The sequence below is a fragment of the Oratosquilla oratoria genome, chromosome 39 (genome assembly GCF_046742065.1).
Source record: "Oratosquilla oratoria isolate Oo_2021 chromosome 39, ASM4674206v1, whole genome shotgun sequence".
Lineage (NCBI taxonomy): Eukaryota > Metazoa > Arthropoda > Malacostraca > Stomatopoda > Squillidae > Oratosquilla > Oratosquilla oratoria.
In genome coordinates, this window is record NC_134815.1 from 2,680,065 (window position 1) to 2,752,153 (window position 72,089).

At 40.9% G+C, this 72,089-nt stretch overlaps 1 protein-coding gene across 2 annotated transcripts; it reads right to left on the reverse strand.

Moving 5' to 3' along the window:
- Nucleotides 1-14,689: 14,689 nt before the first annotated feature.
- LOC143020252 (uncharacterized) lies at nucleotides 14,690-57,275 on the reverse strand. 2 transcript variants are annotated; one of them, XM_076176445.1, is made up of 11 exons: nucleotides 57,255-57,275; nucleotides 48,919-49,016; nucleotides 47,717-47,830; nucleotides 46,400-46,563; nucleotides 36,328-36,523; nucleotides 29,569-29,652; nucleotides 22,127-22,245; nucleotides 17,027-17,158; nucleotides 16,225-16,557; nucleotides 15,864-16,130; nucleotides 14,690-15,723 (listed from the first exon to the last, which is right to left on the reverse strand). In XM_076176445.1, exons 2-11 carry the CDS (start codon nucleotides 49,004-49,006, stop codon nucleotides 15,616-15,618), a joined length of 1,605 nt encoding a protein of 534 aa, XP_076032560.1. In that variant the 5' UTR covers nucleotides 49,007-49,016; nucleotides 57,255-57,275; the 3' UTR covers nucleotides 14,690-15,615. The 2 variants fall into 2 exon arrangements, with proteins under 2 accessions (XP_076032560.1, XP_076032559.1); XM_076176444.1 differs by lacking the exon at nucleotides 57,255-57,275 and adding an exon at nucleotides 56,966-57,191.
- Between the last annotated feature and the right edge of the window lie 14,814 nt (nucleotides 57,276-72,089).

Genomic DNA, 72,089 nt, shown 5'->3' on the forward strand with positions numbered 1-72,089 from the left:
TTGACATTGTGAGGAATTGGTGGGGATGTGTTTGGAAACTCAGTTGTTTAACCCAAATATTTACCTTAATCACAATATACAGGAAAGGAACTACACTTTTGAGGTTCCCACCACCTTTTTCTCTCTCTCCCCATCGGTCATTCCAACTTCTAACTTCATTTGTGGTTTTAGCTTGAGCTATAAAAGTAGACAAAACCAAAATTCTTGTCCCTCCAGTTGATGCATCTATATGGAAAACTGTCTTGATATTCTTCAGATATGTGGTCTTGTCCACATGTTCTGATGTCCTCATAATGCCCCCAAATCATGAGATCTCATGCTAGTTTTGTTCACTCCTTTTAAAGACCTGAACACCATTATTATGTCACTTTTTCTTTTCTTTCTTTTAATGATGGCATCTCTTGTGCTTCTAGTCTCACTTTATAGTTTATCTGCAAGGCTGAGAACCAATCTGGTCATTGGTCTCTGTATTCCCACAATCTTAGTTTTATCCTACACTTTGTGTGGAGACCACCACTTGGGTTACTTAGGAGCTATGGTTCTACTGCAAGAGAGACCTGAGGTGATGAACTCACTACTACATAATCTGATTTAGGGAGGACTAAACTTTGATTTTTCATGTAAGTGAAAAGCCACTTAATGCTCATCAATAGTCTGCTTTGCCCTCATTCTTGTTGACATGTGTTGGGGGACAAGTTATCCATGGCCAGTACTACCAGATCCTTTTTTTGTTTTATTGTTGTAATTTTCCCCTTTCCTATTGATTTGATTTTTTTTTTCTTCTTCACCTCACACATACTCTCTACTTTTTTATGTCTAGCAGTAGTCTTCTTCATCCTTTAACCATCTCATGATTTTTGCATTACCTGCAACCATATTAGTGTAACTTGTAATATTTTCAATTACGTGTTGCACTAAGATAAAAAACAATATGGGTGTTAGGACCAACTCTTGTAGGACTGCTAGTCACTGCCTTCCATCCAGACATCCTATCTTTTACTACTGTTCTCATGTACCAGTCTTTCAGAAAATCCATTCCCAAATTCCTTATCTCTAAGTCCTCCAATATACTCTAATTTCCATAGTAATCAGTTGTAAGGGACCTTGTAGGAGCGAGGCCAAACGCAGAGTATAGGATCCAATGTATTTAACATTTTGCCCAGCAGGGCTTCTTCAGAAATAACATAGTGGACAAACATTGGATCCCATATGGACAAACATTGGATCCCATATGGACAAACATTGGATCCCATACTCTGCATTTAGCCTCCCTCCTACAGTGCTGTTGCAGTCGTTGCTGCTTTTACTCATCTGTAAGAAACCTTGTCAAAGACTTTCTCCAGATCCAAGGACGCACAGTCAACCCAACCTTCCCTCTTACAGTACATCAATTGCTCTTGAGTAAAAGATTAACAGTTCCTACACTTGACCTACCACTTATAAAACTGAAGTGGTACACTGATCTGTAGTTATATACCTTCTTGATTTTTCCTTATATTTTATTTATTTTTTATTATATATATATATATATATATAATTTATCTATTTTATTCTTTTATATATATATATATATATATATATATTTACACTTGTCAGCTGTTCACTGCATTGTTATATTAATCCTACAACTATAACCATGAATACTTGAAAATCACAGAGGCATCACACATCCCAACCTCTGCCTGCACTTCACCTTGGATCTGACCATATCCTTCACACACTACTACACATACCTTACATACATACATACATATACCAAGGCTTTTTCCCCCTTCCAAGGGAGGTAGCCACAAAGGGAAAGGCATAAAAACACTCCCACCCATTTCATCCCTAAATACACTCCACACCCCTCCCACCCTTCCTCTCATCTGAGCACCATCTGGATGACGGGTCATCCCTGAACCCTGCCCACCGCCCTATACCTTACTTCTTGTTATTTTTATTGCCCCCAGGAGACCTGTTCTTACTCCATATATCTTTAGCTCTTTCCAGTCTAATTCTCCTTCCAGTGCATCAAAAAACATTACTAGATCCACGAAGTCCACATTTTCTGCACCAATTTATGCATATTTCGCTTGCCCCAGTGTAAAGACTATGGTCCATATAGCCCCTTTTCTCTTCCCCAAATGATCTCACACTCATATACTCCACCTTCCTTCAGGCTCCTTCAGTACCTCAATTATTCATCCATAAACCTCTTGATATATTTAACAATTGATTCTTAAGTGGTACTCCGTTTCTTCTCATGTTTTCCGTCGTAAATAGGCATTACACACATCATTTTCATATCTTTTGGAATAACCTTTGCCCCCCCCCCCAGTGCCATGTATCTTGAGAAATGGATGGTTGTGTGGGTTAATGATTGAAAGGTTTTTATTTGATTTATTCTTATTTTATTATCATTATTTTTCCCCTCAACTGGGATGTTACAGTTGCAACAGGTAAGCATAAGAAGTAAGCACCATTGTTCTGAGACTTTTAACTCTTGTTATTTTTCTTAACTTTAGGACCATGAAGTCATCTTGAGGTGTTCAAGGTTCCATTTTGATATAAATTTGTAGAATACTTGTTTTAAGCTGTAGACACATGAACATTTAGTTTTGATTTCTATAATTTTTCTATCTCTGGGAACATTGTAATGACTACCAATAAATAATTCCTATTTGATATAGGTCTTTCTTCACTCACTGGGATGGATTTAGCCATGGATGTGTTGTTATTATCCGAAACCTAGTGAAATTAAAAAAATAAATAAACAAATAAATAAAAATAAACATCTTATGTAAATAGTTGCCATTGTATTCTTTTTCAATATGTATTCTACTTCTTACTGGCTTATTGATCTCAAAAATACAGCCTGTAAAAAAAAAAATTATATAGGGTGGTTAGAACGAATTAATTATGGTTCATTGTTCATTCTATAATTCAATTCTCGGGGACCAGTCATAGGTGCTAGTGGTGGTCCTTCAAGATGGATAATGGAAAAAAAAAAGTAATAATAATGGAAATGTCCTCATCACTATCTTCAAAATTTGTCAGTGCCTTCTCCTCTGTTTAGAGGTGCAGCCACAAGAGGTAGGTACTCTGGATTAGTACCAGGCTATATATATATATATATGCTAATAAGAACATGGGTACGTGTGTTCACTTATGCAAAGTACTCTGCATATATATATATATACTTGCTGGCTGTGTGGGTTAGGAAGTCTGTATTTACAATGGTGGTTCAAATCCTGCCACCAGCAAATTCAATGATGTATGTATTATATATATATCTGTATCAATTTTTGACAATTTTCCCACCCACTTTTTCTTGTAAAGAAAGCTGACAACTGGCAGCTGTTTTATCTTCCACTGCCACCTCCTCGTATTACACAGGTGACATAGAAACAAAACCACATGAATACAATCATGTGTCAAGGATGTGATAGACAAAAGTAAATGTTTTAAGAGTTTTGTGGATCCCCTTTGTCTCCTCTATGGAAGGATGTCTATGATGATCACCCTCTGAGTGGGATCATATATCCAGAGCAGATACTCATGAATTATGCTGGTAAAAAGCCTTGAATGAATCAAATAGAGCAGTCACTGGTTTGGTGGAAAGTTATTTAAGCAATACCCCATGGTTTTCAGAAAGCCATTGGTACTAAAGACATTGAAATGCTTCCTCAAGTCAGCATGTTTCACAAACATACAGTAAGACAGTACAAGCAACTAAGATTCAGAACAAGAGGTAGCCAGATGAACATGCCCATATTGATAGATTTTGTCTGTGACAATTACTTAGCTCAGCATGTAAAAAAAGCCCACAAGACATGGAAATTTACACAATATATTGATCACTAGCCGCGAAAGCATGATAACCAATGTAGAAGTTGGTTCGTCAGCAACGTGAAGTGGGCCACTCCAAACAGGTACAATTTGTATTTGGACGCGGCCCACGTGACAGCAAGCACCAGTTCAATCGTGGCGTATCGGCTTTCGGTGTCCGTCAGGAACCGCGAGCCACACTGGACGAGACGCAGGTGGCTGCAAAGCCCATCGGTCCCCGGCAGTGCTTGTACCGCCCGTACAGGGTGATGAACGTGGTCAGGTGCTGGTCCTCTTCTGCGAGGTCTATCTGCCAGTAACCGTGGAGGGCGTCCGCCGTTGTAAAGAACCTCGCGGAGGGAGTGACACTGTGGACCGCCGCAAAAGGCGTGGGCGAAGGGCGAGTGTGGCGCGTTACCTGAGAGTTGAGTTTCGTCAGGTCGACCGTGATGCGTTCGCCCTTATTCTTGGCCACGAGGACCATCGGGTGGCACTATTCTGAAGGTTCGTCGCCGACAGGCGTGATGATACCTTGCTGCACCATTGAGTCAACTTCTTCCCTCACTTGATCCCGAAACGCGAACGGTATCAGCCTGGGCGTGTGGATGGCGAAGGGCACCGCGTCGGCCTTCCGGTGGGTCCGCATGGGGGGACCCACCATCTTCCCTAGGGGGGTGGAGTGGAGGTCATCCTTGGAGACCAGCACGTCGCTGAATTCCCGTAGGAAGTAGTTGCGGGTGGCAGCTGGCGAGCTGTCCGAGGGAAGTGTTAGCGCGGCGCACCTGTTTGCGTACATCACTTTGAGGACAGGCTTCGGGAAGTCGGGCGGGATTATTGCTAACTCCCGACAGTGGCCGAAGGAGAGGAGCGGGGTTTTGACCCCCACCGTGAACCCGTTTGTCGGCGATGCAGCTTCTGTCGCCGAGCGTCAGAGTAGCCTGGAAGCGCCCCATGGCAGGGGGCATCTTGGACCCGTCGGCCATCTACGTCGGCGCTGAGATTGGCGGCTGCAAGCTAGCCCTAGATATCCCCAGTGTGCCCAGGATGTGAATGTTGACAAGTGTCGGGGAGCGATTGCAAGCATCCTACTCACTGCGCCAAGTTAACATGCATTGTTGCAGGGGGCAGCAGTGAAACAGGCTGTACGGTTCGTGGGTTTACTAATCGGTAAGTTATGAGTGTACAGAAGGCACATGTACCTAAAGAGTCTACAAAGTAACTGCCCGTGGGCGAAGGTGCTAGATGCTGTAAGCACACAGAAGAGAAGGGAGTCGTTGTTGGATGTATGAAAGGGCTTTTGTCCTGGGGCGTCGCTGTTGGTCAGAGCACGCAGCACGCCGTTACCCTTGTGTTAGCTTGTATTAGTCCTGTGCCAATTACACAATACCACACTATATAGAGGTAAAAAAAAAAATAAAGTTGAAAGTGTTGGCAACATCCCAAACTTTTAAACTGGTATGAGAATTTTTACTATGAATAATTATACTTTCAATATAAATATCACCTGATGGCAACCCTGGCATCAGATCCCATGATTACGTATATATAGCATCTTATACTTTTGACTACGGCTTTTTTATTTTGTCCTTTTAGATAATGTATTTGACAGCCACTCTGGTGTGTGTGAGAGGGAGAATGCATCAGTTTCTGACGCAAGGTGAGTAGGGAATGTATGGTCCGTGTGGCTGTGTTGACATTTCCTATGCACTGCATTTTCTTTGTTTCCATTTGGTTTTAAGAAACTGTTAGAGAACTTTATGAATAGGGATGACAGGTGGTGATGGATATGGAGCTGCCTGGTGTAGGCCTTATGGTCTCCTTCATTCTTATGTTCTTCAAGACGGGCAAACCTTCTTTCGGATACCACTCTACTTCCCACTTTTGGCCATCAAATTCCGCCGGGAAGTCCTCGTCCTCAATCGTGCACGGCGTCGCCCTCTGAACAGGGTTAAGCTTCGGGGCAGCACCGCACTCCGCGGCTCCCATTGCCACTCCTACGTCCACACCCGGCCTCGGTCAGGCCTTCTTCCGAGTCCCGCATCATTCCAATCCTTACGAGCCCACCGATGAACGTGACTTCTCCAATCTGGGCAATTCCATCCACTTCCTGCACCACGTCAATTCCCTCTATAACAGTTCTGATGACGAGCACTCTTAGTCGTATCAGGATACCTTCTACTATCATTTCAATTTCCTGGTCGCCTTCGCACTTCATCATCCGTCGACTGTCGTCAGGGCCACATCTCCCTGTCTGAACTCTTGAACTACGTCGGTCCTCACGATCGTGGTTGAACAGCCTGAATCTATCAGCACCCTCGCACGTCTTCCTCTCAGATATCCACGATCGGCATACGGCTGAACGGTGTCCTTACATTTCCTCGGCGACCGCCGGCTTTCCGTTTCCCTGATTGCAGTGTCTGGCCATATGCCCCGGCTGATTGCATGAGTAGCAGACGAGCTCTACCTCTGGACAGTACCTCACGAGGTGACCCAGTCGACACTCGTAACAACGGACCCGAGACAGCCCCCGCTATCCGTTGTAGTCATCCCGGGTTCACCCATTTTCCTCTCTGGTTCATCCAAATGCCTGACGTCCGCTGTTCCGGCCCGCGTTCCCTCTCCCACCACACCCTGCATCCTCTTCTGTGGCTTTTCTGTAGCCACGGCTCCCACCAGCCCTCCATCCTTAGCCTTAGTCAGGAGCCTGGCGCAGGCTATCACTTCGCCCATGTCCGCCTTCGCTGCATTATCCATTTCCTGAAGCCCAGTCGATATACGATCCGGAAACCCATTCACGAAAACCATCCTCACTACCATCTCCAGGCTGTTGCCTTCGAGGTTAACCAGGCCCGCCAATCTCCTGATGTCATTGGCAAACACGTCGACCTGTACACCGCATTCGCTGTAGCTTACAGAACGCGTCAAAAAGGCTCTCACCGAAAACCTCCAGTAACCTTTCCTTCACCTTTTTCACGTTCTTTTGATTTTCGGTCGTCATCTCCATGTAGAAGGATAAGGCCACGCTCTCTAAATTTAGAGCGATGTAACTTGCTACGTCCTTTACTCCCGTTAGCTCCGCGACCAACTCCGCTTTCGTAAGCCACACGGTGTCTCCATTGCCGTCAAACGGCCTTAGGGTGACAGTGTTCATCTTGAACGGCTCGTCGGTACTTTTGGGTGTGGTCATCTCGGCGGTGCCTAGATAGCTTGTGGGGTACTTGGTTTTGTTGTCGACGATCCCGTTCCTTTGTATGCTTCTGGGTCGGCCCTTACACCTCCTCGGACAACGGAGCACGGTCCCTTCCGTTCTAGTTTCCTTCCCTTCCTAACTTCTAACACTAGCTCCTCCCTTCGGGGGTGAATCTCTCACATCCACACACACGCGGTCCTTCCTTGGTACTGTCGACCCACGCCGATCCGCGGGCACTCCCCCCCCCCTTCTGGGGGGTACCAACGCTCGCGCCCTTTGACCCTCCCCCACTGTCCCCTCATGCATCTGAGGTTGACTTGAGATGCATGAAGGACACCAGTACATACCTGCCAAAACATTAGAAAGAATTTCCAAAGAATGTGTCTTAGAGATGTGTAGCATCCCTAAAGATTCTAAATTGTAATTCTGCAATAATCCAGAGTAGTTGCATACCTTAAGTAAAAATCTACCTTGTTAGATTAACTGCTGGCCCTTGTATGGATTCATCTTGTGCAGTATATTCTAGGACCTACATACATATACCAAGGCTCTTTCCCCCTTACAAGGGGGGTAGCCAAAAAGAAAAATGCACAAAAACATTCCCACCCATTCCATCCCTGAATACACTCCACCCTCCCTCTTATCTTAGCACCTCCTGAATGACGGGTCATCCCTGCACCTTGTCCACTGCCCTGGGTCAGAAGCAGTGTCGCAAGACACAGCACATCCACAGCAATGCCGCTTCATTAAATCGGCGACCCCCCCTCTCCGTCCCCCCATTGCATAAAATGAGAGGACGGGGAGAAATCCCTTTGGGCTGCGTCAAAATTTGCTCACACATACTACCTCACCCCCCATCCACCCGCCCATTCCACCTCATGCAATCACATCATCATCCATATACAACCATTCTCCATTCACCCCTGTCTTCTGTCCTCTCCCGTCCTTCCTCAACAGACATTCCCCTCTTCCCCAAAGCCCCCTTCACCCCATCCATCCATCTCATCCTAGGACGTCCCCTCATGTTCACTCCCTCCACATCTGCCTTCCACACCTCTTTTACTAGTCTTTCTTCACTCATTCTTTCCATGTGTCCAAACCATCCTAATATTCTTTCATCAACCCTATCTCCCAGCTCCTTTTCCACCCCTGTTCTCCTCCTCACCTCCTCATTTCTCACTCTATCTATAGAGCCTAGTAACCCCCATCATACTTCTCAGACACCTCATCTCAAACACATTCAAACTCCTTCTCTCTTCTTCTCTTATGTTCCATGTTTCTGCCCCATACAGTCCTGTTGGCACAATCACTCCTTCATACAGTCTCCTCTTAGCATCCATTCCCAAATGTCTATTCCTCATTACACTCTTTAATCCACCAAGGCATTTACTTGCTTCTCTCAATCTACATTCTACCTCCACTTTCACTCCACCTTTCCCTGCCACATTTGCACTCAAGTATCTAAAACTATCCACTTCCTCCAGTCGCTCTCCCTTAATGCTCACTTCCAGTCTACTGCCACTTTCACCCCTTGTACATCTCATCACCTTACTTTTACCCACATTTATCTTTAGCTTTCTTCTATCACATACTCTCCCAAACTCTGCCACCAACTTCCTCAATCCCTCCTCCGATCCTGCCACAAGCGCAGTGTCGTCCACAAACAACAGCTGGCTCACCTCCCACTTTTCTCCATTTTCTTTAACCATCTCCAATCCCTTGCATTTACCTCTCGCACCACCCCATCCATGTATAAGTTGAACAGCCAGGGCGACATAACACATCCTTGACGAAGTCCCACCTTTACCTCGAACCACTCACTCTCTCCATTTCTAATCCTGACACAAGCTCTACTACTCTCATAAAAACTCTTGACAGCTCCGAGAAGCTTTCCTCCTATCCCGTATATCTGCATAACCTCCCACAGTGCCTTCCTGTCTACCCTATCATAAGCCTTTTCCAGATCCATAAAAGCCAAAAAAACATCCTTCCCCTTTCCTATAGCTTTCTCACATATGTCTTACCACAAAGATCTGATCTACACAACCTCTATCTGTCCTAAATCCACACTCTTCCTCACCAATTACTCCTTCTGTTCCTCTCCTAATCCTCTCAATCAAGATCCTCCCATAAGCCTTCCCAACTACACTCAACAAGCTAATCCCTCTGAAACTACTACATTCACACTTGTCCCCTTTTCCCTTGTAAAGAGGAACTAGACAGGCACTCCTCCAGTCCTCCGGCACTCTACCCTCTCTCCAACAAACATTAAATAACCTCACCAACCAGTCCACCATCACTGTACCTCCCTTTTTCAGACATTCCACATGGCATCCATCCAGACCAGGTGCCTTACCTGCTTTCATCATCTTAACAACTGCCTTCACCTCATCCTTCCTTATTTCTCCTCATTCATCACACTCATTTTCTTCGCACTTCCCACTGCAGCAATCTTTCCTTCCCTATCCTCCACATTTAGCAACTCCCTAAAATATTCTGCCTATCTTCCCCTTACTGCCTTCTCTTCCATTATCATCTCTCCATCTGCACCTTTTACCTTTTCTTCTCTACTTGATTCGCCTCCTCTTCCTCTCTTAATTTCTCTCCAAAACATCTTTTTATTACTTTCAAAATTTTCTGTCAAACTCTTACCCCATATCACATCTGCTCTCCTCTTTGCAACCTTTACCTTTTGCCTTATTTCTCTTTTCTTTTCTTTGTACCTCTCATATGACTCCCTCATCCTATTTTGTAACCAATCTGTGAAAGCTCGCTTCTTCTCTTCTAGGACCTAATCCAACTAAAACCTAGCAATGAAGAGATAGTAGTGTTTATAGGCAGCTCCCCATCTGTGTACTAGTGGAAGATGCAGGAGACTTCTGCAGCAAAACTTCTTGGACCCTCCATTGTATAATACTGTGAAATGTGTGAAAGCATCACAACCATTTCTACATACATAGGGGCTGCTCCATCTGTTATACAGCTATAAATTGCAACAAAAATTAATGGGTTCATTCAGCGGCGGCGCCAGGAATTTTTAGTTGGGGAGGCTAAGGGGGGGCTGAGCAAATTTTTTGGGGGGCTAATAGTAATATGATAATACAATATTATCCTCATTTCTGAAGGGGAGGGGCTTAATGGTAGGGCTAGCACTGATGGCTGACAAATCTTTAGCCCTGGCAATTAAAAATTCCACTTAATAAAATTATTTCAATGTGTTTTAAATTTTCAATTTGCTCATTTCAGTTGGGGGGCTAATGGAGGGGCTGGCCATTTTTTTGGGGGGGCTCATGCCCCCCCCCAAGCCCCCCCCCTGGCACCGCCACTGGGTTCATTCCTGATGCATCTACCTTGCATTGAGATCGCCAAAACCATTAGAAGTTAAATCAAAATGGTTCCCTGCTTAAAATTTAGGATTTCCCTGAAGACAATCACTACATGCAATTTTGATCTTTCTTTCCAGCTCTTCTCAGGGCTGCAATCCAGTGTGTCTCTGAGCACTGATTTTCTTACATTTTTCTCCCTGGTTAAAACAGGATTCTGCAGAAAGATTTCTTCTCACTGTGCCCCGCTCGAGCAGCTTATGACTGCCCAAAGCTAACCATAATTCTCCAACAATCTCTTACTCTCATTTTGCTCAACATTTGTCCTCTAATATGGCGCCATAATCATAAATCACGTGATCACGTAATTTGGTCAGGGACACGGTGTATAAAAAAGATGCATTGTAATCTATGGTATTAAAGAGAAACATGATGTTCCTAGATATCAGAGAGAAAAAGAGGAGAAAGAGATCACTTAAGAAATTCTGAAAGAGATTCAAGAGAAAGGACCAAGTATAGATAAAGAAACCGAGACATATAGAATAGGAAGATACTCAAAAGAGAAATGGCCACTAAAAGTAAAAATTAGGTCACAAATAATTGCAGAGGAAATACTATCTAGAACAACAAAACTAACAAATAATGAACATTACAATTGAGGTGGACCAGAGGTTGAGAAAATAGTATATCAAGAAAAAGGAAAAAGTATACAGAAAAAGACGAGAAAGGAAAAAATTAAAGTTGGCCTATACCAACATAGATGGAATGATTTCAGAACTGAATGAATTAAATGACTATCTGGCATTAGAAAAACCAGACATAATGAGAATAGTAGAAACTAAATTAAAAAAGTACTCTACCACCAAATACTGTGAGACAAGGTCTATACAACTGTTGGACGAATAGAAAGGAAAAACAGGGTGGGGGAGTATTATTTTTGACTAGGAAAGACTTCAATGTTACGAAGATAACAGAAGGAATAAACAATGTAGAATCAATTATGATAGAAGTTGAAAGTAATTACATGAAAAGTAAAAAATTTGTAGTATGTGCCCTGAACAGAAAGCAATCACTCCAAACTGTTGGGAGATACAAAATATGAACTAACTAATATACTGAAAGAAAGAGGAAATATAGTAATTATGCGTGATTTCAATTCAAAAGAAATATGTTGAGAAGAAACGACAGTGACGGGTGGAAAAGACCTCTGGGGAAACATACTACTTGATATGACCATTGAATACACAATGACTTAGTCGATAAAAGAAAATAACAGATACAGAAACAATGAGGAACCATTGAGACTGGATTTAATACTTATGTCAGAACCTGAAATTATGGACAGAATTGATTACAAAACTCCAATAGAATTCAAACTAAAAGAGCAAGTGGACTTAAGAAGAAATGAGATACATAGAAAAGGATGACCAATGTACAAATGAATTTTGAGAAACTCAAAAAATTCTTTCGTAATGCAAACTGGGAAAGAGAAATGGAATATACTAAAAGAAATTTATAATGAGGGAGTGAACAATTATGTACCACAACAAAAGCAAGAGAATACATAAAAAGCTGGTACAACAAAAAATGTAGTGAGGCTAAGGATAAGAGACAAAGCTTGGAAAAGATGGAAAAAAGACAAAAAAATTAGTAAATGGCAAACATACATCAATCTAAGAAATGATTGTGTAAAAATATGCAGAGATGAAAAGAGAAACTATGAGACATAATAGAAAAATGCAAGGAACAACCTAAACTATTTTACAGGTATGTGAGTGGTAAAAAAAAAAATAATAATAATAATAAAATAAAAATACATACATATACCAAGGCCTTTTCCCCCTTATAAGGGAGGTAGCCAAAAAGAAAAAGGCATAAAATCATTCCCACCCATTCCATCCCTGAATACACTCCGCACCCCTCCACCCTCTCTCTTATCTTAGCACCTCCTGGATGACGGGTCATCCTTGCACCTTGTCCACTGCTCTCGGTCAGAAGCAGTGTCGCAAGACACAGCAAGGCCGCTTCATTAAATCGGCAACCCCCCCTCTCCATCCCCCCCATGCATAAAAGGAGAAGACGGGGAGAAATCCCTTTGGGCTGCGTCAAATTTTGCTCACACATACTACCTCACCCCCCATCCCACCTCATGCATCACAACATCATCCATATACAACCATTCTCCATTCACCCGTCTTCTGTCCTCTCCCATCCTTCCTCAACAGACATTCCCCTCTTCCCCAAAGCCCCCTTCACCCCATCCATCCACCTCATTCTAGGATGTCCCCTCATGTTCACTCCCCCCACATCTGCCTTCCATACCTCTTTTACTAGTCTTTCTTCACTCATTCTTTCCATGTGTCCAAACCATCCTAATACTCTTTCATCAACCCTATCTCCCAACTCCCTTTCCACCCCCGTTCTTCTCCTCACCTCATTTCTCACTCTATCTAGCCTAGTAACCCCCATCATACTTCTCAGACACCTCATCTCAAACACATTCAAACTCCTTCTCTCTTCTTCTCTTATATTCCAAATTTCTGCCCCATACAGTGCTGTTGGCACAATCACTCCTTCATACAGTCTCCTCTTAGCATCCATTCCCAAATGTCTATTCCTCGTTACACTCTTCAATCCACCAGGGCATTTACTCGCTTCTCTCAATCTATATTCTACCTCCACCTTTTCCTGCCACATTTGCACCCAAGTATCTAAAACTATCCACTTCCTCCAGTCGCTCTCCCTTAATGCTCACTTCCAGTCTACTGCCACTTTCACCCCTTGTACATCTCATCACCTTACTTTTACCCACATTTATCTTTAGCTTTCTTCTATCACATACTCTCCCAAACTCTGTCACCAACTTCCTCAGTCCCTCCTCCAATCCTGCCACAAGTGCAGTGTCGTCAGCAAACAATAGCTGGCTCACCTCCCACTTTTCTCCATTTTCTTTAACCATCTCCAATCCCTGACCCACTACCCTTGCATTTACCTCTCGCACTACCCCATCCATGTATAAGTTGAACAGCCAGGGTGACATAACGCATCCTTGACGAAGTCCCACCTTTACCTCGAACCACTCACTCTCTCCATTTCTAATCCTGACACAAGCTCTACTACTCTCATAAAAACTTGACAGCTCCTAGAAGCTTTCCTCCTATCCCGTATATCTGCAATACCTCCCACAGTGCCTTTCTGTCTACCCTGTCATAAGCCTTTTCCAGATCTATAATAGCCCAAAAAGACATCCTTACCTTTCCATATAGCTTTCTCACATATATTTCATCACAAAATTCTGATCTATGCAACACCTACCTGTCCTAAACCCACACTGTTCCTCACCAATTACTCCCTCTGTTCCTCTCCTAATCCTCTCAATCAAGACCCTCCCATAAGCCTTCCCAACTACACTTAACAAGCTGATCCCTCTGAAACTACTACACTCACACTTGTCCCCTTTTCCCTTGTAAAGTGGAACTATACAGGCACTACTCCGGCACTCAACCCTCTCTTAAACAAACATTTATTGGTATGGAGCAAAAAAGTAGAGGCTAAGGGGTAAATGGTGTGGGAGGCTGGGTTAGTAAGGGCATTCTTGATGTAATAGATACTTTATATCAGGCTACAGTGGATTAACACAGGTCATTGCTTCCAATTCTGGCAGTGGGCAGGAGACAGGGATGACCATTCACACATGAGGAGCTCAGGTAAGAGGAAAACAAGGATGGTGGATGGGAGTAGATTTGTGCCTTTGACTTGGCTACCTCCAGTCTAGCGGGGAAGAACCCCTTGGTATAGAGATAGACGATGTCCTTGATGGTGTGTGAGTGTGTGTGTGCATGCATGTTTTATGTATACAATCTTTTTTAGGGGTGAGGATATCCAGACTCATTGTCTGCAAGAGATAATTTACTCCATAATCATAGCAGGTGCCATCTGTGCAATATTGATGGCAGAAGAGTGAGAAGACATGCAGGAAAGGGAATCCTGTTAAATGTCAGACAGCACTTAACTCTGACACTGAAGCCAAGGCAAAGCATGGGCATACAGAGGAGTGACCAGAGAGTGGGAGGGCATTGTCAATTAGTTATGGCATGGATAGCAAATCTCCAATCTCCATGCTGAATGGGCAGATACAGTGTGTGCACATCTTTCAAATCCTTGAAGGATTGAAGAACCAGAGAGATTGAATAATTGGAATGGTGTCAAGTTGTTGTTGTTGTTGTTATGGGCTGTAGTTTACAAACATTTCTATTTTTGTGGACAATCTCACATCAGGAGAGGTCTAAGATATTCATTGTTAAGGAATCGTGAAATTTTCTCTCTGTGACAACACATCCTAAAAAACCCTCTAATGAAACATCCATTTCTGTTTAAGCTTTATGTAACATATCAGAAATATAAATATCCTGGACCTATGATATTGGCTTACATCCTGTCCTGCATATGTAGTGATATCTTATTTTTTTCTATTTCCTTATAAACTGCTCTGCATTTGCAAAATACTCATGGTAAATAAAGGAAAAGTTGCCAGCAGGATAAAACTACCAAGTTTACATGTACTAAGATCCATAATTTCTTCTGATTATATACAATTCACAAAAGTTTTCAGAATGTACAAGTTTGTGCTACGGATATTTGGTAATGCCTGAACACACTCCTATCACTTTGTGGGGAATCAAAATCATAACAAAAATTATCCTGTTTAAGCTCTCCTGATACTTCAGCTTGTAGTCGGCACATCAACACCAGCTAACAACCTCATCTGGCGTTGTAAATGATACAGATCCCTAATTTCCCCTTTGCATTTTGACTTAATGCTATCACTAACTTGTTAAATAAAATAACAACAGCCTCTTCAACTAACAACAAACAGTGTCCACAAGCTCTGGCTTCCTCTTCTTACTCTACAATTAAAACTTCTAGACACAAAACTCAATACTCGTGTACATGCTAACTTTTGTACAAACAGGGTCATATGCAAGTCAAATCCCTTCTTTTAAAAAATAACATTAGCATTGATACATCTTACCCTGGCCCATGATAATTCCAGCTTTGCTGGCTGTATAAAATACACTAAAATACTCAAGGCTTATTCTGCAATGAACTTGTCCTTTGTGATCGCCACAATTTCAGACAAACATTAAATGTGTAATAAAGGCTAATAATATTAAGATGGATGGAAACTTGGATTCATAAATAAGAGTTGACAATATCACATGGAGCCTCCATTTGATTGACACTATAGCAAGAAATTCTTGTCAATGGATGACTGGCCCAGCACTGATAACTTTATTCAGCCTTTTCGTCTTCCACTACTACTTCCTTCTTAGGAAAGTTTTCAAAGGTAAGCACTTCAACAGTATCTCCTGTGATGGTTTCACTACCAACAGCAAATTGCTGTAAATATAAAGAAGAAAAAATTATGAAGGTGTATAAAACAGGGAAATTTCTTATATCATACTGGTATATGAAAATTATTTTCTCTCTACAATAACACAAAACTTATTCATGACAAAACTATCTACCAAATGAATTACCTGTAATGCTGCCAGCTGAGACGGGTCTGTAAGAACTAAGATAGAATTGCCACTGGCATCAAGTTCTAAATTGGTTAGAGAAGAACTTGGTAATGAGGTATTGAAAGAGGACCCAGAACGTGTATCTGAGAACAAAGTGTCTCCTGAGAGAAGGCTGTGCAGGTCAGAAGGACTGATGTCTCCTGAAACACTCACACATCCATCTTCACCTACAGTTACAGATATGGAATCAGAATCCAATTCTCCTATGGGGTCTGCATTTGTAACCTGCAATAAAAAGTAACATGTTTGGTATAATACATAACAAAAACACCAACACATCAACTCCAGGAAAAATACAAATACAAGTCAACACACATACCTGAATGACTTTCCTGCTGTTGTTGTTGCTGCTGCTGCTACTATTATTGTTCTTCTTCTTCTTGGCAAGGCTTCGGTTTTTATTCTTAAGTATGGAAGGTGGAACTCTTGAGCCGATGTCTACTGCACCCACTGTAGCACCAACATTAACCCCTGAAAGACCCACCATGGAAGAGGACAGGTCCCCAGTGTCTGTGTGGAGGCCCGATGCATTAAGGGTGAGGTTGGTATCCGATCGTGTATTAAGGAGTGGGTCCACCTCAAGACCACTCTGGTCTACTAGAAGAACTCCTTCATTCCCTACTCCACCATCCACCACACCATGGACTGTTCTCTAGTCAAGAAAATAACAAAGGTATTAGTATCTCTTACTGACATTCATATATACATACATATGACATCTTGACAGGTTGTGAGAGAGGCAGATGGGAAAACACACAAATAGAGTTTATTCTTTAACTAGTTTCACACTAATCTTCAGAAAGATTAAAGACGCACCATAGTGTGAAACTTATTAAAGAAGAAACTCTCGTTCTATTTGTGTGTTTTCCCCTCTGCCTCTCATGCATACATATACCAAAAGGCCTTTTCCCCTTTGCAAGGAAGGTGACCAGCTAACACCTATTTTGTTTTCCCCATTATTTTAGCTCCTTGTGGATGAAGCAGCTTTTACAATGAGGTTTAATATTCATGTGCCACCAAAATCTTGGTAATTAACTTCAACCACATAGAACTCATACAGTAGTTTTAACTATAAACTTACTGATCAAGCCTAAGCAACAGAAGAAAAGTAGACAACTTACTCGGTGTACTGCAAGAGTTGAGAGCTGTCTGTAGAATCGTCCACAGTGTGTGCATGCATATGGTTTCTGCTGATTATGTACCATGTGATGCTTGTACAGTGACGAGTATTCTGTAAACCTTCTTCCACAATTCTTGCGTGAAAAAAGGAAGGAACAATTTTAAGCTTTCCAATAACTGGAGAGAAAAAGCTTTATGGAGAACATAATTCTGAAAATCTTAAAGCACTATTCACAATCACTGATAGTCTCCCAGGATAGACAGGAACAACACTGATATGACTGTGTTCATGCCATCATCCACCAATGAAACTGCTAAACATAGAATAGGCCTGGCCACAGTCTCAAACTGCCCCAGATGCAATTACCACACTGAGGACCCAAAACACCTATTCCTGAATTGTACCACTTTCCTCCTACCCAAAGAACAATACAGTCTTTCTTTCATGACTGGCTTGCAGGCCAATCTAGAGGCCACTACTGGTTATCTTGAAGACATAGGTCATCTGCAGGAGATCCGAGACAACAGATGATAGTCCTAAAGCCCTTACCAGTGAGCCAAAATACTAAAGCACCTCGTATATAAAAAAAATATACATACAAAGGCTTTAACCACTTCGGTACAATGACGCCTACGTAAGCATCAGGAGGCATGAGTAGGTACAGGAGGATGCCGGTGTTGGCATCTTGATTATATATATTTTTGTAGTTGTACATGAGTTACCCCTGGGTTCTGTGAACTGGTTTGATCACATTTTCTGTGTTTATTATTACTCAGAGTAAAAGAGAATGAGTAATACAGCAGTGACTTTATATTCTCTAATGAGAGTAATGTGATGCAAAGTACATATGGCAGCCAATGCCTCCACACAAGAATTTAAGTCGTACTAAAGTGGTTAATGTCCCTTATATAGAAGAGGAGGCCAAGTTAAAACATACTTGCTCCCTTAATTCCACATGGTACAATATAAAAAATAATGAATTATTATCTACATAACATATAACAAAAGGCCTTATCCCTCTTAAGATAGGGAAGGGGGGGCTCAGCAAAGGAATATATGACCAAAGGCCCTTTCCTGATTATAAGGGGAAGAACAGAGTCAAAGGACACACAATTCAAATTCATTCTACCACCCCTCTTATCTGAGCACCCAACACTGGTTGGGTCAAATGCAATGAAGCAAGGCACAATTCTTCTACAGTAGGACCTCATGCCCACAGCTGGTTTACCCCTACAATTTCATCACTCTAAAATAAATAATTATGGGGAGACTTGGCTATCCCCTTTAGAAAGGTTGTGTGTGTGGGGGGGGGGGGGGTGATTGAGAGTGACTTTGGCCCTGGTCCAGCGACCAAGTGTCAGCCCAGCACCTCCAGATGAAAATGAGTGTTGACAGATTTTTAACCACTCCACTCCGGGCCAAAATCTCGCGGGCAGCATTAGCTGTCAGACGTACGATGTTGCATCAAAATACTTGCATTATAAAAAATAAAGTCACCGCTGTATCGATCGTTCTCTCTTTCACCCGTGAATTTTGATAACCATAGAAAATATGATGAAGCCAGTTTACAGAGTATGGGGGTCACGCAGGTACAACTACAATAAATATAATCAAGACACTGACATCGGCATCCTCGCGTACCCACTTGCTCCTCATGACGCCTACGTAGGCGTCACTGTATGGAAGGGGTTAAGATGGGTAGTGGGCGAATGAATGATTCTCTCTGGTATCCATACAGGACCACCACTAGCAAGCTCCATCATTGGTCTCTCCTAGAGAGGTTTACAACATGTACATAAACTTCACCAACAAGCTTTGGGAATAAATATCCCATCAAAAAACAAACCCACTTTATTCTATACCAAAATGTGAAACTATGTTCTGAAAAGAGTGCGATACCCCAGTCAGTACACTCTGTACCCAACCAAACCCCAATGACCCATTCTCCCCTGATACACATCTCCCCCTTCCTCATCAATAACTCAAGTTATGGTTATGATAAGGCAGTGATCAATTTCAACTACATGTTGCTCTTGGCTGTAAGTATATGGACTTGGGATACCACACTGTTTTCAAAACATCAAAAATTCACATTTCATACATACATATACCAAGGCTTCTTCCCCCTTACAAGGGGGGTAGGCAAAAAGAAAAAGGCATAATATCATTCCCACCCATTCCATCTCTGAATACACTCCACACCCTTCCACCCTCCCTCTTATCTTAGCACCTCCTGGATGACGGGTCATCCCTGCACCTTGTCCACTGCCCTGGGTCAGAAGCAGTGTTGCAAGACACAGCACATCCACAGCAAGGCCACTTCATTAAATCGGCGACCCCCCCTCTCCGTCCCACCATTGCATAAAATGAGAGGACGGGGAGAAATCCCTTCGGGCAGCGTCAACTTTTGCTCACACATACTACCTCACCCCCCATCCCCCCGCCCATTCCACCTCATGCAATCACATCATCATCCATATACAACCATTCTCCATTCACCCGTCTTCTGTCCTCTCCCGTCCTTCCTCAACTGACATTCCCCTCTTCCCCAAAGCCCCCTTCACCCCATCCATCCACCTCATCCTAGGACGTCCCCTCATGTTCACTCACTCCACATCTGCCTTCCACACCTCCTTTACTAGTCTTTCTTCACTCATTCTTTCCATGTGTCCAAATCATCCTAATACTCTTTCATCAACCCTATCTCCCAGCTCCTTTTCCACCCCTGTTCTCCTCCTCACCTCCTCATTTCTTACTATCTAGCCTAGTAACCCCATCATACTTCTCAGACACCTCATCTCAAACACAAACTCCTTCTCTCTTCTTCAAAATCTCCGGGTCCAGACGAAATTTTTCCAAGAATGCTTAAAGAGTGTAAATTTGAAATCTGCGACCAGTTAACTGAAATATTCAATAAATCGGTAGACACTGGTTCTGTTCCAACTGCTTGGAGGCAGGCAAACGTTGTTCCTGTTTTTAAGAAGGGAGATAGATCGTCTATATGCAACTACAGGCCAATCAGTTTGACATCGGTTATAGGAAAAATGCTTGAATCAATAATAGTAAATAGACTCAGAGAACACATTGAAGGGCATAATTTAATTCGTGTTTCACAGCATGGTTTCTCCAAGGGTAAGTCATGTGTGACTAATCTTCTATCCTTTTACACTAAGGTATATAAGGCGGCAGACAACAATGAAAATTACGATGTTATTTACCTTGACTTTAGCAAAGCGTTCGACAAAGTGCCACACCAGAGACTACTAAATAAAATCAAAGCCCATGGCATAGGAGGAAAAGTGTTAGAATGGATTAGAGCTTGGATTAGTAACAGAAAGCAACGGGTCACCATAAATGGAATAAAATCTAGGTGGGGCAATGTTACTAGCGGGGTTCCCCAGGGTTCGGTTTTGGGTCCCTTGTTGTTCATTATGTATATAAACGACTTGGACGAAGGGTTAAATAGTGATGTTAGTAAGTTTGCGGACGACACTAAAATAGGACGCCTAATTAGGTCAGGTGACGACGCCCAGATTCTGCAGGATGACCTTAATAAGCTGTTAACATGGTCGGTGAAGTGGCAAATGAACTTCAATATCTCTAAGTGTAGCGTGTTAAACGTAGGGCTACACAACCCCGAAAATAGATACAACTTAGATAACACGTTTTTAGAAAAATCTGAGTGCGAGAGGGACTTGGGAGTTCTGGTGAGTCCGGACCTTAAAACCAGGAAGCAGTGTATTAGCGCCAGAAATAAAGCTAACAGAGCATTAGGCTTCATTGCTAGGACGGTAACGAATAGAAGTGCAGAGGTAATTATTAAACTCTACCTAGCGATAGTTAGACCCATCCTTGACTATGCGGTACAGTTTTGGTCTCCGTCCTACAGAATGGACGTAAATTCATTAGAATCAGTACAGAGAAGAATGACCAAAATGATACAAGGACTCGGAAATTTGCCTTACGAAGAGAGGCTTAGGCACCTAAACTTACACTCTCTGGAAAGACGCAGAGTGCGGGGTGATCTAATAGAAGTGTTCAAGTGGATCAAAGGCTATAACAAGGGTGATGCAAACAAGGTCATCATAATAAAACAACAGGGCAGGACTCGCAGTAATGGGTACAAACTGGACAAATTTAGATTTAAGAAGGAAATAGGCAAAAATTGGTTTACTAATAGGGTGGTCGATGAATGGAATAAACTTAGTAACCATGTAGTAAGCGCTGAAACTATCAGTTGTTTTAAAAAACGATTAGACAACTTTATGGATGGGGATGACAGGTGGTGATGGATACGGAGCTGCCTAGTGTAGGCCTTATGGTCTTTTGCAGTCTCCTTTATTTCTTATGTTCTTATGTTCTTATGTTCTTATGTTCCATGTTTCTCCCCCATACAGTGCTGTTGGCACAATCACTCCTTCATACAGCTCCTCTTAGCATCCATTCCCAAATGTCTATTCCTCATTATACTCTTTAATCCACCAAGGCATTTACTCGCTTCTCTCAATCTACATTCTATCTCCACTTTCACTCCACCTTTCCCTGCCACATTTGCACCCAAGTATCTAAAACAATCCACTTCCTCCAGTCGCTCTCCCTTAATGCTCACTTCCAGTCTACTGCCACTTTCACCCCTTGTACATCTCATCACCTTACTTTTACCCACATTTATCTTTAGCTTTCTTCTATCACATACTCTCCCAAACTCTGCCACCAACTTCCTCAATCCCTCCTCCGATCCTGCCACAAGCGCAGTGTCGTCCACAAACAACAGCTGGCTCACCTCCCACTTTTCTCCATTTTCATACATAGGCTTTTTCCCCCCTACAAGGGAGGTAGCCAAAAAACAAAGGCATCAAAACCACTCCCACCCATTCCAATCCCAACACGCTCCACACCCATCCACCCTCCTCACTCCCTCTCATCTTGGCACCTCCTGGATGACAGGTCATCCCTGCATCTTCCCCACTGCCCTGAGTCAGAAGTAGTGTTGCAAAACACATGCAGAAAACGAGAAGATGGGGGAGAAATCCCTCCGGGCTGCGTCAGTTTATTTCTCACACATACTCGCACGTCATAAAATACATTTGGGTTTACTCACCTCTACAGAACAGACATAAGGCTTCTCGCCGGTGTGGATCCGCATGTGGTTCTTGTAGTTGGTGGCCGAGGCAAACATACGACTGCAACCCTCAACCGAGCATTTGTATGGCTTCTCACCTGATGAAAGGTTTTCTCTCAAAAATTAACCAACTCATACAGAACTTTTCAACTACTATTGCAACAGCACCTCTTTCTAGAACATCAGCATGGCTGGGGACACTGAAGATAAACAGAGAAAGTTGCATGCACATGACTCAGATTACAAATCACAACAGGGGAAGTATGCTATAGGTCCCAACTTTCCCAATGGAACCTGAAGTCTTTCATTTTATATTTGACTGAAGGTAGGATATAATGTCAGTGAAGGACAAAATATAATTTTAGGAAGGGATACCGGACAGAATATCAATGAAGGCCAAAATATCATGATAGGATGTAATGACAGTGGATATAATGTCACTAGAGGACGAAATGTCACATTAGGATGTAATGTCATAGGACAAAATGTCGCAATGGGATGTAATGACAGTGGAGGACAAAAGATCACGATGGGAAGTAATGATAGTGGAGAACAAAATATCACGATGGAATGTAATGATAATGGAAGAGAAAATATCACAGTAGGATATAATGTCAGTGAAGGACAAAATATAATTTTAGGAAGGGATACCGGACAGAATGTCAATGAAGGCCAAAATATCATGATAGGAAGTAATGACAGTGGAAGACAAAAGATCATGATGGGATGTAATTATAGTGGAGGAAAAAATATCACGGTAGGATATAATGTCAATGGAGGACAAAATATAATTTTAGAAAGGGATGCCGGACATAATGTCACTGAACGACGGGAGGCCGGCGTGAATCACGGTGACGTAGGGGGACAAAATGTACAAAAGAGATCGGATGACCGTGATCGACCAGATGTCCGTGATGGGGGAAATGTTAATTTTGATGGGAGAAATGTTGAGGCATTGAATGTCAATGAAGGACCAAATAATAATATAGAGCAAGGTATAAATAAAAAACAAAATGATAATGTAAGACATGATATTGAAACTCAAAATGTGTCAAAAAGAAATAATCACAAGTTTCTTAAAAACCATGTACTTTAATGCTCGTAGTATTAGGAACAAATTTCAAGAAATACAGGCATATGTCAAAAGCGAAAATCTCAATATAATAGGAATAACTGAAACATGGTTAAATGGTACAGAGTTCGAAGCTGAATTTAATATTGCGGGATTTAAACACTTTCATCAGGATAGAAACCACAAGAAAGGTGGGGGTGTTCTATTGTACGTTAAAAACAATGTTCATGCTTGTGTTTTAGAGAAAGTGAAACAGGATGCGTATGATAGTTTGTGGGTTGAGTTAACCCTAACAAATGGACAAAAAATGAATATAGGTGTAATATATAGGCCAAAGACATTATCATTAGCAGACGACAAACTGTTATTTCAAGAACTGTCTAGTTTCTGCAACCGGGATTTATTGATAATGGGTGATTTCAATTTTTCTGACAATGATTGGATGACCCTTGAACATGGCCATATAAGTAGTCGCTTGATTGATTTTCTTGGTGACAATTACTTAATTCAGCATGTAAAAGAGCCCACAAGAAATGGAAACTTACTCGATCTTTTGATCATCAGCCGCGAAAGCATGGTAACTGATGTAGAAGTCGGTGAATCTGTTGCAAATAGCGATCACAACTTAGTCAGATTCAAACTCCTAAACAATTTTAGAATAGATACTTGTGTTTCTAAAATACCCGATTTCAGTAAAGCTCAGTTCATAGGACTACGTCAGGAGCTTCAGCTTACAGATTGGAAGGCAAAATTAAACGAAAGACCTGTAGATCAGATGTGGGAAATATTTCAAAATACGCTCACCAAGATGATTCAAACTTACATTCCTTTTAAGGACAGACGTCCCCCAAATTAGGCTTGCCCAAAGTGGCTTGACAAAGAAACTGCAAAAAGTATTGCTAAAAAGAGACAAGCTTATAAGAAATATAAGTGCTCGCGTGCATCTAATGACTATGAAAGTTATGTATCAATACAGAGAGATTTAAAAGACAATAAAAAAAAACAAAAAAAAAACGACAATACGAAATGAACATCGCTGATAAATCCAAAGAGAATCCCAAAGAATTCTATAGTTACATAGAGATAAAAAGGTTGTTAGGAATCACATTGGTCCACTATTATCTGCTGACGGTCAACTTGAATATTCAAATGAAGGAATGTGTAATATCTTAAACAATTATTTTAGCTCGGTATTCATAAACGAAACACCTCAAAGTGAATTCCAAACTGAAACCTGTGAAAAGTCTAGGGTAAACTTACTACGGTAAATATAACAAAAGAAAAAATTAAAAGGTGTATAGACAAACTCAAGTTAATAAAACACCAGGGCCTGACGGTTGGCATCCAAGAATCTTAAAGGAAATGAAAAATGAGATTGTTGTTCCATTAGAAATTATTTTCAAGAAATCCATCATATCCGGAGATGTCCCAAGCTGTGTCTTGCGACACTGCTTCTGACCCAGGGCGGTGGGCAGGGTGCAGGGATGACCCGTCATCCAGGAGGTGCTCAGATGAGAGGGAGGGTGGGAGGGGTGTGGAGTGTATTTAGGGATGAAATGGGTGGGAGTGTTTTTATGCCTTCCCCTTTTTGGCTACCTCCCTTGGAAGGGGGAAAAAGCCTTGGTATATGTATGTATGTATGTATCATCAGAGATGCTATCGAACATCATTTAGAAAGTAACCGTTTGATAAATGATAGCCAGCATGGTTTCAGACGGAAACGTTCTTGCGTGACTAACTTACTCGAATTCTACAACACAGTTATCTCGAATTATGATAAAAGAAACAATATAGATTTAATATATCTAGACTTTGCAAAAGGTTTTGATACCGTCCCACACAAAAGACTAATTACTAAATTAGCTTTACACGGAATAAGTGGTAGCCTATTAAGTTGGACTAGTAATTGGTTGAATGGTCGAAAACAGAGTTGTTTTAAATGGAAAAACTTCTGGATGGAAAAATGTTACAAGTGGAGTTCCTCAGGGTTCCGTTCTTGGGCCACTCCTATTCATAGTATATATAAATGATATAGACCATGGACTAAAATCTACTGTTTCCAAATTTGCTGATGATACAAAACTGTGCGGAGTGGCAAATGATCACTCAAACCAATTAGATATTCAAGAAGATTTAGATCAATTACAGCAATGGTCTGAAAAGTGGCTAATGAAATTTAACACAGGTAAATGCAAGGTAATGCACATAGGTAAAAATGGAAATTCGTTAACAAAAGTGGATAGTGAAAAAGATCTCGGCATAATTATCAGTAACGACCTCAAATCATCCAAGCAGTGTATTTCAGCCTCTGAGAAAGCAAATATGATTCTAGGACTGATTGCCCAATCTTTTGATTTCAAAAGTCCATCACTCATTAACAAGCTATATAAATTGTTAGTTCGTCCACATTTGGAATATGCTGTTTCCGTTTGGTCACCGAATCTCATTAAAGACATTGACAGACTGGAAAAAGTACAACGGCGAGCCACAAAACTGATTCCAAATATCAAAAATAAATCATACGAAAATCGACTAAAACACATGAATCTGTTTTCCCTAAAAAAGCGTAGACTCAGAGGTGACTTGTTACAGGTCTTTAAGATTTTAAAGGGAATTGACATCAAAAGTGACAAAATTTTCACATTGAATGAGAATCAGACAAGAAACAATGGTCTCAAACTGTCCGGAAATAGATTCAATTTGGAAGTAGGTAGAAACAACTTTGCCAACCGTGTAGTTAATGAATGGAATAAACTTCCTGCACAGGTAGTGCAATGTAATTCAGTTCGAAGCTTTAAGAATCATTTAGATAAATACCTAAGTAAGATGCTGTAATGATTATAATTTATCTTATATTATTTGTTTTTGTTTTGTTATCTTTTGTAAGTCTGATTTTCATTTATTATTAGTTATATGTCAATATATTATTATTTACTATTTACCTGTTTGTTTATTATTTAACTATACCTATGCATTTATTTATGTATTTTATTTGTTATTTACATTATCAGTTTTTATTTATTATTTTATTATCAATATGATTTTTTTTTTGGCATCCGACCTAGATATGGATCAAAAGGTCTCCTGTCGGTATGCTCCGCCTTTGTAATCCTTTGTAAACAACTCCTATCATCTATGATAGACATTCCACATTGTAAGGACATCTTTTTATTATGATAAAACAAATCCACTTGCATCTGATTAATATTGTAGGGGCATAACAGAAGAAAAGAAGCGAGCATTCAGGGACTGGTTGCAAAGGAGGACAAGAGAATCATACAAGAGGTACAAAGAAAAAAGAAGAGATGCAAAACAAAATATAAAGGAGGCAAAAGGGAGGGCAGATGTAAAATGGGGGAAGAGTAGGACAGAAAATTCTGAATAATAAAAAGGTGTTTTGAAAGGAAGTTAAGACAGAATGGGGAGACAAGTCAAGCAGAGAAGAAAAGGTAAAAGATGGAGATGGACCTATGTTAACAGAAAAGGAGGTAAGGGAGAAGCTGGGCAGAGTATTTTAGAGAGCTGCTGAATGTGGAGGATTCGGAGTGATTGGTGGTAGCCGTGGGAGGCACAAAGAAAATGACAGTGATGGGAGAGGAAAATGGAGAAGAAACAAGAAAAGATGAGGTGCAAGTAATTTTGAAAATGATGAGAGCATATAAGGTACCTGGGTTAGATAGGTGTCATATGGAGTGTCTGAAGATGGGAGGTACAACAATGGTGGACTGGCTAGTGAGGTTGTATAATGTATCTAAGGGAGGGTAGAGTCCCCAAGGAGTGGAGGAGTGCTTGTAAAGTTCCAAAGGAAATTGGTACAAATGTCAGTGTAGTAGTTTCAGACAGATCAGTTTGTTGAGTGCAGTTGGGAGGGTTTTAATTGAGGATTACAAGAAGAACAGAAGGAGTAATTGGTGAGGAACAGTGTAGGTTTAGGAAAGGCAGATGATGTGTGGATCAGATTTTTATGAGGCAGATATGTGAGAAAGCTTTAGTAAAAGGTAAAGATGTTTTTTGGGCCTTTATGAATTTGGAAAAGGTTTATGACAAGCTAGACAAAAAAAAAACACTGTGGAAGGTTTTACAGATATATGGGATTGGGGGAAAGCTGTTCAGGGCAGCCAAGAGTTTGGACAAGACTAGTAAAACCTGTGTTAACATTGGAAATGGAGAGAGTAAGTAGTCTGAGGTAAAGATGGGACAGTGGCAGGGATGTCTCACGTTGCCATGGCTGTTCAATGTATACATATATGTGGTGGTGTGGGAGGTAAAGGCAAGGGTAATAGGCATGGGACTGGAGATGGTTAAAGAAAATGGAGACAAGTAGAAGGCGAGCCATTGTTCTTTGCTGACAACACTGCCCTTGTGGCAGGGTTAGAGGAGAGATGCTAGTAATGGAGTTTGGGAGGGTATGCAATAGGAGAACGTTGAAGGTAAATGTGGACAAAAAAGTAAGGTGATGTGATGTGCAAGGAGAGATGATGGCAGCAAGTTGGAAGTATGTCTTAAAGGAAAGAGGCTGGAGGAAGTGGATAGCTTTAGGTATCTGGAGTCACATGTGTCAGGAAAGGGAGGAGTGGCATTAGAAGTAAATTGTAGACTGGGAGAAGCAAGTAAATGCTGTTGGGGATTAAAAAGTGTCATGAGAAATAGGCAGCTGGGAATGGATGTGAAGAGGAGATTATAAGAAGGGGTGATTGTGCCAAAAGCACAGTACGGGGCAGAAACATAGAACTTAAGAGAGGCAGAGGGGAAAAGTTTAAATGTGCTTGAGATGAAATGTCCAAGAAGTATGGTAGGGGTTACAAGGTGGTATGAAGTGAGAAACAAGAGAAGTGGCACTGGAAAAGGAGATGGCAGATAGAGCTGATGAAAGAGTATTGGGATGGTTTGGACACATGGAAAGAGCGAAGATTAGTATGAGGTGTGGAAGGCAGAGGTGGAAGGAGTGAACTTGAGGGGATGACCAAGGATGAGATGGATGGATGGGGTGAAAGGAGTGTTGAGCAAGGAAGAAAGAAGATTGGGATGAGTGGAGAATGGCTGTGTATAGATGATACTGTGATGCAAGAGAGGGATGGGGGGATAGGGAGTGGTAATGTATGAATGATATTTTGATGCTGCTTGAAAAGATTTCTCCCCATCTTCTATTTTTCTGCATGAGGGGACAGGGAAGGGTCTCCAATCATGTGAAGCAGCTTTGCTGTGGGTGTGCTGTGTCTTGCTGCATTGCTTCTGACCCAGGGCAGTGGGCAGGATACAGGGATGACCCATCATCCATGAGGAGCAAAGAAGAGAGGGAGTGAGTACTTGCCTTTACACTTGGCTACCTCCCTTATAAGGAGAAACAAGTCCTTGGTATATATAAATTAAATTTTGTTTTGATATCACCAGATGTTAGCCTTGTAATAATATGTAAACTATAGAGAGAGATAGTGGTAGGTGAGTAGGTAGCAGAGTTAGGAGGGTAGTTAGGAGAGGGAAGTAGGTAGGTGGGTTAATAGAAGATAGGTAGTAAATGGATAAAAGAGACAGGGACAGTATAATAGTTAGGAAAGAGGTGATGGGTTGGTAGAAGAGGGAGGTAGAAAAGTTAAATGGAGATTGAAGGGTAGGTAGGTAGGAGATGGAGGCAGGGCAGTAGGTAGGAGACAGTGACACGAGGATAGGTAAAATACAGGTGGGAGACAGGTAATAGGGTAGGTAGGAGACCGAGAGGAGATGGACATAGTAGGGTAAGTAGAAGAGGGAGGGTTCAAGAAAGACGTCTGTTACCCCAGCTCTCTTATGCAGAAGACTCATAACCTCCAGATAACGAGCCACAGCCATGTGTTTGTTCCATGCATCACTCAGAGAAGAGATGTGTTACCCTCTGGAAAGGATGAGTGTACATCTGTGTAATGTAAAGTGCTCTTGTCTTTTGTTTAAGAGGTTGCATCTAGGATAATTGGAGTCTATTGTCAGGCCAATTCTATACTGGTACCGTTTGAATACAGGATATTGATCAAAGTGTGGACATAGCAGAGTAGTTATTACATGTCTTGGAAGTGATTTCTTAGGATGACTTCTGTGTGTATAAAATTTCAAGTCCATTGTAGAGTGCTTGTTTTGTAATCTGAGAGTGTGTCTTTTGGTGTGGACATACTGTGAAGTGCCTAGAGCAGGCTACTAAAGATGTACAAGTATTTTTTTTTTCTTTTTTTTTAAGTTGTGGGGTGTCTGTGGTCAGGCAGTATAAAAACAGATTTAAATTTAAAATGTTAATAAACTGGGCTTTTGAAGGGACTTTTAAAGTGTATCCAAGGGACTAACAAGTTGACACCTGGAAAAATGTCCCCTCAGTACTTCTTACCTGTGTGAACCCTCATGTGGACTTTGCGGATGTCTGAAGTGGTGAAGGCCTTCCCGCATAACTGGCACTTAAAGGGGCGCTCACCTGTGGGCAAGGGAGAGGCCTGGATGTAAATAATAAGCATATCATGCATGACTCAATATCACTGATAGTGTCTCTATCATGGACACAGCATTAACCACTTCCATACGAGTCAAATTCCTGCACGCAGCATCGGCTGCCATATGTATGATTCATCACATTACTCGCCTTATAAAATAGTCACTGCTGTATTACTCGTTCTCTTTTACTCTGAATAATAATAAACACAGAAAACATGATCAAACCAGTTCACAGAATCTGGGGATAAGTCATGTACAACTACAGAGGACTTTGTAGCATGGAATTTAATGAACCATGCCCATGGTCCAACTCAATGGTGGCAAGCCTTGAGCTGTCATCACCTCAACCTCCACGAGAAGTGATGATCTTCTTATCCAATTGGCCAGCAAGCATCCACTTAGGTAAATACTAGTCAGGAATAAACTCGGACTGTAAGATTCCTATCTTTCCTACCCCCACTTATGTAAACCTACCAGAATGTCTCAACATACATATATACTAAAATGCTTTTTCTTCTTCTCAAGGGGTGGCAGATTCAATCTCAAACAGCATTTCCAATCCTACGATTTTCATTGATGATGGTGGCAGCTGTCGTCATTGTCACCATCACTGTCATCATCATCTTTATCTATTTAACAAAAGGCTTATTTCCCCTCATAAAGAAGGTAGTCACCAAAGGCATGCACCCACCTTCCACCCATCCCACACCCATTTGTACACATTGAACAACCATGATGACATAACACAACCCTGGTGCAACCCCACATTCACTTTAATATACTTTTTTTTTTTTTTTTTTAATACAAAGGCTTTTTCCCCCTTACAAGGGAGGTAGCCAAAAAGAGAAAGGCATAAAATCATTTCCACCCATTCCATCCCTGAATACACTCCACACCCCTCCACCCTCCCTCATATCTGAGCACCTCCTGGATGACGGGTCATCCCTGCACCTTGTCCACTGCTCTCGGTCAGAAGCAGTGTCACAAGACACAGCACATCCACAGCAAGGCCGCTTCATTAAATCAGCGACCCCCCCCCCTCTCCGTCCCACCATTGCATAAAAGGAGAGGACGGGGAGAAATCCCTTTGGGCTGCGTCAAATTTTGCTCACACATACTACCTCACCCCCCACCTCATGCAATCACAACATCATCCATATACAACCATTCTCCATTCACCCCTGTCTTCTGTCCTCTCCCGTCCTTCCTCAACAGACATTCCCCTCTTCCCCAAAGCTCCCTTCACCCCATCCATCCACCTCATCCTAGGACGTCCCCTCATGTTCACTCACTCCACATCTGCCTTCCATACCTCTTTTACTAGTCTTTCTTCACTCATTCTTTCCATGTGTCCAAACCATCCTAATATTCTTTCATCAACTCTATCTCCCAGCTCCTTTTCCACCCCTGTTCTCCTCCTCACCTCCTCATTTCTCACTCTATCTAGCCTAGTATCCCCCATCACACTTCTCAGACACCTTATCTCAAACACATTCAAACTCCTTCTCTCTTCTTCTCTTATGTTCCATGTTTCTGCCCCATACAGTGCTGTTGGCACAATCACTCCTTCATACAGTCTCCTCTTAGCATCCATTCCCAAATGTCTATTCCTCATTACACTCTTTAATCCACCAAGGCATTTACTCGCTTCTCTCAATCTACATTCTACCTCCACCTTCACTCCACCTTTCCCTGCCACATTTACACCCAAGTATCTAAAACTATCCACTTCCTCCAGTCGCTCTCCCTTAATGCTCACTTCCAGTCTACTGCCACTTTCACCCCTTGTACATCTCATCACTTTACTTTTACCCACATTTATCTTTAGCTTTCTTCTATCACATACTCTCCCAAACTCTGCCACCAACTTCCTCAATCCCTCCTCCGATCCTGCCACAAGCGCAGTGTCGTCAGCAAACAACAGCTGGCTCACCTCCCACTTTTCTCCATTTTCTTTAACCATCTCCAAACCCTTGCCCACTACCCTTGCATTTACCTCTCGCACCACCCTATCCATGTATAAGTTGAACAGCCAGGGCGACATAACGCATCCTTGACGAAGTCCCACCTTTACCTCAAACCACTCACTCTCTCCATTTCTAATCCTGACACAAGCTCTACTACTCTCACAAAAACTCTTGACAGTTCCCACAACCTTTCCTCCTATCCTGTATATCTGCATAACCTCCCACAGTGCCTTCCTGTCTACCATATCATAAGCCTTTTCCAGATCCATAAAAACCCTAAAAACATCCTTCCCCTTTCCTATAGCTTTCTCACATATCTGTCTTACCACAAAGATCTGATCTACACAACCTCTACCTGTCCTAAATCCACACTCTTCCTCACCAATTACTCCTTCTGTTCCTCTCCTAATCCTCTCAATCAAGATCCTCCCATAAGCCTTCCCAACTACACTTAACAAGCTAATCCCTCTGAAACTACTACATTCACACTTGTCCCCTTTTCCCTTATAAAGAGGAACTATACAGGCACTCCTCCAGTCCTCCGGCACTCTACCCTCTCTCCAGCAAACATTAAATAACCTCACCAGCCAGTCCACCATCACTGTACCTCCCTTTTTCAGACATCCTGCATGGCATCCATCCAGACCAGGTGCCTTACCTGCTTTCACCATCTTAACAACTGCCTTCACCTCATCCTTCCTTATTTCTCCTCCATTCTCCTCACTCATCACTCTCATTTTCTTCGCATTTCCCACTGCAGCTATCTTTCCTTCCCTATCCTCCTTCACATTTAGCAACTCCCTAAAATATTCTGCCCATCTTCCCCTTACTGCCTTCTCTTCCATTATCATCTCTCCATCTGCACCTTTTACCTTTTCTTCTCTACTTGATTCACCTCCTCTTCCTCTCTTAATTTCTTTCCAAAACATCTTTTTATTACTTTCAAAAATTTTTCATACTCTTACCCCATTTCACATCTGCTCTCCTCTTTGCAACCTTTACCTTTTGCTTTACTTCTCTTTTCTTTTCTTTGTACCTCTCATATGACTCCCTCGTCCTATTTTGTAACCAATCTGTGAAAGCTCACTTCTTCTCTTCTACAACCTTCTTTGTTTCCTCATCCCACCATTCACTACCCTTTCTTCTATTTCCCCCTGTCCTTCTTGTTCCACACACCATCCTTGCACACTTTATGACTCCCTCCTTGAACCATCCCCATTCCTCCTCCACACCCAGCTCTACTCTATCCTTTACTCCTCCCACTCTTCCTTCAGCTTCTTTCCGTACTCCTTCTCCTTTTCCTTTTCATTCAAAGAGTTCACTCTAAGCACCTCCCTACCTTTTGTCCCTTTCCTCTTTCTCCATCTATCCTCCACTCTCAACTTACCTTCCACCAAAAAATTATCTGATATTCCCCCATCCTCTCCCATTAGCACATGTACATCCTTAACTCTTCCTATCATAATCCTATTTACCACTACATAATCCATTAGTGCTCTATCTACCACCCTTCCCTCCACCACCCTCTCCCATGTGCACTTATGCTTGACTTTCTTCCGAAACACTGTATTTGCTATCATCAACTCTCTAGACACATTTCCACCATCAACTCTCCACTACAATTCTTTCCTGGAACTCCACATTTCCCAACCACTCCATCGATTGGACCAGTTCCTACATAAGAATTAAGGTCTCCCAGTACTATTACATTACATTTCTTCCTAAATCCTCTATGCACTCATTTAAATCTATCCAAAAGGCCTCCCTTTCTTCTACACTGCCAGGCCCATATGCACTTACAAAGACCCACATCTCCTTTCCCAGTTTCACCTTCATCCACATTATCCTTGAGGAAACCTCCTTCCACTCCACTACACGTTTACCTACCTCTTCACTTACTAGAATAGCCACCCCTTCCCTCCCTTGCCCTCTCTTTACTCCTGATAACCTCCCACTTACACTCACCCTTTCCTTTCAACTTAGTTTCACTCAAAGCCAACACATCCATCTTTCTTCTCACAAACATACTACCTATCTCTTCCCTTTTACAGGTAGTCGTCGGCTTACGACCTATGCGACTTACGACTGATCGACTTTACAACCACGAGATGGTGCAATAATATCTAACATTTAATAGAGTAATAGAATTGCAATGTTATGCCTGGCAGTGCAGTACATTACTCCGCACGCTGTGAGACGCGAGTACGATAGTTTTCGCAGGCTGCCGGCAGCGTCAGCATCCCAGCCAGCTAAATATTCTTTCATTTTGTTTGTTTGAAGTACAATGTTTCCTAATTTTGCATTGCATTTTGTATGTTTTGCAATTAATAAAATATAAACTTTTTATGCCTAGGCTAGTTTGTTGTCGATAACAATATGTTCGGTACAGTACTTAAACGAAAAGAATGTGTTTTGTTGAAATAAAAAAAATCCTAATTTTGCCTTACATTTTGTATTTTTATGTTTTGCAATTAATAAAATGTAACTATTTTTTATGCCTAGTCTGTTGTCGATGACAAAATGTTTGGCACAGCATTTTGTATTTTTATGTTTTGCGATTAATAAAATGTAACAGTAAACTTTGTTTATGCCTAGTCTGTTGTCGATAACAATATTTTCGGTACAGTACATAAACGAAAAGAATGTGTTTCGAAATATTTTTTTCCTAATTTTGCTTTACAATGATTTTAATGTAACCAACAAAAAAGGATTTGTAGGTCAAAGATGACAGGACTTTATTCAGTATGCGTAGGCCTAGGCTACGTTTCCTAACGAAAATGATAAAAAGTTAATGAATATTAAACAACATAGCTCAAAGATAAGATTTTATTCAGTATGCATATGTTTCCTAAAGAAAGTCTGATGGTAAAATAATACAAAGGTTAACAAATACAGTATTAAATATCATAGGTCAAAGATGATAGGATTTTATTCAATATGCTTAGGCCTAGGCTACGTTTCCCAAAGAAAATCAGATGAAATTATAAAAAGGTTAAAAATACTATACAACATAGTTCAAAGATGCTAAGATTATTTCAGTATGCTAAATATACAATATATATATATAGACCGACTTGCGTCCAGATCGACTTACGACCTGTCTGTCGGAACCGAACTCGGTCGTAAGTCGACGACTACCTGTACTCTCATCTGTACCACATCCATGCACATTAAAAGACCCAAACCTTAGGGTGCTGGTCCGAGAACTTCCAGACCTTCTTATGCCTTCTCTTTTTTGTTTAGGAATGTCCCCTGTGGGGATACAAGGAGAAGGATGCCTAGTCCCAATCCCCGTCCCTTTCTTCTTGCCTCTTATGATCCAAGTGGGAATACTTGATGGCAGTATTCTTTTCCCCCACCACAGAAAAAGAATACTCAGAGAAATGGTACAGGACAGCAACAAGGGGTTGGGGGACAGCATAATGGAGGGACAGTCGTAGTATAAAAGTGTCATCATTTCTCTATGAACAGAGTTTTCCTCTATCATAGACAAAATGATGTGTGGCTCTGGTCCATAGGGGCGCCCCATATAGACCCTAAAGTATCAACTGCATGCTACTTTGCCACAATAACAAGCAGCCAATACCCAATACTCACCTTCAATATTTTCATCCCTGACACAAGCTCTACTATCTATCTATATACCAAGGGCTTCTTCACTTTTAACTTCTCATTTATTCACTTTTGGCAGGAGGTGCTCAGGTGAGAGGGAGGGTGGGAGGGGTGTGGAGTGTATGTAGGGATGAAATGGGTGGGAGTGTTTTTATGCCTTTCCCTTTTTGGCTACCTCCCTTGTAAGGGGGAAAAAGCCGTGGTATATGTATGTATGTATTTATTCACTTCACTACTCCCTTGCACATCTCATTACTTTATCTTTACCCAAATTTACTTTCAAATTCCTCCTATCCCATAACTTCCTAAGCTCCATCAATAACTACCTTAGACCCACTTTTGACTCAGCCACAAGCACAGTGTCATCCTCATGACTACCCAAAATAACTTTCTCCCTATCACATACATCTGCAATACCTCCAATAAAAATAAAAATAATAATTGTGTATACATTGTGACGAATGTGGATAGGAGGTAAAGGGAACACGGGCTGAGGGAAATACTTTTATTCCTGACTAGTTTCACCTGAGTGGCTTCTTCAGAAGAAGCCACTCAGGCAAAACTAGTCAGGAATCAAAGTATTTCCCACAGCCCGTGTTCCCTTTACCTTCTATCAAATAATAATTGTCTCAAATTTTGCTGAATGGAAACCTGCAACCCCACAGCAGTAAGCAATGATCCTTGGGCCACCCTACAGATCTCTCTACTAAGAAACTTTGGACTGTTGTCTGTTTAGTATCAGTGTAGTGCTCTTTCTGTTATTAGCTGAAACTAGTGTCAGGAAGGGAGCAGTTGCCAGTTCTTTATATGGACAAAAGGTGTAAGAAATACAGTTGAAGTTGTTAGAGAGAGATCATGGATGCAGTCTGAAAACTATGCCAATTGCATCTTCTGATGGAGGCGAGAAGGTTGACATGCATATACCCAAAGGCCTTTTTCCCCTTATTAAGGAAGGTGAGGAGGTGTTCACTAGTTCTGAAACAGGCATCTTCACTGTCAATTTTGCTGGACCACCAAAAGCATGCACCCATCATTGGTCCCTCATCTATCCTAAACATCAGTAGACATACTTCACTTACCAGTGTGAGTTCTCACATGTTTCTGTAGATCTCCTGAAGTTTTGAAACGTTTGGGACATGTCTCCTCCGGGCAGCGATAGGGTTTCTCTCCCGTGTGCGTACGAATGTGCGACTTCATAGCAAAGCTAGTGTTGAAACCCTTTTTGCAGATTTCACACACATAAGGACGAACTCTTGTATGTATCCTTTGGTGTATCTGAAAATTTAAGCCGCATAGAGAAAGAGTCAACTATGTACATATATATATATATCCATACATACATAACCAAAGGCACCCCTTTATAGAAGGATGGCCTCATCAAAGCACACATCCACATTATACACAATTGATCAACAGCAAACCGCAATGTTGATGTCACAGTTACCACACTCTCTATCAGCAGTTGGACAAACTACAAAGTAGCAGAAAAGAGAGTAACAATGACAAAATGCAGCTCTTTTCCAAAGGTATGTAAGAGGACAATATCCCTAACAAGATCAAAATTCAATGTATTTCATGTTATTCCAACATTCGATTGAAGCATTGGTAGTGTCAAGGACAAAAAACAAGTGGAAACAAACTGAAGCTGTGGAAAGGCAAGCCCATTTTCCTTGGCATTATAGGGCAGTTCTAGTCTTTTCTTAGCATGTCTAGACTTTGATTCAATTTAGTTTCTCCATGTATTGCATTACCCAGTCATTGCAGTGTTTTAAGACTTTCAAGGTTGTAATTTATCAGTGTTTATTTTAATTAAAATGGCTACAGGCCACAGTTTATGGGGGCCTGCTGATGGCATGCTATGCAGTGATTATTGCATTGGCTACAGGGAATCCAAATCTTATTTATTTGATAAGGCATGTTAAGCCATGGGAGTCATTCAACTGCCAAGGGGATTTTAATTTTTTTTTTTTTTCAATATAAGCGTGATCCTACTATAAGTACATCTCTTGCATTTACCTAGTTGTATTTTACGGGAAGGGGAGCTATGCTCGTGGTGTCCCATCTTCATATCTCATTTTATCTAAACTATTTTTAAATTCATGTATTGTTTTTGCACACACCACTTTCTCATCTAACTTGTTCCAACTGTCTATTACTCTGTGAGGAAAGCTGTTCTTTTTCAGATCTCTTCTATAGCTGTCTTTTTTTATTTTATTTCTGTGTCCGCTTGTATTTCTATCATCCCATTTTATCAGATCCTCTCTATCAGTAATTTCTATGCCTTTCATGATTCTGTAAATAGCTATCAAATCTCCTCTCTCTCTTCTTTGCTCTAGTGTCTGTAGTTCAAGTTTTACCAGTCTCTCTTCATATGATAGTTTTGAGAGTGTTGGTGCCAGTTTTGTAATTGCTCTTTGTATTCTTTCAAGTTTTTTTATACATTTTTTTGTACTTGGGTGACCATATCGTTGCTGCATATTCCAATCTTGGTCTTATCAGGGTGATTAGAATTTTCCTCACCATTTCTTCATCCAGGTATGTAAATGCAACTTTGATTGTTCTTATTAAATTATAAGTTTCTCCAAAAATCTTATTTATATGTTTCTCAGGTGACATATTATTCATAACAATGACTCCCAGGTCCTTCTCATTTTCTACTTTTTTTATTCCTTCTTCTCCCAATTTATATGATCCTGTTATTCTGTTTTTGCTTTTTCCAAATTCCATTATACTACACTTTTTTGTATTGAACTCCATCTCCCACTTCCTACTCCATTCCTGTACTTTATTTAGATCACTCTGTAGTGATTCACAATCTTCTTCCGTGTTCACTCTTTTCAGTAGTTTTGCATCATCTGCAAAGAAGCTCATATAGCTTTCAATTCCTTCATCCATATCATTAATATATATAGCAAACATTATTGGGGCCAGAACTGTTCCTTGCGGAACACCGCTTATTACTTCATCCCATTTTGAGTGTTTGTCTCTTATCACTACTCTCATTTTCCTTTCTTGCAAAAAATCTTCCATCCAATTAAGCAGTTTGCCCTGTATTCCTCCTTCAGTTTCTAATTTCTTAAGCAACTTCTTATGTGGTACTTTGTCAAAAGCTTTTTTTAGGTCTAGAAATGCACAATCAGCCCATCCATCTCTTTCTTGTATTATATCTATTAGCCTTGAATAGAAACATATTAAATTGGTGACGCATGATTGTCCTTGTCTGAATCCAAATTGCCTTGGATTTAACACATTGTTTTTTTCTAAATATTTTACCCATCTACTTTTGACAATTCTTTCACAAATTTTTGCTATTGTACTTGTTAGGGAGACTGGTCTATAGTTGTTAGGGTCTTCTTTATTTCCTCCTTTATATATGGGTACTATATTTGCTTTTTTCCAATCTTCTGGAACTTTTCCTTCTTTCAAGGAACTGTTTATTATGCTATGTATTTTGTCTGCCAGTTCATTCCTGCATTCTTTCAAAATCCAGTTTGCTATTTCATCTGGTCCATGCGATTTTCTGACATCAAGATTACTCAAGTGTTTCAATATTTCGTTCTTTGTTACTTCTATTTCTTTCATGGGAGGGACTTTCTCTTTCCATTCGATCTCTTCAGGTTGTATGTTCTCCCTTGTAAACACTGATTTAAAATGTTTGTTCATAATTTCTGACATTTCAATTTCCTCTGTGTATTCAACTCCTCCTTGTCTTAATTTCTCCAAGTCTTGTTTGTTTTTCAATTTGTTGTTTACAAATCTGTAAAATAGTTTTGGTTGATCTTTACACTTTTCTATGACATCTTTTTCATATTTTCTCTTTTCCTCTCTGCATGCTTGTACATATTCATTTCTATAACAAGTATATATTTTCCATTTTTCAGGCCTTCTGTCTTTTTTCAATCTGGTCCAAGCTTTGTCTCTTTTGTCTTTTAACTCCCTACAACTTCTATTGTACCAGCATTTTACATATTCTTTTTCTTGTTTTTGTCTTGGGACATACTTTTCCACTCCTTTTTTGTAAATTTTTTGTCAAAATATTCCATTTCTCTTCCACTGTTGTTTCTTCTTTGTATATTTCTTCCCAGTTTTCTTTTTGAAAGAATTCTCTTATTTTATCAAAGTTTGTTTTTTCATACATCATTCTTCCTTTTCTATATTGTTCATTTCTTTTCATGTATTTTTCTTCATTTAGTTCCAGTTCAATCAATATGTGATCACTTTTACTTATGGGTGTTTTATATTCAATCTTGTCCACTATTCTAGGTTCAGATGTAATTATTAGGTCTAGTCTCGATGGTTCTTCCTCATTTCTATACCTAGTGTTCTCCTGTATCCACTGTGTCATTGTATTGTCAGTAATCATCTCAAGTAGAGCGTTTCCCCATGAGCAGTCTCCACCCTTTACTGTCATCTCTTCCCAGCAGATTTCTTTGCAATTATAGTCGCCCATCATAACTATTCTTCCTCCATCTTCCATTATCTTATTTAATGTTATCTTTGTGTCCTCTAACATACTTTTATGTTCACTCTCTTCCCACGAGGCTATTTTCGGAGGCACATAATATATCACAAACTTTCTGCTCTTCTTATCTCTGTCTTCCACTTCGATCATAATCATCTCTACTGTATTCTTTCCATATGTGACACACCTCACGTTTATATCCTTCTTAGTCAGGAACATAACTCCACCCCCTTGCTTTGTCTCTCTGTTTCTAATCCAATAATTATATGCATCATGTCCTACACTGTTGGGTGGTAGTGGACCTTTTAATTTTGTTTCTACAATTCCCATTATGTCCGGTTCTTTTTCCTTCAAATAATCATTCAGCTCATTCAATCCTGTTATTAATCCATCTATATTTGTGTAAGACACTCTTAGTTTTCTGCCACTTCCATTGTGTTCTCTGTTTCCCTTTTGTTTTTCTCTTGTGTGTCGAATTTCCTTAGTTTCATATTCACTACTCTCCAATAGAATCTCTCTTTTTCTGACTGTTCTGTTCTCGTTTTTTTCCTTAGCTTCAAGTCTTTTCTTTTTTTCTTCCTTTCTTCTTTATTCATTTCCCTTTTTATCCATACCTTTTTATATTGTTCACTTGTTGCTAGTTTCCCTGTTTTGGATAAGATATTCTCTGCCGTCGTTTGTGACCTGAATTTAATCTTAATTGGTCTGGTCTTATCTGTACTATACTTTCTGAGTCTGAACTTCTCTTCGATTTGTTTCATTATTTCTGGTTCATCTTCCTGAACTAATTGTAGTAAACTGCTTACTTTTTCATTTTCCTCTTTGATTCTTGAGGTTCTATCTGGGTTATGTTTCTCTTCCATTCCTAATATAATTATACATTTCTTTTTGTCTGCTAAGTCTCTTACAATATTCTCCTTCTGTCTCATCACTTTGATAACTGAGTCTTCAGTTTGTTCTTTCATTTGCTGTTTAATTATATCAGTAAATGCAACTTTACTATTTTCTTGTATCTTTCTCCACCCCTGTGCCTCTTTTGCTATTGTTTCTTTATTGTCTTTATTGTTCCTTTTTAATTATTTATTCTCCTCTTTTACTTCTCTTAAATGTCTTTTTAGTTCTTCTATTTCATCAGTTAAGTTTTTGTTCGCCTTCTCTAGTTCTTCCAATCTTTCAAACTTTTCTGCAAGTTTTGACATTTTACCGAACCTAACTTCCCAATGTTCAGTCATTTGTTCAAGCCTTTCCTCCAGTTTTGCTAGTCGGGGGAGGTTGGTATTCGCCTCCCCCTCTTTAAATCCTTGGAAATTGTTATCCTCACCTTCCATTGAATTGTTCTTATCTATGTTTCTAATCTTTACATTTATGTTAGACATTTCGTCGTCACTAAATTGGTCGGGACCTCTTTTGTTTACATGGCGTCTGCCTGCCTGGGCCAAGTCCTCTCCTTCCACATTTCCTTCCATTTCCCTCAGTAATCCCTCCCCTTCTCCTTTTTCCTCACTATCCCCTACACCACAAGCAATTTCCCCCCCACCCTGTAAATACAATAGGTACTTCCTTTGCTTCGGGATCCACGAAATTTCACTTTTTCCTCAGAACGTCCTCTAAGCCGTCCGTTCGTTGAAGTGTGTGTGTGTGTACTGACCTCCTAGACCTAGTTCATCAGGCTTACATATTTCAGTTTAATGGGAATTAAGAGACTATCTTGTGTGACTCCCATCTAACACATCTTGAGTGCTAATAGGATTGTCAATGTTCAAATAAATTTCACCAGTTCACATGATTAAGTATAATTTAACTTTCTACATCACTAATGATCATGTTTCTGTAGTACATGTATACAATATTTACTTAATAGCACCTTTCCATCCAACACCCTCTCCAATACCCTGTCTGGGATATTGGCTGCATGTTATTGCAGCTAAGTAGCATGCTGCTGATACTTTAGGGTCTATATGGGGTGCCCCTACAGACCAGACCCACACATCATTTCGTCTGTGATAGAGAAAATCTCTGTTCATGGAGAAACGACAATACTTTATTATACTGTGACTGTCCCTCCACTATGCTCTCCCGTCACCCCTTGTCCTGTACCATTTCTCTGAATATTCATTTCCTTTTATCGCCTAACCCTGTGGTAGGGGAAAAGAATACTTCCACCAAGTCTTCCCACATGAGTCGTACAAGGCAACAAAAAACGGGAAAGGAATAGGACTAGGCATCCTTCTCCCTGTAGGGGGCATTCCTAAAAAAGTTAAGGCAGAAGAGGGTCTACGAGTTTTCCAACCAGTACCATGTGGTGGGGGGAAAAGAATACTGCCACCAAGTATTCCCACTTGGATCATAAGAGGCAAGAAGAAAGGGACGGGGATTGGGACTAGGCATCCTTCTCCTTGTAGCCCCACAGGGGCCATTCCTAAAAGAAAAAGTAAAGGCATAAGAGGGTCTGGGAGTTTTCCGACCAGCACCCTAAGGTTTGGGTCTTTTAATGTGCATGGATGTGGTACAGATGAGAGTAAAAGGGAAGAGATAGGTAGTATGTTTGTGAGAAGAAAGATGGATGTGTTGGCTTTGAGTGAAACTAAGTTGAAAGGGAAGGGTGAGAGTAAGTTTGGGAGTGTAAGTGGGAGGTTATCAGGAGTGAAGAGAGGGCGAGGGAGGGAAGGGGTGGCTATTCTAGTAAGTGAAGAGATAGGTAAACATGTAGTGGAGTGGATGGAGGTTTCCTCAAGGATAATGTGGATGAAGGTGAAACTGGGAAAGGAGATGTGGGTCTTTGTAAGTGCATATGGGCCTGGCAGTGAGAAGAGTGTAGAAGAAAGGGAGGCCTTTTGGATAGATTTAAATGAGTGCATAGAGGATTTAGGAAGAAATGTCAATGTAATAGTACTGGGAGACCTTAATGCTAGGGTAATAAATGGTCCAATTGATGGAGTGGTTGGGAAATGTGGAGTTCCAGGAAAGAATTGTAGTGGAGAGTTGATGGTGGAAATGTGTCTAGAAAGAGAGTTGATGATAGCAAACACAGTGTTTCAGAAGAAAGTCAAGCATAAGTACACATGGGAGAGGGTGGTGGAGGGAAGAGTGGTAGATAGAGCGTTAATGGATTATGTAGTGGTAAATAGGATTATGATAGGAAGAGTTATGGATGTACATGTGCTAAGGGGAGAGGGTGGGGGAATATCAGATAATTTTTTGGTGGAAGGTAAGTTGAGAGTGGAGGATAGATGGAGAAAGAGGAAAGGGACAAAAGGTAGGGAGGTGCTTAGAGTGAACTCTTTGAATGAAAAGGAGGAGTACAAAAATAAGCTGAAGGAGGAGTGGGAGGGAGTGAAGGATAGAGTAGAGCTAGGTGTGGAGGAATGGGGATGGTTCAAGGAGGGAGTCATAAAGTGTGCAAGGATGGTGTGTGGAACAAGAAGGACAGGGGGAAATAGAAGAAAGGGTAGTGAATGGTGGGATGAGGAAACAAAGAAGGTTGTAGAAGAGAAGAAGTGAGCTTTCACAGATTGGTTACAAAATAGAACGAGGGAGTCATATGAGAGGTACAAAGAAAAGAAAAGAGAAGTAAAGCAAAAGGTAAAGGAGGCAAAGAGGAGAGCAGATGTGAAATGGGGTAAGAGTATGACAGAAAATTTTGAAAGTAATAAAAAGATGTTTTGGAAAGAAATTAAGAGAGGAAGAGGAGGCGAATCAAGTAGAGAAGAAAAGGTAAAAGGTGCAGATGGAGAGATGATAATGGAAGAGAAGGCAGTAAGGGGAAGATGGGCAGAATATTTTAGGGAGTTGCTAAATGAGAAGGAGGATAGGGAGGGAAAGATAGCTGCAGTGGGAAATGCGAAGAAAATGAGAGTGATGAGTGAGGAGAATGGAGGAGAAATAAGGAAGGATGAGGTGAAGGCAGTTGTTAAGATGATGAAAGCAGGTAAGGCACCTGGTCTGGATGGATGCCATGCAGAATGTCTTAAAAAGGGAGGTACAGTGATGGTGGACTGGCTGGTGAGGTTATTTAATGTTTGCTGGAGAGAGGGTAGAGTGCCGGAGGACTGGAGGAGTGCCTGTATAGTTCCTCTTTACAAGGGAAAAGGGGACAAGTGTGAATGTAGTGGTTTCAGAGGGATTAGCTTGTTAAGTGTAGTTGGGAAGGCTTATGGGAGGATCTTGATTGAGAGGATTAGGAGAGGAACAGAAGGAGTAATTGGTGAGGAAGAGTGTGGATTTAGGACAGGTAGAGGTTGTGTAGATCAGATCTTTGTGGTAAGACAGATATGTAAGAACGCTATAGGAAAGGGGAAGGATGTTTTTAGGGCCTTTATGGATCTGGAAAAGGCTTATGATAGGGTAGACAGAAAGGCACTGTGGGAGGTTATGCAGATATACGGGATAGGAGGAAAGCTTCTGGGAGCTGTCAAGAGTTTTTATGAGAGTAGTAGAGTTTGTGTCAGGATTGGAAATGGAGAGAGTGAGTGGTTCGAGGTAAAGGTGGGGCTTCGTCAAGGATGCGTTATGTCGCCCTGGCTGTTCAACTTATACATGGATGGGGTGGTGCGAGAGGTAAATGCAAGGGTAGTGGGCAAGGGTTTGGAGATGGTTAAAGAAAATGGAGAAAAGTGGGAGGTGAGCCAGCTGTTGTTTGCGGACGACACTGCGCTTGTGGCAGGATCGGAGGAGGGATTGCGGAACTTGGCGGCAGAGTTTGGGAGAGTATGTGATAGAAGAAAGCTAAAGATAAATGTGGGTAAAAGTAAGATGATGAGATGTACAAGGGGTGAAAGTGGCAGTAGACTGGAAGTGAGCATTAAGGGAGAGCGACTGGAGGAAGTGGATAGTTTTAGATACTTGGGTGCAAATGTGGCAGGAAAAGGTGGAGTGAAGGTGGAGGTAGAATGTAGATTGAGAGAAGCGAGTAAATGCCTTGGTGGATTAAAGAGTGTAATGAGGAATAGACATTTGGGAATGGATCCTAAGAGGAGACTGTATGAAGGAGTGATTGTGCCAACAGCACTGTATGGGGCAGAAACATAGAACATAAGAGAAGAAGAGAGAAGGAGTTTGAATGTGTTTGAGATGAGGTGTCTGAGAAGTATGATGGGGGTTACTAGGCTAGATAGAGTGAGAAATGAGGAGGTGAGGAGGAGAACAGGGGTGGAAAAGGAGCTGGGAGATAGTGTTGATGAAAGAGTATTAGGATGGTTTGGACACATGGAAAGAATGAGTGAAGAAAGGCTAGTAAAAGAGGTATGGAAGGCAGATGTGGAGGGAGTGAATATGAGGGGACGTCCTAGGATGAGGTGGATGGATGGGGTGAAGGGAGCTTTGGGGAAGAGGGGAATGTCTGTTGAGGAAGGACGGGAGAGGACAGAAGACAGGGGTGAATGGAGAATGGTCTGAAGTGAAGAGAGGATGTGGGAGAGAAGGGGTGGCTATATTAGTAAGTGAAGAGATAGGTAAGCATGTAGTGGAGTGGAAGGAGGTTTCTTCAAGGTTAATGTGGATGAAGGTGAAACTGGGAAGGGAGATGTGGGTTTTTGTAAGTGCATATGGGCCTGGTAGTGAGAAGAGTGTAGAGGAAATGGAGGCTTTTTGGATGGATTTAAATGAGTGCATAGAGGGATTAGGGAGAAATGTTATTGTAGTGGTATTAGGAGACCTTAATGCTAGGATAGTAAATGAACCAATAGTCAGAGTGGTTGGGAAGTGTGGAGTTACAGGAAAAAATCATAGTGAAGAGTTAATTATAGCAAATACATTGTTTAGGATGAAAGTCAAGCATAAGTACACATGGGAGAGGGTGGTGGATAGAAGGGTGGTAGATAGAGCATTAATGGACTATATAGTGGTAACTAGGAGAATAATAGGAAGAGTTAAGAATGTACATGTTCCAAGGGGAGAGAGTGGGGGAATATCAGATAATTTTTTGGAAGATAAGTTGAGAGTGTAGGATAGATGGAGAAAGAGGAAAAGGACTGATGGTAGTGAGGTGCTTAAGAATGGGAATGATTCAAGAAGGGAGTCACAAGGTGTGCAAAGATGGTGTGTGGAACAAGAAGGACAGGAGGAAATATAAGAAGCAGTAAAGGAGAAGCGAGCTTTCACAGATTGGTTACAAAATAGGATGAGGGAATTAAATGAGAATTACAAAAAAAAAGAGAAGTAAAGGAGGCAAAGAGGAGCAGATGTGAAATGGGGTAAGAGTATGACAGAAAGTTTTTAAAGTAATAAAAAGATGTTTTGGAAAGAAATTAAGAGAGGAAGAGGAGGCAAATCAAGTAGAGAAGAAAAGGTAAAAGGTGCAGATGGAGGGATGATAAAATTGCTAAATGTGAAGGAGGATAGGGAGGGAAAGGTAGTTCCAGTGGTAAGTGCTAAGAAAATGATCTGATTGAAAGTAGAAAGAAATTTATTCAACTCCTTTAGATAGTGAGGAGGATAGTGGCTGGCATTTTGAAAAATTATACTAAATTGGATCTCGTCCAAATAGCCGATAATTGTGGACATTTTTTACAAGAAAATGAATGCTGTTTCCAGACATACAGATACATTTGTCCACAAGGGATAGCGTGTGCGATGTCACAGCTATGTTTGTTTCTATTTTTAGGAACTGTATGCATCACTTTTGTACAAATGAAAAAACTTGTTTTATCAGCAAAACAAACCAACAAGAATAGGTCATGCAATACACCTACCCTGAGGTGACTGGTGGTCGAGTAAACTTTGTTACATCCCTGATAGCTGCAGAGAAAACGGCTGCTGACCACGGGAGCCACCGTCTGTAGAAGGTTGTGGGTGTCACTGCACAAGTAACCTATCCTTCCATCCTCCAGTTGTACAGCTACCCCCTCAACACTTTCTATACCAGAATTATTTCAAGAAAAAATAAAATACATAAGTATGCTTATTTAAATATATGTATATGCACAAGTATGCTCATTCAAATACTACATGTATATACACAAATATGCTTATTCAAATATGAGTGTATATTCTGTGAATGAGCAAGAGGGAGGATAAGGTAAAGAAGGACAAAGAGGGGAAGAGTATAGAGAACAGAAAAGAATGTAACAGAGGATAGGAAGGAAGGAAACACGGGGAATTAAATGGGAAGTGTTTGATAGATATGTCAAAAAAGTAGGTAAAACAGGGGTAAATGAAAGAGTAAAATAAGAGAGGGAAATCTTTAATATTTTCATTTGTGATAACTAGTACTTCTGTCCTTGAGGATGACTTCACACAGAAAAGGTGGGAGTCATAGAGGCTGAAAAGGAAGGAGGGCAGAAGAAAGGATGTATTATACATCCTTTCTTCCGCCCTCCTTCCTTCAGAAAGAGAAGTGATCAGCATTCTTTGAATGGAGATTTGTCTCTAAACATAAAAGAATGCTGCATGACTGGTTTGTGTCACTGAAGCCTCTTAAAGTATCTAAAATTTATGCAGACAACTCCTAGAAGGGGGAAAGGAGAAGGAATGGAAAGGGAGAGATAAGGATAATAATAATTGTTCCCTTAAGTTTCAATGACTGGAAACCTATATTAGTTGGCAACAGTCTCTGAGAAGAAACTTAGGGCTGCTGTCTATGTTGTATTAATGTGGGACTATTTTCAAGTCATCACCAGAAAGGAGGAGGAAGAGGAGGAGAGCAGTTATCAGTTGTCAGCTCTGGAGGGAGAGAAAAGAAGAATAGGAAATATGTACAGAGGAGAGAGGAAAGGAAATGAAAAAATGTACTGCACTGTCATACATTCAAATTATCATACTAAATTGATATGTTTAACCATATTTTTCTTCAGGTGGAAGGGGAGCCTTGTGGATTATGTGAAGGAAAGGGAAAGGAATAGGAGGGGAAAGAGAAAAGAGGAGATTGAAGAGTTGAGTAAAAAGGGCAACAGGGGTGGTGGGGGGGAGGAAAGGCAAAGGGAAGAAGTATGTAGGAAAAGAAAGAGGAGGGGGTGTAAGGAAAATAACACAATCAGATGTACCAATAATGTAAAACACCTTGTACATACCTTGCTGAAGTTCATCTGAATTTGCGCGCAGTGAGTCATCCTCAACAATAGTGTGACTTCCATCAGGCAGCTCAAGTGTCACAGATCCAGTGTGCTCTTCTACCATCACCACATCTAGAGCAAAAACAAAACACCTTCCAACCACTTATCAACAAAATAAAAGCAATACATTTATTTGTACATTCTTAATTCTGTACATTAATCATGACAACTTGACCCCTAAGATATTTATCTAAGAGTCTAATGTGTTCATGATGACTTTAAACCACTGGATGATGAGGCAATTATTTTCCTGACAGGCTAGCAAATCTTTAACGCCCTAACCAAAGTGGGTAACACATAGTCAATGGTGAGGAGCATATACCAAAAACTGCACGGTTATAGCTCAACACATCACCCTTGCTCTTTGTACTTGGACTGTTGGGGCAGGTAGCTCTCACTGATACAAATTGGAGACAAGTATGGGACATCAACTTGTATCTAGGGCATGTGTTCTCAACTTTTTTCAATCCATACCCACTTCAATATTCATGTGGCCCCCTTCATTTTTCTCCAAAATTCCACATAGCCAAAAAAAAGGTTGTATGTATGAAAAAAAAAAATACTAATAATACAAAATACATAAATTGATAAAATAATAATAATAATAAAATATGATGAAGGACCCTTTACTTTATTACTAAGCTGACATTCATAATTATTCTATATTTCTTCTGCCAGGACAGGGGAGGGCTGCATGGACCCCTTATGGATCCCAGAGTAAAAAGGGGCAAGCACTACCCTATACTGTAGAGATTAATGACAAATAACAATAATGTTGCCTCAGGTTTCCCTGATTGGGGCCTCACAGCCCAGCAGTGGCTGACAACAATCCCTGGGCCTTCCCACAGATCTCTCTGAAGAAACTTTGGGCTTGTCTGTACTGAACATGTGTAGAATTGTTTCTATTTCACCAAATGAAAGTACAAGGAAGATATTTGCAGTTGTCAACTCTCCGTTTGTGAAAAGTGGATGAAATACAGCTGAGATTAGGTCCTGGGCATAATACGAGTAGTAACTGCCTGCCCCTAGGAGATAGATAAAGACAACCATAACACCACAAACCACACAAGAACAAAATCATCTCTTGCCTTCCCTTTCCCACCCAAGATAACTAAAAAGATCAGAGTACTGTAGGAATTCTTTAAGAGTTCAAAACTTACGTGCGGGAGCCTCTATTTGAGCACAGCCATCGTGTACTTCACTCGTCATGAGGTGTGCTACTGCCACCTCACCTTCATTTTCTGTCATGTTGTAGCACCTGTAAGGTAGTAATGCCAAGTGGTGACACTTCTGTTTATCAGTATACTAAAATCTCACATACACTGTTGATATGGTTTAACATCACAAACTCCCCCCCATCAGGAGGCTAGGATGGTGCCCCTTAGAGAGGACTTTGTAGCGTGGAATTTAATGACCCATGCCCTTGGTTCAACTTCGCCAGTGGCAAGGTTCAAACTGCCATCCCCTCGCCCTTTGCCACAAGTAACAATGTCCTAACATGCTCAGCCAGCGAGCACTGTATATTTGACCTTTACCTGTGAAACATTGGTGCAATGGAACCTCTATATCTGACCAATCCAATACTCAACTACACAATTCAATATCTCATCCTTGAGCAACTTATGGGCCAACATGATAGCTGTTGTTACCTGGGAGTCCTAGGTCTCCTGCGAAGGAAATTCTGAAAGCGGTTCAGGACAAAGGCCAAGAATTAAACAAAGAAATTTATGAGGTGCATAGGATGGGCACATACTCTAGAGAAAAAAACTTTAGCCCATTGAAAATCAAAGGACTCAAATGATAGCTGAAGAGATAAGTCCAAAGCGACAAAACTAGCTAACAGTGAAAATTACAAAAATGTGTGGATAAAAAAGGAAATGAACAATGAGGAAGTAGAGAAAGATAAAGCACTAAGAAATGAAGCTAATGAAAAAATGAGAGAAGAATGGAGACTGAAAAAAACGAGTTTTTTTTTAAGAGTACTGGATCTGAGGCTGAGAAAATGGTACATCAGAAAAAAGGAAATATAAAACAAAAAAGAGAAGAAAAGAAAAAATTAAAAATGGCATATACAAACATGGACAGTATGATTTCTGGAATAAACTAACTAAACGAATATCTGTTAATAGAGAAACCAGACATAATGGGAATTGTGGAGACAAAATTGAAAGGTCCTCTATCATCATGTATGGTGGGACAACCATTGGGCGGAAAATAGAATGGATAAACAGCGGGGAGGAGTCATATTATTGACTAGAAAGGGTTTAAATGTGACAAAGATAACAGAAGGAAAACATAATGTGGAAATGATTATGATTAAAGTTGTAAATAATATGAAAAGTAGAAAATTTATAGTAGTATATGTCCCCCCAAAACACAGGCTTGGTCTGATAGTGATCATTCCAAATTACTGGAAGACACAAAGAATGCATTATTAGAGTTACTGACTGATGGAGGAAACATAATAATTATGGGTGACTTTAATGCAATGGAAATAAATTGGGAAGAAATGACAGTAAAAGGTGAAGAGGAACTCTGGGGCAACATTCTACTGCATATGACCATTGATTATACATTGACTCAATGGGTCAAGGAAAATACCGGATATAGAAATAATGAAGAACCATCAAGACTAGACTTAATATTCACATCTCAGCCTGAAATTGTGGACAATATGAATTACAAGACACCAATCGGGAAGTGACCACATACTAATAGTTTGAACTAAAAGAACAAAATGTGAGAAGAAATGAGAAACATAGAGAAGGGAGACTAATGTACAACAACACTGACTTTGTAAAACTTAGAAAAAAAAAATCAAAACACTCACTGGGGAAAAAATTTAAATGAAGAAACAAAGATGGGAGAAAAATGGAACATATTAAAAGAAAATTGTTAGGAGGGAACAGATAAATATGTACCAATGAAAAAGCAAAAAAGGGGCTTACATAAAGTGTTGGTATAACAAAAAGTGTAGAGGCTAAAGACAGAAGAGACAAAGCCTGGAAAAGATGGAAAAAAAAAAAATACTAAATGGCTACATCAAACTGAGAAATAATTTGTAGATATACGCAGGGAGGAAAAAAGAAACTACAAAAAAGATATACAGTAATAGATAAATGCAAAGACCAACCTAAACTATTTTACAGGTATGTAAACTATAAACTAAAGGACAAACACGAAATAGTGAAACTGCAAGAAGGAAATAAAGAATATATAGATGATGTAGAAATGGCTGAAGTTATGATCAGGCATTTTAGGTCTGTATTTACAATTGAAAGCTCACAAATTTGGAAGGACAGTGAGGAAAATTCCCCAAAATGAAAGAAATAACTGCGACACAGAAAGAAATAAGGGACCAAATAAAGAACCTTGATGTCAGAAAGTCACATAGGCTGGATGGAATTGTAAATTGGACATTGAAAGTGTATGGATGAACTAATGGACAAAATACACAAGATAATTGACTTCTCACTCAAAGAAGGAAAAGTACCACAAGATTGGAAAAATGCAAATATTGTACCAATATACAAAGGAGACAAAGAAAATCCAACAAACTATAGACCAGTATCCCTTACAAGCACAGTAGCAAAAATATGTTATTAGAAATGAATGGATCAAACACTTTAAAGAGAACAAAATACTAAATCCAAAACAATTTGGTTTTAGAAGTGGAAGATCATGTACCACAAACTTAATATACTTTTACTCAAGATTAATAGAAATAATACAAGAAAGAGACGGATGGGCAGATTGTGCTTTCTTGGACTTACAAAAGGCTTTTGACAAAGTACCACACAAAAAGCTACTAAGAAAAATTGAAATAATAGGTGGAATACAAGGAAAGTTACTGGAATGGATGAAAGATTTCTTGAATGGGAGAAAAATGAGGGTGGTACTTAGAGACAAGAACTCAAATTGGGAAGATATGATAAGTGGAGTTCCACAAGGATCTGTATTTTAGCTCTGATAATGTTTGCTATTTATATAAATGACACAGATGGTGTAGAATGTTATATGAAATTCTTTGCAGATGATGCAAAACTACTAAAGAAAGTAAGTACAGAGGACTGCAAATCTTTTCAAGAAGACCTGAACAATATCTGGAAATGGAGTCAGAAGTGTGAACTGAACTTCAACATTAAGTAATGTAGCATTATGGAATTTGGAAAAAGCAAAAATAGAATATCAGGTCAATATAAAATTGGTACAAAGGAAGTTAAAAGTCAACTCGGAAAGGGACCTAGGAGTAACTACCTCAAATGACATGACACCAGACAAACATGTAAACAAATTAGCTGGAGAAACTTTTAACTTATTAAGATCAATGAAAGTAGCCTTTGACTACATGGATGAAAAAATTGTAAAGGAAATATTAGTTACATTGATAAGACCAAAATTAGTGTATGCTGCAACACTATGGACACCTAGTTAAAAAAAAAAAAAAAAAATAGAAAGAATTCAATGAGCAATGACAAAGATGGCACCAACACCCTCCAATTTGACAAACAAATAAAGATTGGATAAACTAAATCTACCAACCCTGGAACAAAGAAGAGAAAGAGGTGATTTGCTAACCATCTACAAAATTATGAAAGGGATGGAAATTCTTGATAGAGATGACTTACTAAAGTGGGACAGAAGAAAAACAATGCAATCACTTCAGCATCATAATACGTATAGGTAATCATTTATTATGTACCATCTATGTTAATCCCTCTTACCTTAATATGTGTATTTTCAGCCTTCAGAAGCAACAGTTTTTCCAGAGTTTTTCTTTATCACAAACTGATGAAATGGTATTGAAAGATAAAGAGATGAAGCTAGGAAAGAACCTAGAAATAAAATAGGAGAAGCAACAGTTTTTCTGTCATCTTTTATCAGAAACTGATGAAATGGTATTGCAAGTGCGAGTTAGAGCTAGAAAGGTTACAATGAAAAGTAACTAATTATGGCATATGCAAACATTAATGGTTTCACATTAGCCATGCACCAAAGATGAAGGAAATTGGACCAGATACAATGTGTCTGGTTGAGACCAAGCTAATAATATTGATATCCAACTGGGAAATGGTGAATACACTTTTGAAAAATAGAAGACACGAATAATAGGTATCTCGGGATGGACACAAAGAAGACTACGTGAAAGGTTAACTGTGCCTATGACACTCTATGGGGCAGACTTGGAATGTTAGGGAGGCAGAAAAGGAAAAAACTTCTACATGTTTGAGATGAAGTGTTTGAGGACTATGGTGGAGGTTACGAGAATAGAGAATGAGAACTGAGGTGAGGAGGAGAGTGGGGATGGAAAGGGAGCTGGCAGATAGAGTTGATGGACAACAATGAGATGGTTTGGGCACATGGTAAAAAATGAATGAGGAATGATTAGCAAAATAGAGTGTGGAAGCCAGAGGTGGATGGAGTGAACTTAGGGGAAGACTGAGAATGAGATGGATGAATGGGTGAAACAGGGTCTTTAGTAAGAGGGGAATGCCTGTTGAGAAGCAAAGAGAAACTGGAAAACCATAACTGGCAATAGTCCTCAAGCCTTGGTACCATTTCTGTCCCACTGGCTGAAAGAAGGAGGGTAGCAATTGTTGGTTGTCTCCAAGTTTAAGGATGGAGGAAATATAAAGTTGATACAGAGATTTCTTGGGCACAGTCCAATGTTGATAAGTTTGGAAGATGGACAGCAGGGCAATGACTGATATCTATTTCACAACATTATTCAAGTGGGGAAAGTCCTACAGACATCAAAGGACTGATCATTCAACATTATAGAATGGACCGAGTTAATCTGGCAAGGGGATGAACATACATACCAATGGGCCTTTTTCTTCTTACACCACCCTTAATCTATCCAATCCTATTCATTGATCCTGCTATCTCAGCACTTTGCAAGTCTATCCAATCCTACTCATTGATCCTCCTATCTTAGCACTTTGTGAGGAAGGTATAATTAACAATAATAACATTTACATTAAATCTTAATTGATCCTGCTCCTCTGCCTTTTTACCAATTAATGGCCTCCTCAGCACTTCATGACCTACAGAAACTTTGGCATCTGTTATTCCTTGTAGTCTCACTCCACCAAAACCTGTCTGCCCATAATCCAACTATATCTATACAAGCACAAACATATGCACTTAAAATCAGAAAGTTCTGTACTTATGCTTACTTTACCCAGGTTTTGGTACTTATATACCATAAATATCCATGCCCTATTTCTTACATATTAGAAAAATGAATATCAAATAGATCTCTACAAATACTTTCACACTGTTTAAACAAAAAACAATGGTCAACATGCATGTATACAATACTATATGAAATACAAGCCTTTTAGGAACCTATCATTTATAATTTCTTTAATTTAGTACATTAGATGAATGATACATGGGTTTTATTCCAATGAAATGCAAATTTTTCACTTCATTTTTTTTTTTTTTAAGATATATTTTTTCTATGGAATGGTTAAGTTAGGTTATATTATAATAGGTTAAGAGCTATTGGACAATATAAGTTTCACAATTTAGAAATTTTACCAATGCATGAACATAATTACAACCAAAACAAAGTTGTATATGGTTAACTATCCTACATTTAAACTTCAAATCCATAGCCTGCATTAAACACATACCGGTATCTACTATATATCTAGTAAAAGTTTCATTATTTCACTGTCCCCTTACACTCATCCTTTGTATATAACTATCAATCCTTTACTACTCCAGTTTTAAATATAGAATTACAATGGACACAACTGGAGTATACTTCTACCTATGAAGTTGAAAATATATGTGGGTAAAAGTAAGGTGATGAGATGTACAAGGGGAAAAAGTGGCAGCAGATTGGAAGTGAGTATTAAGGGAGAGAGACTGGAGGAAGTGGATAGTTTTAGATACTTGGGTGCAAATGTGGCAGAGAAAGGGAGGAGTGGAAGTGGAGGTAGAATGTAGATTGAGAGATGCAAGTACATACCTTGGGGGATTAAAAAGTGTATTGAGAAACATTTGGGAATGGATGCTAAGAAGAGATTGTATGAAGGAGTGATTGTGCCAACAGCACTGTATGGGGCAGAAACATGAAACATAAGAGAGGAAGGGAGAAGTAGTTTGAATGTGTTTGAGATGAGGTGTCTGAGAAGTATGATAAGGGTTACTAGGCTGATTAGAGTGAGAAATGAGGAGGTGAGGAAGAGAACAGAGGTGGAAAGGGAGTTGGGAGATAGAGTTGATGAAAGAGTATAGGGATGATTTGGACACATGGAAAGAATGAGTGAAGAAAGATTAGTAAAAGAGGTGTGGAAGGCAGATGTGGAAGGAGTGAACATGAGGGGGTGACCTAGGATGAGATGGATGGATGGGGTAAAAGGTTTGGGGAATGTCTGTTGAGGAAGGACGGGAGAGGACAAACGATAGGGGTGAATGGAGAATGGTTGTGTATGGATGATGCTGTAATGCATGAGGGGGGGTAGGTGGGGATGGGGGGTGAGGGTGCATGTATGGGAAATAAATCATCGCAGCCCAAAGGGATTTCTCCCTGTCTTCTCCTTTTCTGCATGAGGGGACGGAGAGGGGGAGTTGCCGATTTAATGAAGCAGCCTTGCTGTGGATGTGCTGTGTCTTGTCACACTGCTTCTGACCCAGGGCAGTGGACAAGATGTAGGGGTGACCCATCATCCAGGAGGTGACAAGATAAAAGGAAGGGAAGAGGGTAGATGGGGAGTATGTTGGGGATAGATTTGGTGGAAGTGGTTTATGCCTTTCTTTTTGGCTACCCCCCTTGTAAGGGGGTAAAAAAGCCTTTGGTATATGTATGAGTACAGACGCTCCTTTACTTACGTTCATTCGTTTTACGTTTTTTCGATTTAACGTTTGAACTGACTGTAAAAAAAAAATTGAGTAAATTTTCTAGTTTAGCGCGCTCTCCGTAGTTCAAACGATACTTACGCATGATGCTGCGTCCATTGTTTACATTGCACAAACGACAGACTGAAAGTGCCTTGCCTCCTCCTCCTCCTCCTCCACCATCTCAATTTATGTTGCTTGAATTTAATTTATTTGAAATTAATGTTATTATTTTACAATGTTATGAGTATAATTAATGATTTAGGGGTGTTTTGTAAGATACGGTAATAGAATTTACGGATGTATAGTACAGTAACAACTTACGTTCGGCCGTTCGGAACGTAACTAAAACGTAAGTTGAGGAGCGTCTGTATATAGCTATGGATATTTAGTTTTTAAAGTAATACAGGGTAACTGTGAGTACACTAAAAGTAGACTGAGGTATTACTATACTGTCCCTTGCAAAATCACAACCATTAATTACTGACATATGATGGCTGTATGCATCAAACATTACACAATCTCTGCCCTCGGAATACGGCCGAGGAACTCCAACTACGTAAGAATGTAATTGGCTCTATTCCAGTATCACACACACACATTTTTCACTCTTCTTTTTTTCTATCTGAAAGACCTATTTTTATCTGTGGAATGGTTATGATCAGTTAGGTTATATTAGGAACTATTGGGCTACCTAAATATAAAGATAAATATCCATGCTTGCATGAATCTGGAATTTCCCCCCCTAATCATCCACACTTCCTTCAATATAAACCCACAGAGACCTCAGATTTCTACATTTCATTCATCTTTAAATCCCCGTTACTACGACGGTGATCTTTCCAATATAAAATTGCCAGGTCATACCAATGATGGATATACAGACATAATTATAATAATACTGGAGTAAGGTATATGTTCTGGCTCTTAGGAAGTCTTAAGAGTTAAGGCTTAGGTCACCATTACATGGGTGTTTAAAAGCTGACACAGAAATCAGGAAACAGCCAAACTGCATAACTATCTTTTTAGTTTTTATCTATGTCTACCCCCCTCAAATTACAAATACAAGTAATTCTGGTGCTGCAAACACTTATTAGTATCTAAACATTTACATTATGCACACAAAAGCTGACAGTGAATATAATTTGGAAATATCCAAACTGCTTAGTTATCTTCAACGTCTATCTCCCCAAATACACGTAGTTCTGGTGCTGCAAACGTTTATTATTTAGTATCCAAACATTATTATGCATAAATCAAGTTCCATGCCTTGTATACATTTTTGTATTTGTATCTAGTACTATACCGCGCTTATTATACAAGTCATTACAGTATCCCTCCGATACGACAATCTACCTTGTATCATCCTGGGTTCATTTTAATATACAATGTAATGTAAACTAGCACTACAGCTGTAGAAAATGTTTTCAAGAACTGAGACTTGTTTTGTTCAGTGGTCGCCATATTGTAGCGTGACCCCAATTATTCACTGTTATGAGAAGTTCGGCGTTATTCAAACATATTATGTTACGATTTCCTTGATTTATAATTAAAACTGAAAGAGGTCAAACGCTGTTGTTTATATATTGGGCTGAAACTGGCGGTAATAGCTAGGGCATGTTGGGAAATATTACCCATCACTCACCTCCTCTCTTTACAGCTTTACAATGACGTCATGAGGAAGGAAATATGCAAAAACGGTATTTGAGTATGTATATCAAAACCAATATCAAATCTATCTAATATCTAAGCAAAATTTCTATATTTCATAAAAGATTATTAGTGCTATAAACAACAATGCATATATCAATGCACTGCTGTTATATAATTGACCCATCGCTACAAAAGTGAGAGTACACGCATACTTCGACAAAGGCCGACAGTAGGGCAGCAGACTGTATATTGATTCACCTTAGGCGCGGAATGATAACCACGAGAGGATATTAAAAGTATGCCACCAAGAAAAATCAACGTAAACATGATGGATTTTTTCGTGTTTCCATTAATTTCTACATTGAACAAATTCCAGGCCAGATTCAATTCAGGAATTCGGCTTCATAACATTGGGTTGGCTGCAATTGACATAGTTCGTGAGTATAGCATCGTCTCTTTTGGTATTACAATTTCGTTAGTTATGTATATTAGTCATCATTGACTTCCCAGTGGTATTGGTGTATAAAATTTTCACATGCACGAGACACTGCATCGAGTGAGATACCCAGTACATTCAAGAGATCATCATTAATGATTATACCAGCTAACATATTATAGCAACTATAAGTATACAGTAGTATAGTTAAGACTATGTCCTCCATCATCTCCTTGCGCCTTTCAGAAGACCTCAAATATTCAGAGGAGTATCACAATCCCAGAACTAAACCCTTTTGCTGTCACTCGTACCTAAAAATGCAAAAGGATGACAGTACATCCGCATATAGCATTCGGGATATTTGCTAGTTTCATGCCATAGTGAATGTATAATAGGATATAGAGGAGACATTCAAATGACTAGGTACAACACATTACTGATTCTTTCTTTATCATTTCAGACTCAACTACAGAGACTCATCCATTGTGATAGATCTGCAATATCGTAAAATGAACCAGTATTTAGCCGTGGCATATTAAAAGAAAGGTTAATGCAGGGGCTAACGATGTTCTTCCAACCAAGCAGAAGCGTGGGGCCAGTGAAAGGTGATCATGAGAAGTCCCAGTTGTCGGTGAAGGTAGGATAGGTATTGACTTTTCAGTTTTATGTTAGCCAACCACGGTGACCATCATTATAGAGCCCCACAATCGTCCCGTTTTCATTCGGAGATGTGGTTTAGCGTTCCAGTGAAATGCAACTGATTTCGTTTTCCTTTACCAGAATAAAACCTCATCCACGGATGGCAAAATCCACCAAGCCTCTGCACCGCCAGACCGTGAAGCTAGGCTGGGCCACACCCACCAACATGAAGATTTCAACATACATGAAGCCTTATATCCCAAATAACATCCAGGGCACTAGAGAGAATTTGAAGGAGTCAATTTTACTGCCCAGGGAGCCAAGCGTGGATAGATTAAGCATCTGGTATAGCTAGGATGAAGCGTAGCACCTCTTGGAGACTGAAACAGACGGTGCCACACCATCAAAATAAAATTCTATTTCGTTCATTTACTGCAGTATCGCCATCATTGTACCGAGTTTTTCGACCCAGGTAATTATGTCTATCTGTTTTGGTAATGAATACATATGCAAGTGATGAACAGTAAGGATTATACGACAATGTAAAATGAAAGTTGTGCAGCTACATACTAGTCGGTAAGGTTTCCTAAGGGAACGACAGGCTTGCCAACTGCTCCGAACAATCCCAAGAAGCCTTCGGCATACAGTCCGCAAAGAACAAGTTTGGCATTTCTATTGAAAATAGCATTTATACAATGTGCTTTTCACTTAAATTGACCAATCTGACATTGTAACATATTGATGTAGATACAATAATGCATGTACTATGTTGCAGAGCTAGTTGCTATTTATAGCACCATAGGACCAACGCCAACTGCAGTCAGACTGCCAGATTCCACATTCAGAAGCCCAAAGTAGTGATATCGATTTTGCCTTGCATAACCTCATTGCAAATAGGATTCACATACAGAAACAGAAGGATGCTTAATAAGTGACGTCATGTCACCCACATGTAGCAGAAAATGTCAGCAACTATTAAAAGTAAGAATTGCCATGAGCAACATGGCGACAAGTTGATGAACAGTTAGTCGTGGTAGTCCACGGGATAGCCGAAAAAGGAATCAACATGTTTCCCAAATCCGAATGAAACTGGCGGCTTTCAACATTGTAGAAGCTAACAAATATTGGGTACCCCATTTGTCCAGTCAATGAGGAGTTCGGGCGTCCATGGCCATTGTGAATCCAAGAATTCCAAGTCCTTTTCAACCCTGATCAGGAATCAATAGAGCAATTGATATAAATTGGGATTTCCGTGCTAGACCCATCACGTGCAGGAAAGAAGAAATAAATTTAACGTGATATTCTCACATAGAAGTACGTGTTGGAGTATATACCATAACCAAACAGTATGTAATACATGTACAAATAAAGTAATCAAACATATAATGTTTGTTGATAAGTTAAAATTATATATTACACCTCAATATCGAAAAAAAGGCTCGAGTCTTCGCTTGTGCGTGAAGGATTAAGGCGGAGAAGACGGAGGAATGTGGGAAAAAGAACTGGGCAATGGTAGATAAGGCAAATGCAGGGAGAATATGAGAGCCGAAAAAACTAATTTTGTATAGTTTCCTTTCCTACTTTCTTGAATCCGTTGATTTGTGCCTCTTCTGTATCGGCGGTGTGAGATTGGGTATTGCCTCTGACGCTTTTTGGAAAATAATTATACATTATTATAACTACATACAGTAAATGATTGAATTGATGTTTGGAAGCGTCGGAGTGAAATCAAACCTGGGATTGTCCGTTAGGGTTGGAAGCGGTACACTGCAGCCACGATTCTCCACTACACTTTGTCTTGTTCAAATGCTGCTCCCTGTTCAGGAATTTCTAGTTACCAGTATTTGCATTCATCGTGTCCATCACACTTCCCCCATTTATTTGCATTGTTCCGTGGTTCTGCTAGCTTGGAGTCTGAGCCATTGCAATTTGCTCTCGTAATCCGGTTAGCTTTAATTTGTACATAATTCCATCTTGTGATCCTTTTCATTTCGTTTTTGTATTTTTATTATTCAGACAGTTTTTGGTAATGCCACATGGTTCTGGCCCGTATCTATTGTTCTTGCAGTGTCCCGTTGCAGTGCAGTTCAGGGTACGTTGTTTTAGAATTCGTCTCGAACTTGGATATTCATTCTTCTTTAATATACTTCTCAATTATGTGCGATTTTTCGCCACATTTTCTCTTACCCCTCATCCACGTTGACACCCACCAAAGTAACCTTGCCTCCACTGTTAGATTATCTGACAATTTCCCTTCCGACTGCCTCTTGCACAAGTGAAAGCGTCAACCTTCTGGCCTCCAACAGATGAGAAAAATGTCGGAGCTTCCAGTGTATCAAGCTCACGTATTCTTATGAATTAGTCTCAGACGAATACATTGTTCCTCTCAAAATTCAGGTGTTACTCTCTCGGCCATTTTCGTTTTCCCGACACCACATTTTTCTTTTATCGCTCATTTTTTTCATCCAGAGGTCAGTTATGCTAACACAGTCTAAAAGTAAGTTTAGACTCTATCCTAACCTCGACTAGGGGCTTGCCGCACAGCCTTGCCTTGGTGTCGTGTAAACATCGCAAAGTACTGGAGACATTTTGACCCAGTAATAATAATATAAATAAAATTAATAGGCAAAGTTAAATAATAAACCGTTAATAATAAATGGACATGTAATAATAAACACGATAACAATATAAAATACATGGTAGGCATGTCGCTTAGGTGTTTATCTAAATGAATCCTAAAGCTTCGAACTGAACTGCATTGCACTACCTCTGCAGTGCAATAGCATGTGGCCTACTGATCGCATAAAGTTTTAAGCAACGTTGTAAAGACTCGCGCAACATTGTTTTACGATTGAAAATTAACCTCCACAAGAACACTAATTATTTGTTTCCTTAAAAGTGGCAGTTTGGTGTTTATCTCGTCAATTATTTGTTTGCTTTAGTCTATCCTCTACCTCTTTGGTGCGATACCAACAACAGAACATAAGAATGGAGGAGATTTCAAGACTAAGCGGTTCCACATCTTTACCACCTATCACCCCTATCCCTAACAACCAATAATATCAATGCTCACCACATGGTTAGTCTACTCCATTCGTTAACCATTCGAGTGGTAAAATAGGTCTTGCCTATTTCCTTCTTAAACATAGATTTGTCTAATTTCGATACTTCAGTAAGAAAAAGGGATCACATGAAGAATCTTCACCCCAGGCTTCGGCAAGGTGACAATTCTTCATGTGGGCCATCCTGGGTTTACGATTCTTCGGTTGTACAATTTGATGACAATAAGCATAACCCTCATTTAACCTAACGTAATATTTATTACACTGTTGATATTCGGCGTACTGGGGTGACAATTCTTCTTGTGGGCGTTCTGGGGTGACAATTCTTCATGTGACCCTGAAAAAGTCAAAACCATAACGACCCTGACAGATACTAGAGTTCAAACAACACATACTTCAACGTGGGAGTAAAACTCATCCCACTTCCACGATACCTAACAAAAGAAGAACAATGGAAATAATAGCGAGACGATCATCGAGTTGAAAAATAAAGAAATAAACGGCACAAAGATCACCACAACTTCCAACCGACATGGCCGTAGGTTATTTGATATATGGAAATAATCGACGACCACAATGGAAATGAGTTTACATGTTTTTTGTGTTATACTCGGCAATTGTAATTGTTATTGCGAACTGTGTTCTTTTCATTATCTGCACTTCATGCATATTGATTCATTGTCAAATAAACTTATTATTATCAAGTAGAGAATCCACGCCCACGTCGTTGTTCTTCAACTGTCAGCGCTTTGGGCTCACTAAACCCGAGTTCTCCCTTTTTCCAACAGAGCGGGCCGCCAGATAACTGACGAGTACGGACCATATAACCAGTTCGTTCAATGTAAGCAGTGAATACATACAAAATAAAGACAACCAGCTTATTAATTTACATACATTTACCAAAGTCTTTTTCCCCTTACAAGGAAGGTAGCAAAAAATAATAATAATAATAATAAAAACCATTCCCACTCATTCCATCCCCTACATACTCCACTCCCCCTCTATCCTTGGCACTTCCTGGATGACGGGTCATCCCTGCATCTTGTCCACTGCCCTGGGTCAGAAGCAGTGTCGCGAGACACAGCAAGGCCGCTTCATTAATTCGGCAACCCCCCCCCCCTCTGTCCCGTCATGCAGAAAGGGAGAAACCCTTCGGGCTCCGTCAATTCATTATTCATACATACTCCCTCACCTCCATCCCCCACCCACTCTCCCTCGTGCATCACAGCATCATCCACACACAACCATTCACCATTCACCCCTATCTTCTGTCCTCTCCCGTCTTTCCTCAACAGACATTCCCCCTCTTTCCCAATGACCCGTTTACCCCATCCATCTCATCCTAGGTCGCCCCCTCGTGTTCACTTCCACCTATGCCTTCCATACCTCTTTTACTAGCCTTTCTTCACTCATTCTTTCCTTGTGTCTAAATCATCCCAATACTCTTTCATCAACCCTACCTTCCAACTCCCTTTCCACCTCTGTTCTCTTCCTCACCTCATTTCTCTATCCAGCCTAGTAACCCGTGCTATACTTCTCAGGCTCCTCATCTCAAACACATTCAAACTCCTCTCTTATGTTCCATGTTTCTGTCCCGTACAGTGCTGTCGGCACAATCACTCCTTCATACGATCTCCTCTAGTATCCATTCCCAATTGTCTATTCCTCATTACACTTTTTAATCCACCAAGGCATTTACTCGCTTCTCTCCCTTTCCTGCCACATTTGCACCCAAGCATCTAAAAATATCCACTTCCTCCAGTCTCTCTCCCTTAATACTCACTTCCATTCTGCTACCACTTTCTCCCCTTGTGTATCTCATCACCTTACATTTATCTTCATCTTCCTTCTTTCGCACAAATTTCCAAACTCTGTCACTAACTTCCTCAATCCCTCTGATCCTGCTACAAGCGCAGTGTTGTCAGTAAACAACAACTAGCTTATCTCCCACTTTTCTACATTTTCTTTAACTAATCCCTGATCTATTACCCTTGCATTTACCTCTCGCACCACCCAATCCATATATAAATTGAACAGCCAGGGTGACAACACATCCCTGACGAAGTCCCACCTTTACCTCAAACCACTCTCTCCATTTCTAATCCTGACACACGTTCTACTACTCTCGTATAAACTCTTGACAGTTCCTAAAAGCTTTCCTCCTATCCTATCTGCAATACCTTCCACAGTGCCTTCCTGTCTATCCTGTCATAAGCTTTTCCAAACCCATAAAAGCTCAAAAAACATCTTTACTTTTCCCTATAGCTTTCTTAAATACCTGTCTTACCACAAAAATCTGATCTACGCAACACCTATCCTAAATCCACACTGTTCCTCACCAATTACTCCCTCTGTTCCTCTCCCAATCCTCTCAATCAAGACCTTCCCATAAGCCTTCCCAACTACACTTAACAAGCTGATTCCTCTGAAACTACTGCACTTACACTTGTCCCCTTTTCCTTTGTAAAGTGGAACTATACAGGCACTCCTCCAGTCCTCCGGCACTGTACCTTCTCTTAAACAAACATTAGATAACCTCACCAGCCAGTCCACCATCACTGCACCTCCTTTTTTCAGACATTCTGCATGACACCCATCCAACCCAGGTGCCTTACCTGCTCTCATCACCTTAACAAGTGCCTTCATTTCATCTTTCCTTATTTCTCCTCCATTTTCCTCACTCATCATGGTCATTTTCTAAGCGCTTCCCACTACAGATACCTTTCCCTCCCTATCCTCCTTCACATTTAGCAACTCCCTAAAATACTCTGCCCATCTTCCTCTCACTGCCTTCTCTTCCATTATCATCTCTCCATCTGCACCTTTACCTTTACTTCTCTATTTGATTCGCCTCCCCTTCCTCTCTTAATTTCTTTCCAAAACATATTATTATTACTTTCAAAAATTTCTGTCATACTCTTACCCCATTTCACATCTACTCTCCTCTCTACCTCCTTTATCTTCTGCTTTACTTTGTACCTCTCATAGGATTCCCTCGTCCAATTTTGTAACCAATCTATGAATGCTTGCTTCTCTTCTACACCCTTCTTTGCTTCCTCATCTTATCACTCACTACCCTTCCTTCTATTTCCTCCCGTCCTCATTGTTCCACACACCATCTTTGCACACCTTGTGACTCCTTGAACCATTCCCATTCCTCCTCCACTCCTAGTTCTACTCTATCCTTCACTCCCTCCCACTCCTCTCTCAGCTTCTTGTACTCCTCCTTTTCTTTCTCATTTAGGCAGTTCACTCTAAGCACCCACCCCCTACCTTTTGTTCTTTTCCTCTTTCTCCATCTATCGTCTACTCTCAACTTACCTTCCACCAGAAGATGATCTGATATTCCCCCACTCTCTCCCCTTATATATATATATAATCACGAAGAACCCACAGTCGGAATAAAAAGGAAACTTTAGAAGAATGTGTAACTTCTATATTTCGGCTAATAGCTATAGCCCTCTTCAGGAACCCAGAAGAGTGCTATAGCTATTAGCCGAAATACAGATGTTACACATTCTTCTAAAGTTTCCTTTTTATTCCGACTGTGGGTTCTTCGTGATTATTAGTTACATATGTGCTACAACATTTTGTCAACGTGATATATATATATATATACACACATTTTAACAACCACAATCCACTTTAATTCTAAGCCATCAACATCGGGAGACCCAATGGGGCCACATGCAGAAATTGAAATGCGGTACTGCCGATGACTCAAACTCAACGATCACATGACAAGTGCCGTAGTAACTAACCACTTGTCATGTGATCGCTGAGTTCGAGTCCTCGGCAGTACCGCATTTCAATTTCTGCATGTGGCCCCATATGGTCTCCCGATTTTGATGGCTTAGAATTAAAGTGCATTGTGGTTGTTAAAATGTATCTCTAATCACTAGGACCCATGCAGTGTTATACACACACACACACACACACACACACACACATATATATATATATATATATATATATATATATATATAATATTCAAGTAGTTCGAGGTAGCATTACTTTAGTATTAAACTAATAAGTCCTTATAAAACACCTGCGGAGATTATTATCAACGAGCTTAATATTCAGAAATGCCTGTTTGTTTATTATTTAACTTTACCTGTTTATTTGTTTGTTTTGTTTCTTATTTACGTTTTTTTTTCTTTTATCATCATTATAATTTTTGGCATCCGAGCTAGTTATGGACCAAAATGTCTGTCGGCATGCTCCTCCTTTATAATCCTTTGAAACTGAAATTTGGTTATCGAAAATAAGTTAAAATAGACAAGGTTACCCAGAAAATGTCCTCTGATTCTAGTGAATTATTCTGATGTTGTCATAATTATTTCAGTTTCGCTTTTTTTATTTCTGATTTGGTCGGTTATATAAGATAAGTGCTGTTACTGGTGTCATAATTGTTATTATAGTCATTATTATTATTGTTGTTGTTATTATTATTATCGTTATTATTATTATAATTATCATCGATATTATTATATTTATCATCATTATAATTATTAATAACATTATTTTTCGAGTTCTTTGTTCACCCTGATTCCACGTGACTCGAATGCTTATGTAGAATCAGACAACAACAAAACGGTGTGCTAGGTTATGGATGGGGGAGCGATAATCACTCCATGAGATACGGGAGTTTGGTAAACAGTCATTTCTTGATCCCCAGTCTTCTCAACGCTAATATGGCGTTCATTTCTTATAATCCGGTGCGTTTCGAGTGGTTTTTACTTTATTGTAAATTGTATTTTATAGTACAGGAAGATTGTGCGGTATCTGAAGACAACAGGTCTCTAGCAAGTCAGGAGAGAGATGTACGCATAATGAAAAACTGAAATAAATAAATAAGTATACAAATTGGCTAATTAATAGATAGATAAACAATATATAAATGAATAATAGACAAACCAATTAATTTGTGTTCTTCCTCCCCTTAACTGAATAAAACGCCAGAACAAACGTACAAGTGAACAGCAGTGAAAATGTCAAGTGTTGAATATGTTAAATGTGGGACGCACGTTGTCAGCACGGCCAAGACAGACCGCGCTTGGTGAGTGGTGACTGAGCGGGCGAGGGAGAGGGGGTGAGATAAAGGGTGTTTGTCACGAGATAAGAGTAATATTGTTTTATGGCAGAAGTTAGCACATAAAAATCCTAATCACTTGGTTCTTCGTGTGAGGTATTTTTCGAGGAGTTCGAGGACTTACCCATAATGCCAGTCCTGGTGTTTCTTGACTCTATTCGAAAAAGAGTCCTCTAATCCAGCTCAGAGTTTATTTATTTATTGATTTATTTTAGGATTCTCAATTTTTCATTGAATTTTCATTCACCATGATTTGAGAACAAAAAAATCAGAACCGGGAAGAAAATTGTCAAAAATGGTCATAGGAGTGAAGAAAATCATCCGATGAACTGTCATATCAATGAAGAAAATATTCGTTTCCGAGTGTGCAACCAGCCTTCTATGTCTCTGATTACCACATCCCTCCCGTAACTCTACTGTACATCAAGGTCTAAATATACAGGTCAGACCGTTTACATTCTTCTGCGCAGCTTCTGACGTCATTTGGCTGAGTCCATTTTCTCTTTGTGATACACTGAAGAAAACTGTGAAACGCCAAGGAAGACAGGAACTATAATATTATATATATATATATATATATATATATATATTATATATCATATATATTATATATTCATATATATAGACAGGAACTATAATATTTTATATAATATTTGTCAGAATATAACTAATTGCGTGGAGCAGTGCGAGCGAAGGCGACGTCATTTTCGAACGACGGACCAGCTTCAACTGACAGCTATAGGACCCGCTAACCCCACTTTGAACAGCCAGGTGACGTTCACGGGCACGCTGCGCCAACTCCCTCGAAATTCGGTCGGAAGTGGTTAGACCTTGTATTCTTAGATCTTGCTGTACATGTGAGACAGCGCTCCGATAAGCTAATCTCATAGTTGATGCAATGAAGAAGGAAGTTAAATGAGGGTATTTATTCTTACGTGAGATAAGATAACCTTTCACCCGAAAAGACTAGAAATAAGTTTTCACCGCAAGCCACCGTTGTCCTCAAGACAGAATTCATTCTTTTTCTTTTTTAACAATGTAAAAAAGCATAATGGTCATTCATTACCTTAACTTCTTCAATACGAGTCAAATATTCGCGCGCACGTTAGCTGTCTGACGTACGATGATGCATCACAATACGCACATTATAAAATATAAAGTTACAGTTGTTATACTTGTTCTCTTCCACCCAGAATGTTTGTAACCACTGAAAAAGTTATCAAGCCTGTTCACAGAATAAGAGGGTCATTCAGCTACAACTACAAAATAAACATAACCAGGAAGCCTACGCCTACGTTGGCATCATCGTATTCATTACCTTAATTGGTCCTCGTGGCTCTAGAACGAAGAACTCTAACACTTTTCCTCAAGTATGCACAGTCCAGAAGGTTGAGGATTACTGGTTCCAGAAACGATGGACTTATAGCAATGCTGGAGGTGTGGCAAAGGATGTTGATCTTATACTTGTAAGTACTCACTGGAGGATCTTTCAGAGCTGCAAGGAGCGGCGTTTTTCGGGACGAGTTATAGATATGTTGCAGCATTCCGGCTGCGTGTCGTCTCCAAGAGAATTCCGACATGGAATTAATCTGGATTCCACCAGAAGCTCAGGAATAATGTGTGCCCAGAAACATACGGTAGTAGTCTTCAATCCATTTCGAAATGCCACATTTAGTGACACTAAACACAATTACAACAAGTAGCGTTCCAAACACGACCACACCTGGCAACACCCTTGCCAGAGTTTTTGTTCCCGCCAAAAAAAAACGTGTTTTCTTTTCTGATTCTCTTATCTTGTCGATATCAGCCATCCAGAGGCCAAGGACATTTTCTTACTATTGCCAAGGCTTGCATGTGACTCAGGATATATCAGAAAATTCCAAATATATCTTTCGTTTCTAAACAGAAATGTAGTAGCACATTTGTAAATTACACACAGGAACCCACAATCGGAGAAAGAATAAACTTCGAATAAAGAAAAATCCTATATTTCGGCTATCAATTGAGGAATGCCCTAATATTAATATTTCTAAAGGGCAGTGGACACCTGACATTATCTCACGCGCAGCAGTAGCCAAGTTGATGCGGACACTACATCCTCCCCTCTCCTCACCTCCTCCCTCCTCCGCCACCCCAGTTTGCCCCGCGCCTGAGTGAGGTCAACTGTCCACATCTCTTCTTACTGTAGTTTATAAGTCCCCTCTGTTCTCTATCTTATGTACTTTCCTGAAGAGGGCTACAGTTGATAGCCGAAATATAGGATTTTTCTTTATTCGAAGTTTATTCTTTCTCCGACTGTGGGTTCCTGTGTGTAATATCTTTCGTTGTTGAGTATTTCTTATAATTAAGAATACAGTAGTTCTCACATGATAAAAAGGTACTTTCGTGATCAAATTTGATTATTGCAATAATAAGGACATTCATACTTCCACAGCTCTTATATTGCGTGGATGTTTGGATGTACTCCGTAGCAAGGTACCTTGCTCCGTAGTAGACGGGAAAAATACAACGCACGTAGATCAGATTTGTATCTTCACAAAACATGGGTGGTTCTGACATTACCAATCATGTAGATATTCAAACGTGAATAAATTTTTGAATTCACATATGTTTATCCTAGGTAACATGAGGTGTTCTCAGGGTAGCCACAGAACTAATAATGCTAACGTTTTTTTCGCCAATAGTAACAAAGTACGTCAGCTGAAAGTATGGACAGTGACGGTGATTAATTAAGATAGTGTTTCACTGCGCATGCGCCTGGAATATGAACGTAAGTAGTGTAGTATTGCTTATTCATGACTAAATGTTTGAAAACAGCAAATAATATCGGTGAAAAAAAGTGTTAACGGTGTTGTGGACGTCGTATATCCGTTGTAACTTGCTGAAGACGTTGTGACGTCATTGCGTGAAGGAAGACTCAAATCTGCTGGACCCAGCATCAGGTATCGTTAGACCTGACAACAGTTCTGGGTCCTATGCTACTTTGCCGTAGGGAATCCGCATCACTTAGTAGAATCAGAAACAAGGCCCACAGATATACTTAATGACCGGTCTTCTTAAACCTAGAGGCCATTATTGTTTCCCAGTCCACTAGCTCAGGAACCCATATCTTCATAATATCATTCGAATGCATTATTTGACGAACTATTATCGGCTGAAAGAAACCTGCACAGCGAAGCTATAGCGATAATCCCATACCACACTCCTGGTCATATGGCCATTTCCCGAAGGTTGAGTGTGGTTTGAATTTTCCGCCAAAATCATCGGAAATTTAAAATTCCCGGCTCTGTGCAGGCATGCGCATTGTCGACCCCACCTCCCCCTCCCTATTCCCAACCTTCTTACCCGGCTAGCTCGAGCCGGACGTCGCGTCACTTAGCATCGCGGAACCAGACGAGTCGGTCACTCCACAACCCACCTTCTTTTCATGCCGGTAAGTCTGGTTCCTGCTCGTGCTCGTGTGTTCTCGTAGGGAGCCCTACCTGTTCTCCTGCAGTTTTTCCCCTTCGGTGTTGTGTCCAGACACCTTTGGGACACCCCTTCTATGATTATCATTATTCTATTTTCAGACCAAACGCTTGTGTGTGGAATCCGGCTGCACAGCCAGGATCTCGTCAGACGGCCACCACGACCTCTGCTCCCGCCATGCCCCTTGTTTCTCACAAGCTGGCTTTAACCCCCTAGCCTGCGTTGTGTGCAAAGCGCGGGTTGAGGAGATTCGTGCTGCTCCTCCCAAAACCCGTTCCAAGCTAGCCGCCCTCGAACTTCTTCGGGAGGCATGGCGCAGAGCTCGGAAATTGAAATCCGCTGACGACCCCCCTGGTGTGGGCGGATCCGGCGTTAGGCGTGGAATTGGGCCTCGTTCGCCCTCGCCATCCGTCTCCCTATGTCTCCGAGACTTCCGTTGGTGGACAACCTGGGCCTCTCGGAGTACAAGGGGACGAGTCTGATGTTACGGAGTATGGTGTCCCCGAGCGTCCTCAGGCCTCTCGGCAGCCCCATACATCCGACCATCAAGGGTCCTTAAAACCCTTACGGCTTGCTTTGTCAAGCACCCCCACGAACTCGTCTTCCTCCCTAGTTCACTCACGTGAACCCGGCAGGAAATCTCGCTCGAAAAAGAGGTCTGCCTCACCGAGGTCCAGGACGCTCAGCTTGTCCCCACCCTCCACAGCCTCTCCCCCCAACTCACCCTCCCTTCCTCGCTCTCCTTTTCCTCGCCGTAAATCCCACAAGGGCAGGGAGCCGGGGGACGAAACGAGGGGAGAGGGAACTCTGGCTGCCCAAGTGGCTGCCCTCCTTCCGTCCCTGATAGGCCCCGTCCTTGAATCGGCCCTATCACATTATCCGGCCTTTCAGACCGCGCAAATCATAACGCACCCCTCTCCAGAGCAACCTCCTATTGAACCTACGGCTCTAGCCCCCCCTCCCACTCTCCCTCCTGGTCCTTCCCTCCGCCCCTCCGTGCCGGCGACAGGTATAGGACTAGAAGGCCCCTCTCAGGAGGAACCCCCCAATCAGACGTCCGTCGGGTTGGACGGGGTGGAGGACCACTACAGTTCTTCTTTACCTTATCCTCCTACCATGACGGACTCTTGAGTTCACCCCTTCTCATGGTGTGACCTTCCCCGGTCCTGGGAGTACTCGTTTGGAGAAGATCACAAGCTAGTGGCCTGGTCTCCCGACTACTCGCTACTGGAGGGCTGGAGGAGGAGAGATGACGTTATCCTAAAGTGGGCCAACGACGCGGAGGGGGCTAAGGTTCTATATAAGATTCGACCCCTCTCCGCCCCGGCCTCCACGCCCTCCAGGATTTCCACCTCTAACACTCTGGACGCATTAGGTGCTCTCCTGGAGAACCCTCGTTTAAACCCTGATGGGCATATGTTTGTCGACAGGTCGGGGGACTCACCGGCGGTAGCACTCTCCCCAAACGCCTGGTTCCCGCAGGAGAAAGGGGAGAAAGCCTTAGACATCCCTGCTCTCGAGCGGGCCCAAGACCAACCCAAGACGGTTCCTCCTCGACGGCATATCCCTTCATCATTCCCCGTCGTCCTGCCACCACCCTTCGCGCCGGAGGGCCTGCGCGATTGCTTGTGGCACTCGGGCAGGGACCCCGCCCTCCCCCAGCAACTTAGTGAACCGGAGGCTAAGTTGCTGACGACGGAGGCCTCGACCAGACAGGACCTTGCCTCTACCATCTCGACCGTCACGGCAATGGCGATGATGAGGAACTGGCTGACGACGCTCGCCACGAGCTTTGAGGACTTCCCGCGGGAAGAATTGAGGTGAGTGGGATATTTCAATCTATAGAGGGTCCAGACCTGTCCTGGCGAGAGACGCTCGGGTAGCGTCTTCACCCAGGACGGAGCCTCTTGACTAGCGCCCGAGGACGAGGTCGTTCGGAAACGACCTCGGCTTCGCATATGTTATACGTTCTACAATTGAGCGATGTGACTTTATTACACCCTCCGGGGATCGGGATCCTTCTCGCCCTACTAATTTGATTCGCGTGTTTTCTGTATGCAGAGACACCCTGGCGGCACTCTCTACCGTGGCAGAGGGTACAGCCAACATGGCGTCATCAGCCCTACCCCC

Coding starts and splice junctions, on each gene's coding strand:
- LOC143020252 (XM_076176445.1), bottom strand. CDS start 49,006: ATGACAGAAAATGAAGGTGAGGTGGCAGTAGCACACCTCATGACGAGT. Junction 29,653..36,327: donor ACATGTGAGAACTCACACTG/GTAAGTGAAGTA, acceptor CCTTGCCCACAG/GTGAGCGCCCCTTTAAGTGC. Junction 15,724..15,863: donor CTCAGCTGGCAGCATTACAG/GTAATTCATTTG, acceptor TTATATTTACAG/CAATTTGCTGTTGGTAGTGA.